General features: G+C 37.8%; 1 long non-coding RNA gene across 3 annotated transcripts; it reads right to left on the bottom strand.

Annotated features, from left to right (window-relative positions):
* Positions 1-16,055: 16,055 nt before the first annotated feature.
* On the bottom strand, positions 16,056-61,170 carry LOC134810551 (uncharacterized). Of its 3 annotated transcripts, XR_010158901.1 has the most exons (4): positions 61,064-61,167; positions 22,315-22,484; positions 22,076-22,171; positions 16,056-19,515 (listed from the first exon to the last, which is right to left on the bottom strand). It is a non-coding gene; the product is annotated as an uncharacterized LOC134810551 (long non-coding RNA). The 3 variants fall into 3 exon arrangements; XR_010158903.1 differs by lacking the exon at positions 22,315-22,484 and having other exon boundaries at positions 61,064-61,165; XR_010158902.1 differs by lacking the exon at positions 22,315-22,484 and having other exon boundaries at positions 16,057-19,515; positions 61,100-61,170.
* Positions 61,171-72,089: the final 10,919 nt, after the last annotated feature.

The following is a 72,089-nucleotide window of genomic DNA, read 5'->3' as shown; positions in this document are numbered from 1 at the left end:
TATTTGCTTAGGTCACCTATACTTGGAGGACCTTCTATTTATTTGTTGTATGGGAAGCAGATGCTTTCTAGTGGGACAGTCAATCGCAATGTCACTCCTACGTGCTTCTTCATTTTTCTTTTTGCTCTTCCCCTACATTATAGTTTGTCTCCAACAACACCGGTCTCCTCACCATTCGCTAAATACAATTTGTTCTTCTACCTCTATGTTTCCATTCATGTCATTATTTCCAAAAAGAATGCCCCTTCCTTCCAATTCTAATCCTCAAGTCCTACCCATCCTTCAAAATGCAGCTAAAAATGACTTAATTTGGCCCCCAGAGCAGGATATGATCTTGTCCATCTGGGGTCATCCAAAAAAGTTATTTTCAAAGTTTGGTGTGTATAAGAATCACTTGTAGAGCATGTCACAAATGTAGATTCCTAGGCTTTACTCATAATGTTTCTGATTTAAACAGATCTTGGGTGTGGCTCCATAAACTTCATTGTTTTTAAAAGTATCACCAGCTAATTCGGATGCACTGTTTGTGGACCATTTCTTAAAAGGATTGTATAAGCCAGACACCTGACACCTTGTGTTTATTGTTTTACATTTTCTATTTGATTTGGATCTTAAGAGATAAAATGACATCATTAAATATTTTCAGAACAAATAAATGAAATTTCGCCGGCCAGGAGTTCAACCATCATTTGCTCTGTGAACAGCAGCAGGCAGCTGAAGTAGTAATCTTCTCAAAATCAAAGATTCTCAAATCCCACTGTAAAGGTACCTACCAGGTGAAAAGGACATTAAGTAACATCACGCACATCGGTGGTTCTTATCAATGTCCACTGAGTGGTCTTGACCCTTGATAAAATTTTCACCACTCTATCTAGAAAAGCAATAGGGCAATAGGATACATTTTTCACAAAGCTCTTACTTTTCTTTTTAAATTTAAATATGGTGTTTTATTTGGGAACTACGTTTTTCCTTTTTGTTGCTATTAAATGCTTTTTTTAAATTTTCCGCATGAAATAGTAATACTAAATGACTATATTTTTAAACATCTTTACTTAAAAAATTTGCCTCTATAATAGACCCCATTTTTTAAAAAATGACCAGTTACTACTGGTCAGTAAAATGATAAAGTCCAAATACCTCTTAACTATGCATTAATTCCAGCATCTCCATTCCAAAGTGCATCTCCTTTTCCTAAGACTCTGATATGTGATGTATGGGTACAGCTGCTGGGTCTCTGTATGATTTTTCAGCAAACCCTCTGCAGACAGTGCTATGAGGAATAGCTCCACTTCCTTGAGGAAACACTCTACCCTCAACATTGACTTTCTTGAGGACATTCCAGACCTTTGCTAAATAGCTTATTGTGATGCCTTTCAATTTTGTTGCCTTAAGAGTGTCGCTTTTTCTTATGAGATGGTGGCAGTGAATGATAGAATTTAACACCCTTGAAATAAATTGATACACCCCTGTGATGCTGCACAAAGGACAGAAAACCACAAAGTACTGGAATTCAAGGACTTTATTTTGATTTATCTCATTTGTATTACTACATTGAGTTTATTATATTTCTACCAAGGAATAGAAGTTTATTATTAACCCTCAAGCAGTATTTCCTTGACATAGAATGATAGTGCAGCAAAGGCACTCTGAGATGTTTTTCCTCTGATGTGGAGGGAGCCATCCACTGAGTTATATGCACTTCCTGGCTGGGAGTTGTTAACAGCTCTGTCTCTAGAACAGATCAGACCTAATGATCATAGGACATTCTCTATCCAACTGCAGAAGCCAAGCATCATTTTTGAGATAGTTTTTAAAATTCTCATTATGAAAATATAAAGCCTTGGTCCCTGTCTTTAGAATTAGAAGAAAATTTGTCACTCTTTGGGGCTGTAATTGTTTCCATAAATTGCCCATAGTTGAGACTTGATGCCAGCTAATTTACCAATACCTTCATAGGTGGCTGAGGAGTCTAAATATATGGTCTGAATTATTTGACAAACAACCATTGTCTCAGTTCCTCCAACCATGGAAAAAATTATGGTTTTTCATTAAGCATACATCTAGCTAAACTTAGTAAACTATTACTTTGCAGAGAAGCTTGGATCCTATTTTACTTAATTTGCTTTGTATTAAAATTGTTCAATTAAACCCAGGAAGAAAAATAAGGTGTTCCTCTAGTGTTTATATAAAAACCATTATTCCAAATGAGTTTCTGTATGAATATACATAGTATTTTGTCAAAAATTAATAGTTTTGACTTGAAAAAAATCATAGTACTATATATTAATTATCCAAAGCAGTGGTTTTATTTATGACCTCTTTGACACAGCTTTCACCTTAGTAGTCTCAACCCCAGAAGCCATGAAGAAAATAGAAAAGGAGCTGAATGTAGGTTTTCAACTGGAACGGTGGTTAATTACTTCTGTTCTACACTATTTGTGCTGTATGGTCAGTAACATGCTAATGAGTTTCAATTAAGTTACCTTTGCAAAACTGAATTGCCTTTGCAAAATTCTGCCAAGAAACAGAAATTGGGTCATATAAGGTGGGATATTAAATAAATAGTCTCTTGCTATCAGTGAAAATATATGCTTAACCCCTCTACTCTCCCATTATCTGTGATTCAGGTCACTGCTGTGTGTTATGGGGTTATGATCATGACTGCAAGTGGCTTAGAAGGAAGTAAAAGACTTAATAGACTAAGCAGTTGTAGCTCTAACATGTTGCATGCAACCTGAAAGGTGTTCATTGAACTGTTCTATCCTAAACCTTGACAGCACAACATGCTGAGGTGGGAAGGTGACTGGTCTGAAAAAAGGGGCTGGAATTAGAGCAACGTTTGTCGACATGTTCTCCCAGAACACTAATCTCTTAAAATGAGAGGGTAAAAACATATTCTAGGAAACACTGCATATTCTACCTTCCCTTACCACCTTGGAGATTTATATAAACTGAAATGTCTGAAACTCCTGCAATTAAAGAAAGACCAGCAAATTATTTAAGCCTGTTAACCAATATCTCCTGATAGTTTCCCAAAATAAATCCTTATTTTGAGAACCATTCATGGAATTGGTGTTCTCGCATCTGCGAACAGAAATTTTAGGAGGGTTCCTTCCATTCCCAGAACTGGTAAGTGTGGCTCATGGTGCTGAAACTATTTATATAGACAATGTGGTGTGTCCTCAACACCTGCTTTCCTTCTGGGAGTCTGGGATTTAGGTATGTGCTTGGCAGAGGGTCTCTATGTGATTAGCCCCAGTATAAACACTGGACAATGGGTCTCTGAGTTTCTCTGGTTGGCAACGTTTTACATGTCACAACTCATTGCTGGAGAGATTAAGTGGATTCTGTGTGACTCCACTGGGAAAGGATGCTTGGAAGTTGACACTCAATTTCCCTGAGCATCACCCATGTGCCACTTCCCTTTGCTGATTGTGCACGGTATCCTTTCACTCCAACAATCACAACTGTAAGCACAAATATCTGCTGAGTCCTAGGAGTCCTCTTAGCAAATTATCAAACTTGAGGGTAGTCTCAGCAACCCCAAACAGGTGTAGCAAGCAAAACAGACATGACTCTACCCTTGCAGAACTTACCAGCTGAGGATGCAGATATTATTATCAACAAACAATGCTTACAAAATAATCACTTATAAATGGAAAATTTAGATAAGTTTTTTTTTTTAAGGAGAAGTGCCAGTTTCTGTGAGACTAGTAACGGCAAAACGGAATCTGAATTGGGGATGTTAGAAAGGCTTTCACCGACGTGAGGATTAAGCTCAGTCCTGAAAGATGGATAGTAGTTAGTTACTCAGGACAAAAAAAAGGGAGAGGAGCAATTTGGAAAGAGGGAGTAAAAATTGCAAAGGCACTAAGCCTTGTGGAAGATGACACATCTAATAAACAACAGATCAGAATTTTAAATAGGTTTCCAGGACCTCTGTTGAGTGGTCTTCCATAGCACTTATAGTACAATACTGCTTCACACCAATAGCATATAAAGATTTTCAGTCCGTTTTTTCTCTGATCTTGTCATTCCATTGCTCTGATCTTGTCACTCTGATCTTGTCATTCCATTGCTGTGTATATCAGGAAAAAAAGTCCAATCATGCTAAGGACCTTTATAGATTGAGCCCAGAGTCAAAAGATCTGGCTTCTTTTATATATGCCTTATTAGGGAACTTCTGTCTGCTCTTAATATTCTACATCTTGATCCAGGTGGTATATACCTGAAAGTACAGTTTGTGAAAGCCTATTGAGCTGTACACTTAAAATCTGCACACTTCTTCACAGATGTAATTTAGCTCAAAAAAATGTACTAAAAAAAATTTTAATTCCTACCCTGTTACTATCTTGCCCTGTTATCTACATGCTTTTGTTTTGTTTTGTTTTTTTACTTTGGACAAATCATACAGTCTCGTTGAGCCTCAGGTTTATTATCTATAAAATGAATGAGAACATCTGCCTGCAGTTTTTTCAAACTTTAGTGGAAATAAGATGTCTTAATTAACAATATTATCTGATTGAGAGATGTGATCTTAGCCTGTGATGCCATTTTAAAAATTCATACTCATTTCAGTTGCCTCTCAATTATTCACTGCCTGATTATCTAATGTGTCAGTTTTCTGGACTTCAGCTCTTCTCTTCCAAACTGTTTACCCACAAGAGGTATTTCAGCAGAAAATGTGGAAATAAAAAGAACAATTTTTATTTTTTTACTTGGCACAGTTTTGATAGAACAGGAAGAGGAATAAAGTCTTGAGTTTATGTTTTAGTATAGTTTTTAGATTGTCAATGTATTTCCACTTTGTATGCTAACTTGAATCTCTAACAATTTATTTTGATAATTAAAAATAATTGCTATCATTTATTGACTATACATTATCATAGATCAGGCATTACATAAAATAACATATATATTATATATAGATAGATGTAGGATTACAAGAGACTTTTGTATAAAACTTTACTGAATTAAGAAAAGAAACATGACCTTTGTCATGGAAAAAAAGAGTATAGTTGAAAAAGTAGAGAAAGAGAGGGCATGGGGATTGACATAGAGATTGAAATCTTAGGAAGCCTTTGGAAGGACATGAAATAGTGCATGACATGTTAGAGTAAGTAAACCAAGGCATCACAGTGCTTGAGACACTGAGGTCTGTCTCTAGGGCTGGTTTAGGTAAGAAAACAAAGACAGGACCTTTCCGTCCTGTTCAAGAGAAGGAGGGCATTGGTTGTTGGGCCCTGCATACAAGACTAACAAAGAGGAGACACAGCTTTCTGCTTCTGCATGATGCCCCATCAGCATCAGCCAGGCCTTACTCTCATCCATTTTACCTAAAAGAGGCTGACATAAAAGACTGTAACACATGTGGTAGCTTCTCTGAGAGATATTCTTTAACGTATGAAGCCTTAATAATGAGGTCAGCTTGCTAAAAGGGGTGACAAGGTTGAGGGCAGGCAGAGTGGAGTGGAATTGTGGCTGAGAGGCAGACCCCAAGTGAAAGAAATTAAAGAAATCTCTGGATAAGTGAATGCTCTTAATATCTAAGCTGGTCACAAAGTAACTAAGAACAAAGTTAAGAACTTTATGTGTCTAACTTTGTGTCTCTTTTCCTCTCCATTCTGCTATCACTTCCCTGGAGCCTTTTGTCTCATCTATAAGTGAAAGGCATAGAAATGGGTAGTCTCCAAGGTCATTCTCAGCTCTGACAGCCTTGGACTAACCCTTCCAAGTGAGTGCAGCCCTTTGTACTGTATGTAATACCACATTTCCTATGGGGAGGAAACTAGACTGCAGCACGGAATTATGAATTTGAACTTCGAAATTTAAACTGTTTTGATTTTCACTGTTCTCCTAAGGCGGCGGTTCCTGTTCCTTTAGTATTTGGAAACTAAACATAGTTCTTAAAGCGAATTGGTGAAAATGACTATTATCCATCATTCAACACTGAGGTCTGTCTCCAGGGCTGGTTAGAGGGCACGTGGCTATTTGAGGTGGAGGGAATGGAGCAGGAGAAAAGTTTATTATGCCAAGTACTGTGCCCGCTAGAAATCTCAGGAAACCCAGTCTCTGGAGCTCCATGGAATTTGGAACCACTTGGAGCTTGAAATAATTCACTTCTGCCTAAAGAAAAAAAAATTTCCAATTTTTTTCCTCTTGAAATATCACCAGTTGTTCCAGACATTTTAAAAAATAGCAGTATTTGGACATTTTAAAAAGAGTCAGCAAGATTCAGCTTACATTTGCCTTGAGGCTTTGTGACTTTATATTTCAAGTCAATTTGAAAAACAGTTTGAGATACCTGTTAAACTTTGAACACAGCGGGATTTATCTATCTCACTTTTTGAAGCTACAAATAATCCTATATATTTTGGTAATGAGGTAGAAAGGAAGCAAACATATCCATATTTCTAAATGCTCTGACAACGGAACTTGCTCTACTTTGGACCCATAAAATGAACCCAGCAACATAAAAATCCATCTTTGGAATGACCCTAAGATAATTCTTAGTTCAGAATGGCCTAGAGAGAAAACTTAAATATCTGAATCAGGTGGAATCCACTTAGAGGCTGGTTATTTTAAATGACATTTGCATCAAGAACTCTGTGAATTACAGGTACTGACAGCTGTTTCATTTATTTCATCAGCTTATGCTGCCAGGGAGGCCCCACATATATCTGAAAAGATGTACCATAATAAGTTGTGCCATAATGGAAGTGGATTTTGTGTGTGTGTGTGTGTGCTTTTAAATGACTTCATGTGAAAGTAAATTAAGGCCTCTTTGGATGGTCACTAATATGTCCTATTATCTTAGGTTAAGTTCCTTGGAAACAGATTCTGGGACAGTTATTTGTGTACAGAAAGTTTACTGGAAGGAAGCAAAATTAAGCAGAGGGAGAAACTAAACTGTGATATAGTCACAACTATGGTCTCAGCTATGAAGCTGTGATTGCCTTTCAGATTTGTCCTGAATTAAGGTAAGGGCCCCAGGCCTTTGTACTTCCTTTCCGCTCAGGTGAGCAGTCATTGGAGGAGGACTGTTCTTGGGGAGAGGGGAACATATATTTGAATGAGACAGAACTCTTGGGCAAGGGAAATTTCTGGAAAGCAATTCAGCTATGAGCTGAAAGTAGGCTACAGTCCTGACATAGGCAAATAGGTGTCCCATTCTTAAAGGGAGAATATGGCCTTCAAACCACAGCATCCACTATAGTCCACCCCTTGGGCTGCTCAAATCCACTTACTCATATAAAAAACGTTTACCCCATCAAAGACAGCTCCTTCAGGATTCTAGTTAGTCCCTTTCCCTGGGAAAATTTAAAATAAGAGTATTACTAAGATAAGCTCTAGCCCTGTTTCTGTACTTAGCCTAAGGAGCTCAGGTGACATTCGTCACTTCTCGCCTCCGCCAACTCACCCTTAGTTACCACCTTTTCTGGTTTAGATGGCTTAAATATTGAGGCAACTCAGACACTTATCCATAAAGCGTCTGATCCCCTGGCCACTGTGACTTTTCAGATGATGGCCGTTGCACTTATCAATTTACTGCCAATTTGGACAGGGTAGTACCAAGAGATGTCCCAATGGATTGCCAGGTGGTCAAATGTATTCTTCCCTGCCTCCATGTAAGGCTTCCTGTCCCAGTGGAAGACCTGCCTCTGCCTGATCACCAGGGTCAATTACTTCTGCCAGGATAGTAATTCCTTCTGTAGCTTGCCAATCTTTTGGTATAAGAAGTCTGAAATAGGGCCTGACACGGTGGCTCACGCCTGTAATCCCAGCACTTTGGGAGGCTGAGGCAGGTGGATTACGAGGTCAAGAGACCAAGACCATCCTGGCCAACATGGTGAAACCCTGTCTCTACCAAAAATACAAAAATTAGCCAGGTGTGGTTGCGCGTGCCTGTAGTCCCAAATAATCAGGAGGCTGAGGCAGGAGAATTGCTTGAACCCGAGAGGCAGAGGTTGCAGTGAGCCAAGATCTTGCCACTGCACTCCAGCCTGGTGACAGAGCGAGACTCTACCTTAAAAGAAAAAAAAAAAAAAGTCTGAAATGACCAGATGGCAGCCACAACTCAAAGTTAATAGGAATCAGAAATTCCACTGTCCTGGTGGACACATTACTTCTATAGGAATCAGGACCTTTAAACCAAAAATGCCTAGAATTGCGGATATGGGAAGCATAACTTCTTCAAGTGGGTACATAGAAGCAGAGCCACTCTCTTCTACCACTTGTCTCTGCACCCACATAGTTTACCTCTTGGAAACACAGCACCATATAAACTTCATTGATTTAAGGTGTACCTCAGAGTATCAGTTTCAAGCTGGTGCCTCATCTATGCTGTTAAAAAGGCCATCTGTTACTCTATCCAACTGGCAGTTTCTGTGTGCAGGTGACTTGCATAACCACATGCCCACTGCTATGACTGCTACACCCTCTGTGATTGTTAATTTTATATGTCAACCTAAATGAGCCACAGGGTACCTAGATGTTTGGTCAAACTTTATTCTGGGTGTTTCTGTGAAGGTGTTTTCGATGAGATTAACATTTAAATTGGTAGACTGAGTAAAACATATTGCCCTCCCTGATGTAGATGGGCCTTACCCAATCAGTTGAAAGCATGAAGAGAACAAAAGGATGTTCCTCCCCTGAATAAGAGATAATTCCCCTGCCTGATAGTCTTCAAACTGGAACATCGGCTCTTCCTGGTTCTACAGAAGCTTTTGGCCTTTGGACTCAAGCTAGACACTGGCTCTGCAGATTTTGGAGTTGCCAGTCATCATAATTGCATGAACCAATTCCTTATAATAAATCACACACACACACACACACGCACACACACACACACACACATCCTATTGATTCTGTTTCTTTGGAGAACCCTAACAAGTACACCTCCTTGCTACAAAGTGGGCTTCTTGGTTCAAAGCCATGTTATTCAGAATCTTATATGGTGGTAGTAGTGCCTGAGGCCATACAAGCAGAAAAGACAATCTTATATCGATATTATTAATCGATTTCAGGTAAGATGAACCGATTCTCTTTCCTAGATGAAAGGGGTCCAGTGTAATCAATTTGCTATCAATAGCTAATAGTTCTCTTCAAAGCATGGTACTATATTGGGAATTCAGTGTTGGTCTCTGTTATTGGCAGGTTGGGCATTCAGCAGTAGCTACACACGCCTTGGTGAATATGCATTCGTGCTGTTGGACATATGCATGGCCTCTGTGTCTGCCACCATAACTACTCTGTTCATGTGCTCTTTGTGTCAGCCCTGGGGTAGCCAGTGGCAGCCTGGCTTTGACAGCCCGGCTTTGTCAGCCCGAGTACTCTGTCTACTTTGTTTTTAGTGTTTCCTCCATGTAGGATGCCCTGCGGTGGACATTATCATTCAATACACAGACCTTCACACTTGGTGCCCAATCCCATAAGTCTGTCTACTGGCCTCTTCTCCAGACTGCCTTGTCTCTACAGTCCTCTAATCTCTCTCCTGGGCCCTGACCCATCAGGCAAGCCGTTTGCCACTGCTCTTCAGTCCACACATATTCTTATCATGGGTCATTTTTCTTTCTACATAAAGTGGACGACCAGGTGTACCACTCAAAGTTTTGCCCCTAGGTAGGATTTCCTTTCAGCATGATTTTAAGTGTCATATGAGTGAAGCTGTAGTGTAACAGCAGTTTACTGTCATCTTTCACAGAGATATTTAGCTGACCCATCTATGAACCAAACTGAAGCTTTATCCTGCTATTTTTTGTGGTCATAAAGAATCCTTTATGTGGACTGGGTGTGGTGGCTTACGCCTGTAATCTCAGCACTCAGGATCACCTGAGGTCAGGAGTTCGAGATCAGCCTGGTGAACACAGTGAAACCCCATCTGTAGTAAAAATACGAAAATTAGCCGGGTGTGGTGGTACACGCTTGTAATCCCAGCTACATGGGAGACTGAGGCAGGAGACTCAATTGAACCCAGGAGGCGAAGGTTACAGTGAGCAGAGATTGTGCCACTGCACTCCAGCCTGGGTGACACACCAAGACTCAGTCTCAAAAAAAAAAAAAAAAAAAAGAAGAGAAAAGAAAAGGAAAAGAAAAGAATCCTTTATGTGGCTAAAGCTCTATGTAAGCTGAGGAGAAAAAAGTGTGGGTGCAATACTGGTGAACTTTGGGGATCTGGGCTACCTCCTGGTGAGATACAAGCATGCTGTGTCCTCTGGCCCAGCTCATGCCTAATTCAGTAAGTACCACTTCTAACTTACAATTGCTTTCTCCTGGGCTTGCTTGATGTTATCATTTAGTGGGTCTGACAGTAGCCAACCCTGTACCCATAGCTGGTGGAATCAAGAACAGAGATTGCTTATTTTTTGTCAGCAAGACAAAATCAAGACTTTTGATTTTTTTTTTTTTTAATGAGAGGGGAAGGAGATATTTTCTAAGAGACCAAGAGATTTTAGAGAGATCCATTGTATTCAGGAGCATAGGAATTCATAAAAAGTGAAAGTAAAGCAATGAAAATGAAGAATGAAGAAAGAATTGAGGAAAGCAGCCACTCTACAATTCAGGGTATTCAGGATGTGACTGCTTCCCTTTTAACATTGTGGGCAATTCAAATGAACCCTGTAAAACAAAGCTAATGAAAAGCTTTTAGGTTGCTAAGTAAGTTTTATTATTGCTGGTGTTCCTGTGGTATCTATCTATCATCTATCTATCTATCTATCTATCTATCTATCTATCCATCATCTAATCTATCTATATCTATTGTGTCAGGAAAGTTTACCAGCCTGGGTAACAGAGCAAGACTCCGTAAAAAAAAATTTTATTTTTTTGAGAGGGGGTCTCGCTCTATCACCCAGGCTGGAGTACAGTAGTACGATCATGGCTTACTGCAGCCTCCACCTCCCAAGCTCAAGCAATTTTGAAAATTTTACTTTAATTTTTGCAGAGACAGGGTTTTGTTGTGTTGGTCTCAAACTCATCTAGGCTCAAGTGATCCTCCCACCTTGGCCTCCCAAAGTGCTGGAATTACAGGTATGAGCTATGCCACCTGGCCCATAAAATTTTTTAAAAAATTACCCAAGCATGATGATATGCACCTGTAGTCCCAGCTATTCAAGAGGCTAAGGCAGGAGGATTGCTTGAGTCCAGGAGTTTGAGGCTGCAGTGAGCTGTTATCACTACAGAATAAGATTCTCTCAATCAATCAATCAATCAATCAATCAATAGTTTAGAAGCCAGGAGTTCAAAGAAAAGAGAGAAAGTTGTGATTTCTGGTGTTGTAAGAGACCATGATTTGCTAATCATGACTTGCTGCAGGATAAAGACAAGCTTCTTCTCACCTGAAGAGATGGTCTTGGGAAAGAAAAAATGACATCTCTAGTTCTGTTAGCTGATGCCCATCCTCACATCCATATGCTTGAAACACACAGAAAACTGGGCCTTTTTTTTTTTCTGATTTACCATATTATTAAAGACAAGAATCCTTGCTTGTATCTTTGGTATCTCAAACTATATCAGTTTGATTCATGGAGAAATTAGTATAACGGTTCTCAGACTTCAGTGAACATATGAATCACCTAAGAGTATATTAAATTCCCGGAAACCACCTTCAGATGTTCTGATTCAGTGAATTTAATTTTGTCATTTTCAGCAGGAAAAGCACTTCAGGTCATTCTGTTAGAGATGCTTGGGAACAATACCTTGAAAAACATGAATCCAGTGGACCCATTTGAGGAGGTATCGGCCAAATGACGTTAATTCTTTGTGGAGTTCTTGGTCATTGTGATCACAGTGATAATAACTCTTAATGAAATGTATTCTGTGGTATATTTTAGTATCAGCATGCTTTTCAGGCAGTGGGAAATTTTCTCATCCAATTGACATAAAGAGTAGATCCTATTGAATTTCCTTTTTCTCTGTTCACTAGATGAAAGACAGACATCAGCAGTGCAGAGAATTAATTGCAGACTTTTGTAATGATTAAGATAATACTTAGACGTCTTGATTTGAACTTTGGTTTCTCATTTAGGCCCGCTGTCAACTCTAAAGCCATTGTACCACTCCATAGCTTGGACTGCCGAGCAACTAACCATGAATTATGAAGAGAATCTCAAAGCAGGTTTTCTTGAAAAATGAAATGTGAACAAAAACTTATCTATTCCATTTAGTCACTTCTTATTGATAGAGAAGTTTCCATCTGAATATCTGAATTAAACATTCATTAATAGATCTTTTGAAGTACTATGTGTTTATTGCCTTTACTTCTGGAGAGTTTCTAATTAAACAAAATTCCCTTCCTCCATTTCTCTCCTTCAAGGGCTGTTTTTTTGTTTTGTTTTTTGTTTGTTTGTTTTTTTAACCTACAGTAGGTGCCATGAAATTTAGCAGTTGGTAGTGCATTTCTTTGCTCTCTAGATATCAAACAAGAAAAAGCATTGAAAGTGATACAGAAGGAGAGAACGGTGTGGTCCCTGGCTAGGACTCTAACCCAGGCCTCTGCTCACGGACCTAGATGCGGCATTTTTATTTTCCTGCCCAAATGTTGCATCTCCCAAGACCACCGTGGCCTGCCATGCCCCTATCCTGTGCCTATAAAAATCCTGAGACCCTAGCAGGCAGACACACTTTGAGAAGAGCACAACAGGGGAGGAACACACGGGTGGCTGGATGCCGAGAGGAATGCACTGACAGGCACCAGCAGGTCTGCAGGCCATCGACCTGGCAGAAGAGGCAGAGTTTGGCTGGGACGGTTGGAGGAGAACCCAGGCCGCTCAGTGTCCTGACTCCAGAGGAAAACCTTCCCGCTCCATCCCCCTCTGGCTTCCCCCGTCTGCTCAGAAATACTTCCACTCAATAAAACCTTGTACTCATTCTCCAAGCTGAGGTGTGATTTGATTCTTCCGGTACACCAAGGCAAGAGCCCGGGATACAGAAAGCCCTCTGTCTTTGTGACAAGGTAGAGGGTCTAATTGAGCTGGTTAACAAAAAGCCACCTATAGATGGCAAAACTAAAAGAGCACATGCTCAGTGGGACTTCAGGAGCTGTAAACATCCACCCCTAGACACTGCCCTGGGGTTGGAACCCCACAAGCTGGCATCTATATGGCTCTCCTAGAGGTTTGAACAGCGGGGCACTGAAGAAGCGAGCCACTCCCCCTGTCACACGCCCTGTGAGGGGGACAAGGGAAGCTTTCCCATTTCAAAAGCACTTCAAAAAGTTAAAGCAGTATGCTCCTATAAAATGACCACGATCACATAGGGATGGCTAAATGATTGTCCCATTGCTACAGTATGGGTTACTGAGAAATAAGTGTCTGTCTTCTACTCTTGGTTCTCAGCCTATGAAAATAGAAGGAGCTTATTGACTTAGCAATATTTGATCACCATATGTAAATTTATTTATTTTTTGGTCCTGTCTCATGAATCTTACAAAATCAGTTCCTACTACTATCATCTATTGTTCAAACACATCTGAACATGGCTGTAAAATAATTGGATGCTCTAAGATCAGGAAACTGTGAAACCTGGCCTCTCTTCCTTTTTTCTTTTTCCCCTTATAGAAATTGTATTTGACCCTAAGTACCGTTTTCTGATAAGCCTGAGTATGACTCCAAAATCCTTCTTAACACATACATCAGGATTTTCTGCCAGTCAGCTAGGGTTTCCTACCAATCAATCAGGACTCAGAGTGACATCTTTACCATCCTTCTCCTAGATACCAATTTTAGGTTTTAGGTTCATCTGGACTTCTGGGAAAGAAACTAGTTATGGCATCATAAAACCTGGGCATCTAGTCCTGACACTGCCATAAACAAGCTGTATTACCCCAGGCAAGTAAGTTAATATATTGGAACCTCCATTTTCTCATCCACCATGTAAGATATTTGAACCAGATGCTCTCTGAGGCACCTACTGCCAGTTGTGAGAATTTGTGATTTGGTAAATGGAAGCCAGACAATCACAACCTGGTTGGGCTCTTCGTAGTCATAAGAATCCAATAAAATATACTTCTTTTCCATTTGTCTACCAGAAAAAGATCATTTATGTGTAACATAACTGCTAGATGTTTGTCATGAGCTTGTGTTTGCAAATTCTTGATGATTCTTTAATTTTTATAGTCCTCTGTGAGGAGAGCAGTCACACTGCTTATAATGGAGGTAACTAAGCCTTGGATGCATACAGTATTTGGGAACAGTCTATGGTATAACTCAATTTTACAATAACCATTTCTGGGTCCCTCTGGAATGGCACTTTGAGGTAATAAATGTATCTATTCCTTAATTCTACTATGATAGCCATGCTCTAGCTCTCAAGCAAAAACTTGATGCCATATCCCACTTCGAGAGGCTTTGGACAGTGATGTTATATGTCTGAATCATCAGGCTCCTACTATAGTAATAGGCCAATCAACCCAGGATGCTGTGGTTATCAAAACCCCAGAAAGTTAGTTTTTCCGCTGTGTCTTGCTCTAGCCTTGAGCTCCAGGATGAGCTCCACAGTCCCATTAGGATCAGAGCCCAAAAGCCACCTGTGCCTCCTGGCGATTTCATCATCACCCCAAACAGATCTGCTGGTTACTATGAGCAGTATGCAATAGTGGGTGGGAGCATATGCAATAGGGGGTGGGAAAACACTGTGTTAACTGTAAAGCAAAAGAATGGTGTTCTCTGCGAGAAGAGGAACATCCGGCAAACATGGCTGAAAATGACTTATGTCATGAAGACACATCCTGAGCAGTCAAATAGAAAGAAATGCAAATATTCCAAGATGTTTTGTAACTTCTTGATGAAAGTGCAAGTAGAAACACAAACTGTTTTTTTAAATCTATGATCAGTGTTCCCACGAACACTTAGGAAGATGGACTCATCTGAAGAAGCATCATTGTGTGCACATGTTTTCTTTCTGCCGCTGTTTACCTTCCCCTCCCATCATCATCTCCATCTCCTCCTCCTCCTCCTGATGGACTCATCTGAAGAAGCATCTGAAGAAAACATGAGTGCACATGTTTTCTTTCTGCTGCTGTTTACCTTCCACTCCCATCTCCTCCTCCTCCTTTCTCTCTCTCTCTCTCTCTCTCTCACACACACACACACACACACACACACACACATACTCCCCTCTATAACAACTTAAAGATTTTAAGTACAGGATGTTATCTCTGAGGACTTGAGCTTGGATCCAGTTGTTTTCTATAGTTTTCCAAAATGTTTCTTATCCTGGTGTTTTTCCAGTCTTAGAACAAAAAGAAAATCTATGACTCACTGCGAGGTCAACAAATACTCAACATGACAGAGCTCTTTTTCTCTCTGTGCAGATTTCACTTTTGTGGTTGCAACCTTGTTGTTTGTGGATAGAAATCCTATTTATTTTGTATTTTACTGGAGATTTATTTATCCATATATTAAGTAGGTGTCAACAGTATACAAATCTTATCAGAGGCCTCACAATATACCTGGAAATTGTGTGGCCTCTGAGAATTTGCATAGTGTCCTCTGAAGTGTGACAAGAGCATTTAAAGGGTATTAGTTCTGCAGAAATCTAACACTGTTTAAAAAAAAAGAAGGAAATATGAGGACAGGCAGAAACATTTTTCCTGTAAAATAGTTTTTAAGGTCCCAATTTCTTTCTAGTCTATATATTTAAAATTTAAACTACCTGAACTTTCCAAAAATAAATTCACATAAAGTATAATTTCATGGATGAAGGAGTTAAGTGCCCAATAGAAGCTGCCCCTATGATTTCTTTTGTTAATGAACATGGCTTGTCATGATGACAGGTTATTATAATCATGAAAAATAGTAGATTTATAAGATATCTGTGAACGTTTTCTTTGGTTTAAGGTGAAATCAAAGTCTTCTGTGAAGTTCACAAAATGGACATCAGGAAAAATCACTAGTACCTAGATGCCCTTCATCAATATTTATTCTTGAATAGAAGTTAAACATTTTAAAATGGAAAGCAATATATCTTCTATCTTATTCTTAAACCCAAAGGGGACACAGCTAGGAGAGGTGTTCAAATCACTATTCAAAATCAGAAAGGGTCTGAAGACCTGCTGTGCCAGGCTAATCTTTTTATTGCTGGAAATTAAGGAGAGACTGGGGAAATCTGGGTTTGACACCTGGTAGTATGTGTTATTCAGTGCTCTGGGCAGCAGCTATGTACGAACCATTATAGAAGAATGCTAGTATTTCAATAATGAGTAAGACCATGTTTACTGGGCACAATATGGGAGAGAAGTGGTCGTAGCATCAATAACAACATTCTTCATTCGTCCCTCTTGGGAGTAAAGCAAAATGTAGAGATTGTGCAAGGTTGAAGCTTCTCATTCCCAGTCCTCAGCATTTTGTTTTCTCCTTGAAACTCCTGAGAGTGGAGGGCCTGGAAGATGCTCCTGGCTCGGTAGGTTTATGAGAGGGTGCTGATCTTGGAGCTGCTTTCTACGGGTTGTGCTGGTGCTCTGCCCACTGCAGGTCCCGGGAACACTGAGTTATGGCAGCCAATTCTGATGATGATAAATGATCACAGCACTTGGCCTTCAAGAAGAGACCAGAGCAACCAAACAGAAATGCATGTGTCTGAGCAGTTAGACTAATTCAGTTACAACTGCTGCCACTTTTGGTTTGCAAAAGGAGCTAAGAAATGTTATAGGCAAGCTAGAACTTGAACGGAAATGTTGATCTGGTTTCCTCATTCATAGGAAGAGCATCATGCAACTGAAGGATATTTCTCCATTATAACTAAACCAGGTGGATAATAACATCTATTTTTCAGTTTACAGACACATGTTGTTTTCACAATGCAACAAGTTAGATATTATTTAACAGTTAACCAAGTAGAACGTGGATGCAGACAAGCCTGGTGGTCATTGAGTTATTCAGGGCTTCTATTCATTCTAAGATGATTTTTGCTATACATGCTACTAGAATTCATTTTTCAGAGATCATACTCAACCTTTCTTTTTTTCTGATTTGATGGTTTGTGCTGTTACAAAATAAAAAATAGTGGTACCTTACCATTTGTAATTTTAAAAATTTGTATGAAAGATTATTAAATATAAATTACTTATAATTTGAGGGAAAGAGGGTTATCTTTGAGCTGGAGAGAAGAGAATATCTTTCAAGGAAAAGCTAAGTACCATTTATGTAGGAAAGTAATTTATATAGAAAAGATATCAACAATCATGTTTGGAGGGCATGGTAGATATATCCAAAACAATTTGTTTATTCTCTATCATCTGAAGAAATATTAACTAAAGTCCTTGGCTATTCTTTGATTATACTGAATGAAATAGCAGCTGCATTTGACCAGGAGTTAAGTATTTCAGACAGCATTATCTAAGTTTTTAAAGCTTGAGCTGAATAGTAGTGAATGAAGATGAATTTACTAAAAGTTTCTCTCCTAGGCAGGATAGAACTTGCTTGTTAGGCAGAAAAATTGTAGCAAGTAGTTACAAATTGAAGAACACAGCTCTAGGGATTAAGGCAGTCAACAAAGAGATGGATCTTTGTTCTCGCTGACTTTTCTCTTAGGTTGTCACTTGCAGCTAGCTCTGTGCTGAACTGGACCAGACGATGCCTGTAGGGATGGAACCAAGTCATCCTGCTTAGAAAACCAGTCTCAGAGGTGGCTACATCTCTGCTCTCATAGTGGTTTTTAGTCCACCATCCTTGACCACACTAGGTCTTGTTGCTGCACGGCTTGTTTGCTGAACAGAGTATTTCATACACAACAATGTGTGGTGCTCTCTGGCCCCATCACAAAGTTGCCTTATATGCCTAGATGTCAACTGGAATCAGAAAGTCAGAAAAGACATCTTGAACAGGCTCTGTCTAGCACAGGAGTTCTCAGGAGGCATGAAAGGGCACACTCATGCTTATTTTTCTGCGACAGGGTTCTGGCTAATATACTCATCCATCATTTTCTTTTTCTGTGCACAGAATGAGGAGATACCTTTTTATTTGGTAAAGTCTATAATATTGAAAAGTTGTCACAGAGCACGGGCCCATCTGACAGTGAATCAATGGTGATTATGAAAGCACCTTAGCCATCTTATCTGACTATATGGTTAGGAATAAGAACATTTGATTCCTTGACCAGAAATTACCACCAACTCCAAAAATAGACATAAAGGATACACAGTTCTCCTAACAAGCAAAACATAGGTCTCTTGATTCTTCTTCTGATGTTTCATTCAGCTTCACAGTGATTTTAATTACTTCAGAGCACTGACCAATTACTTCAGAGCCCTGACCAAGTGATTTTAATTCCTTTAGAGCACTGACCAAGACAGCCAAACACTTAGAAGAAAACATAACTAAATGACAGGCCGTGAAAATAATAAGACATTTTTGAGAGATGTAGCAAAAACTAAACTGTAATAAAAGTGTCTGAAGAAGCAGAGCCTAGTAATTAAATGCAAAATGAGTGAAGCAAAAGCAAAAAGAGATTTTGGGTCATCATTTCTGACTTAAGAATGATGGATAACCAGTCACCCACCAGTAGTAGGCTGGTTGTTCACCCCCAAATCTGCCCCCTACCCCAACACCACTACCCACATCCTAAAACCTGGAGCCTGTGAATATTACTTTATTGGCCAAAAAGGACTTTGAAGATGTGGCAAAGGATCCTGAAATAGGAAGATTATCCTGCATTATCCTGGTGAGCCCTAAATGCAGTCATACGTGTCTTATAAAAGGGATGCAAATGCCAGAGAAGAGGAGAAAGCGATATGACTACGGAGGAGGAGATGGGAATGATACGACCACAAGTCAAGGAATGCCAGCAGCCACCAGAATCTGTTAGACACAAGGGACAGATTCTGTCCGAGAGCCTCCAGAGGGTGCTGCCAACAACCTTGATTTCAGCCGCCAAATACTGATTTTGAGTTTCTGGCCTCCAGAACTGTGGGAGAAAAAATTTCTATTGTTTTAAGACACCAAGTTTTGATAATTTGGTATAGCAATCTCAGGAAACTAATGGTTTCCTTATACAAACCATTCTTTTTCCTTTATAGAAACCAAACCATTTCCTTTCATTCTGTTATCTGTTACACCATCAATGAATCAGCCAAAATAGGCAATAGGCACTACAGATAACACAGTCAGCAGGCGTTTTTTTTTTTTCCTGGTTTATGATAATCTTCATAAAAGACCTGCCAGACACCACTCAAGAAATTTCCAAATGGCTTTCAATCTTTTGGTCTCTGTTCCTTCTGTTTTTTTTTTTTTTTTTTTTTTCCAGAGTATTAACTTCATTTAGCAGTTACAGCTGTTGACCTGAAAGTCCTTATCAGCAGCATAGCAGATGAGTGAGAACAAGAGTTATGGGTCCTGAATCCATAGGGAAGCCAAATTAAACACAGCTAGAAAAATGCCTCCACTGTGAGTAAAGACAACATATCTTCTTTCACATGTTGTACTAAGGATCAGGAGAGCTGAAATCTCATGTTGATTTCTAATGATTACCTTTGTCTTCTTGAGCAAATGACTTAGTTTCTCTAGGTCTTAGGGTCCTCATCTGTAAAATGAATCAATAAGATACACTGTGAAATTCCTTGAACCCTTAACATTCTATGAATTTATCCAGCCCTGAGTTGAAATTAAAATTTATAACAAGCTCAGCTTTATGGACAGAGTTTGTGGTCACCTCTATGGGCATCAGATATCTCATCATCCTAATCACAAATACCAGAAATTTCACCCATAGAAATGACACAGAGAGAAAGAAAGAGAATATATGTATATATATTCTTCTGTTCATTTAAAAACTTCTGGGTGAAATGACGTAACACATTAGAGTAAATTAACTTATTGATCTTTACTATAGATGTTTTCATTCTGTTATTGTTATAGACACATTACACTAGAGCTATTAGCTGATATGTCTGTCTATCCCACTAAACAACAACCTTTCTGAGAGAAGGGACTAGATCTTATATACCACTGAATCCTCATGACCAAGTACTTAAATGCTGGTACAAAGCAAGTGCTTAGTAAATATTTGTTGTATAGATGCATGGCCAGCTGGGTGACTTCTCTCCCATGATAGGATATCAGAAGAGAAGTAGGCAGTAGAATGGCTGAGAAGGTCCCAGGAAGGGGAGCACAAAAACCAAAAACCAAAAACATCATCTACATCTCTTAGATGTGATGGACAATACAGTTCCCAAATCACCTATCCCAGACTTTTCTCATAGCTTAAAACCTTCATCATGTTTCCTTGGAGAGAAAATTGGGTGCTCTTCATCAGAGGTTTGGTTTCTTTTTGAAACATTCTTTATCTCTCTGAAGCACCATTAGACTGTTAATTGAAATAAAAGAGACTTAATTTGTAACTGGGACTTGTGAAGTGGTAATTAGAAACATATGCTATATTGCATTTGAATGCTTTCCTTATTATTAGCATGTCTATTGATTCTTTTTAAACCACTCCGTTCAGTTGAATTTCAGTAGATGAATTTCAGGTATTTTTCCATTGAAAATGACAGTGAAGAAAATTGCCAAGCAATGAGACATTAAGCAAAGAAATGAGTATTTGGCTGGGCTATTTTTCATGATGTTTGCTATTTTTAAAATAATTAATACAGCTTGTAAGGAAAAAACTATGGTGAGTTATGCCCCACTCTACCTGCAAAATTAGTCTAAAAACACGATGTTATCAAGAGTGGGACTGAACTTGATTTGTAATAGATTACTCTTTAACACTTACGGCTTAAAAAAAATCAGAGAGTTCTTAATTTATAGCATCTTTAGGAAAGGGTGCTGATACTAAATTAAAAATATTCCACTCATTAGGTGACTCTGTGTTTAAAATCTCTTCTGTTACTAGGAACCAAGAGATTTACAATGTTTTGTTTCTTTTTAGGCTGACTTGGGTACTAATATTGAGAGATATGGGACCTTTTTCCACATCCTTCTCAGACAAGCCATTCAAATCACTACAGTTATACTGTAAGGTACTTTCTATTACACTCTGGTACATTGTTATCTATAAAATATATACTCAAATAAATGAGTTACAAATACTCATCTTCATTACATAATTAAACTGGACATACTTTAGCTAATAAATAAGATTTCTCTTTGAAAACTAACTTTCTATCTCTGTTAAATCTAATCCCTGAAAAAGTTGGACACTTAGCAGCTGGTCTGTGGGTGCAAATAAGATCAAATCTAAACTACTCCTTCCTCCTCAGTCCCTGGCCCCCTTTTCCTTGTATTAGATGTCTTCGTTCACTGCCCAGAACTTCTGTTTTACCTCTAGTCTCCATGTGCCTCTTCCTGAATCATCTTCATAGTTCTCTGCTCTTCACCCTTCAATTGCTTTCTCTCTCCTTGCCTGTTTCTTAGGAAATGATATCACTCTCTGGCTTCACCAACCACAAACTAGAGTGTGTCTGATTAGTAGCAGACACTAGAGTAGTCTGCTACTAGTTAAGATCTGGCTCACTATGAAATGATTATTCCACAAGATCTATATCAATAGTGAAAATAATACACTTTTAAAACCCTTATCATTGGGCTGAGTTTTTGAACATCAGCCAGCGTTAGCAGAATGTGAACATAGCTGCATGCAGAGTTAGATGAAGAGTGGCATGCAGTTCCTGAGTTCTCTTTATCCGAGTCACCATTTTTGGATGAGGTCTCAAAAGAATGGGGAGATCCTGGACAAAGTTCCCTACGGAACTGAGATTCTCTGAGGAGAGTTCTCATAATCAGAATCATAGGGGAATTTATGACATTATCATTCACATTGACTCCTTCACTAAACCCCTCCTCACCATCCCCACTGACTTCAAAACAAAACAACCACTAGGCGTGATCTCCCCAAACAGTGTAACAATGTTGTCTTTCAAGACTTAGTTTCTGTCACAGGATGGAAAGTGTCATTGTGGTGCTGACAAGGACACACTTTCCCTGAAAGACACACAGAAGAAATAGAAGAATATAGTGGCTTGGCTCTGGGAATTCAGAATTCAGAAGGATTCCTTTTCCTCCAGAGTAAACCAAGAGCAAATCAAATTGCTTGGTGTCCCTTCAGCTCTCTCATTTTCTTTTCGCATATTTGAAGTGCTTACCTGGCCTTGCTTCTAAATTCCACCGCTGTTCCAGATTCACTGGATTACTTCCTGTTTGGTTGTTCAGTGTTATCTTCCTTTATACAAATCAGTAGTCTGAAAGTCATAAGCATAGTTTAAAAAATAAAAGAGCAGACATAACTAAATGAGACAGTGAGACTTGTGCAAATTTAATATCCAGGTCAAACTGAATTCACCCAACAAAAGGAACAATAATTTATTTTGTTGTACCCAGTTACCTCCAAACAGATTTTGATTATGTTGATTGCTGAGGATACATGACAAAGAAAAACAGCTGGAACTGGCAGCCATAAATCTTAGGTTCTTGTTCTGGGTTTGCTGCTAACAGGCTTTGTGACCATAGGCAAATCACTTAACTTCTCCGTGCCTTTTCTATGTGTTACCCCATCTGTAAAACATAAATAATAGTGCTTGCCCTAACCTGACTTCTATGACCGCTTTAATACAGCTCATGTTACTAAAATAATTAATCCAGCTTGTGAGGAAAAAAATATGTTGAGTTATGCCCCACTCTACCTGCAAAATTAATCTAAAAACACAAAATATATAAACTAAATAAAAAATAAGATGTACCATAGTGAGTTATCCTAATCCAACTCTCTTCCTTGTTCCTTTATATCAGGATGAAGTCACAAAGTGACTTTAGGTAACTAACCTAAAGTTACCTAAGATTTAGGTAACTAACCTGACACTGTGAAAGTCTTTCTAAAAGGCTGTCTTATTTAGGAAGAAGCTGAAATTAAAAAGACAAACAAATGGCTCTTTCTCTCAGGCATCACTTTCCTTGGGAGTAAAATTAACCCAGCATCCTAACCACTGACTGATGTGGCTATGGTATTACGTGTTAGTGAGAGGAGCGGGAGGGACACACAGGAAATGAAGAGGATGACTATGATTTGAGCTGTTTGCAGAGTCAGTCTCCTTTGGGGTCAATGGTGGAGGCAGCATGTAATAAATCTTCTGAGATGGGTGCCTGAGACCTTGTTACTGGAAAGGACTGTTTGACTAGCCACCATTCTTTCCCCTCTCCCCCCTACCCCCGAGATGGAGTCTTGCTCTGTTACCCAGGCTGGAGTGCAGTGGCGCAGTCCCAGCACACTGCAACCTCCATCTCCCAGGTTCAAGCAATTCTCCTGCCTCAGCCTCCTGAGTTGCTGGGATTACAGGCGCCCACCATCGTGCCCGGCTAATTTTTGTATTTTTAGTCGAGACGGGGTTTCACTATGCTGGCCAGGCTGCTCTCAAACTCCTAACCTCGTGATCCACCCATTTTGGCTTCCCAAAGTGCTGTGATTACAGGCGTGAGCCACCGCACCTGGCCCATTGTTTTATATGTTACACATCCACTTTCATTGAAGAGTATGGAAATTATTTATGTCCTCTCCCTTGTGTATGTGTCAGACTTGCCAAAGGAAGTGCCTGGATGTTCTTAATTTCTAAAAGGTTTTAGAAAGGAAAAGGCAGAAAGCTTAGTCAATAAAGGCTCACAAAAGACAGGCTTGGGATCCCACTGCATGTCTTTCCCCACTAAAAATATAAATGGGCGTATCTGATCCGTAGGTGCTCTAATTTCTAAATACCCAACCTACAGTCTGCAACTTAGTCAAAGATAAGTATGATTTGCTAAATTATATACTTAAAACCAGCCAAAGTGGCAACGTTTTCCCTGTCAGATTAAGAAAGTTTAATTAACTTGTCTGTTATGTAGATAGCAAGGTTTGGGGTCAGAATTTGAATGCAGCTCTCTCTGACAGTCAAACTGGCAAAGCTAGTAAGTTTTTCACTTCTCCACCCTGAGATGATAGCTGTGAATCACATCCCTAGTACTTATTTTAGTCTGAAAGGGTTTGAAGTGATTTAGAAGTGGAAGAAGGAGTACCTCATTTCCGATTGCATTTGTGAACTTTCTTCTCATGCACAGATTGTGAAACCCTTGCTGCTGTTGTCATTACTGACACTCATTTGCAACATATGGGTTCACTGGGCTTTCACTGATGGAACGCTGGCTGCTTTTGTTGACTGGTAGGTGGAAATTCGTCATGGGGACCCTTGGAAAGTGAGCAAGGAAAATACCATGCAGGAAAATGTTGTCACCTGAAAAAGTTACTCAATTTACAGAGTATGAATGTGCTTTCTTAAGAACTCCCGGGTCTTAAAGAAGTTTTTAATACTTTTACTCAACACACACTTACATAGCCCTTACTATGGGCTGACAGTGTTAGTGCTTAACAATTATTAACGCATCCAATTTTCATGAAAACTTGATGGGGCAAATACTATTATCATCTCTGTTTTGTAGATGAGAGAGCTGAGGCATACAGAGATTTAGTAATTTTTGCCCAAAGTCACAAATACAATTTATGGCAAATCTAGGATTCAAATCCAGGTATTTCTGCTCTAAACTCCATGCTCTTGAGCATTCTGCCATACTGCTTCCAGAAGACAGTTGGTGCAGATGTGATGTAAACAAAAATTCAGTAAAGTGAATACTAAGTAGTATGAGCCTGAATATTTTCTCCTTTGTTTTTAGGTTTTTATTAGCTTCCCATGTAAAAATATCTTTAAAGCATTAAAGTTAGGAGTTTGACATCTAACATACACTTATTTTAAAAGAAATGGAAATAATTTTCAATTAGTGAGGATGCCTTAGAGGACTCGGCCCTCCATGTGTACTTGCTGGGACCAACTCTACTTCACTGTGCACTGGAGGATGGAGGCAGCCCATTGCCTGCTCATGTGTATCCAGGAGTAGCACGTGCTTGGGATATGGTGGGCCTTCAAGGTTGAATGAATGAATGCCAAACCTTATCCTGCCTTCTGGTGATGGGGGCTTGACTCAAGTGCTGAGAGAAGACATTTTCTCCTTCCTGCCTTCAGTGGACCTTGAGATACATTCCTTAGTCTCCCTGAAGAGATTCCATTCTCTGTTCCCTTGGGACTTTTCTATTTCAGCCCTACTTCTTTATGCCCTTTCCTTCTTGTTAAATCTTCTGTTTTCACCACTCTTTTATTGTTTAATATATATCTTAGTTAACTAATATTTATTGAGCAATTATTACATGCAAACTCTCTATTGATGGTTTCATTTTAACCATCATAAAATTGTGGCAAACTCTTAAGTCAATGCAACTTCTGTCATGTGCAAACAACTGCATGACCTTCATGTGTCCCATGAACCTCCTAATAGGAGGCTGCATCAGTTTCCTGTGGCTGCTGTAACAAATTACATCCAACTTGGCATAACAAACACAGACTTATTTTCTTACATTTCCAGAGGCCAGAAATCTGAAATCAGTTGCACTAGGCTAAAATTAAGGTACAGGCGGGTCTGGAGACTCTGAGGGGTGAATCCTTTCCTTGGCTTTTCTAGCTTCTGGGGCCACCCACAATCCTTGACTTATGACCCTATCCTTACATTACTCCAACCTCTTGCTTTTTTAGTCACATCCCCTCCTTCCTCTTCTGTGGTGAAATCTTCTTCTGCCTCCATCTTTTAAGGAAACTTGTGATTACTTTTAGGGCCCACCTGGCTAATTCAGGCTAACGTCTCGGTCTCAAGATCCTTAACTTAGGCACACATTCAAAGTCTCTTTTGCCATATAAGGCAATTGTAATGGTTAGTTTTTGTGTCAACTTGACTGGGCCATGGATTGCCAAGATATCTGGCTAAACATTATCCTGGGTATGTCGGTGAGGGTTTTTCAAGATGAGAATAACATATGAATCGGTAGACCAAGTAAAGCAGACTGCCCTCTCCGGTGTGAGTGGGTCTCAACCAATCCTTTGAGAGCCTGAATAGCATAAAAGGTGCAGTAAGGGAGAATTCAATCTCTTTGCCTGACTGTCTTCAAGCTGGGACATTGGTCTTTTCCTCCCTTCAGACTCAGATTGGAACTTACACCATTGACTCTCCTCTCTCAGGCCATTGCATTTGGACTGGAACAATACCATCAGCATTCCTAGCTTTCTAGCTTGCCGAATATAGAGTGCAGGGCTCCATGGCTCCATAACTGTGTAAACCAATTCCTTCTAAAAAATCTCTTTCTATATGTGGTGTATGTGTGGTGGGGGGTGGAGGGGTGGCAGGGGGGTGGCGGATTGTATCTCCTCTTTGTTCTTGTTTTCTGGAGAACCCAGACTAACATAACATCCACAGGTTCCGGTATATGAACATTTTTGGGGGCCATTCTTCAGCATACCTAGATGCTCAAAGACATTTATACAGTATTTCTAAGAATCAGCTAATCATTTTTATGTTCATCAGACAAACCAAAAACACAAAATACCAAATATGTTTCTTCTTTTTAGTAAAACAGTCTGAATGCAACTAAGCACAGTCATAATTGAATTTTATAAGGAGCCATTCTCTCTCTTCAGCACCATCCCAAAACACTTTTAAAAATTATTGTGTGACTACTATTTTCTTTTTCAACCAAACTTTTGGAATCACTCAAATTCTTATAAAACTTAAAAATCCCTTATTGCAACAAATGGTCTCTTGACTCTTTGCTCATTTCTTAGAGAGTATGGTAGCTTTAGAACATGTCCATAAATTGTTTAACATTTCCCCACAAGAAAGAGGCAAACTTTTCTTCCTGTCCCTCCCCTTGCACCTGGGTGGACATTTGTGATGATTTCAACAAATAGAATATGGTATGTGTGATGCCAAATGATTTCAAAATGTAGGTTGCAAAAGGCCATGAAGATTTTGTCATTTCCTCTTGGGTAATTCACTTTCAAGACCTCAGCTGCCATTTTAAAAGGGTGACTAACTCGAAGCTGCTATGCATGAGTGATCATGTGGAGAGATCCCATTGAAATAGAAAGAAATACCTGAGGAGCTGCAGAATTCCAGCCTCTAGCTGTCATGTCTCCCCAGTGTTCACGTCTTCCAGATGAGGCCTCAGACATTCCAGCAACTCCAGCTGGAGTTTGCAAACTGCAGCCTGCAGGCCAAATCTGGTTCACTGCCTATTTTTGTAAATAAAGTTTTATTGGAACACAGCCATGCTCTTTTCTTGTATGCATGGTCTATGGCAGTGTGCTATAATCGACTATTTGAATAATTTGACAGTGACCATTGGCCCTGCAAAGCCTAAGAATATTTGCTATCTGGGCCTGTACACGTTTGCCAATACCTACTCTAGAGTGTAGACACATTCTCCTCACTGTGCCCATCTAAATTTCTGAAAATCTAATAGCATAATAAATGCTTGTTTTATACAAGTTAGTTTTAGAGTAATTTGTTATGCAGCATTGGATAGCTGATACAGAGTTAGGGTGATATCACTAGGACATTTCTAGGAGTCTTTTTGTTTTTGAAGTATATTCAAGCTCACTGAATATTACTGATTTTGAAGAACATCTCTGTTAGCTATCACCTTATTTCTCTGCTTCCTTCACTGAAAACTCCAGTGAAGGGTGTATTTGCTATTTTTCTCAGCTTATTTCAACCAGGTTTTTGGCCGTTATCATTACCATTTCACTACAATAACTATTATCAGTGTCATCAAGGGCACTTGCCAAAGCCAATATGTTCAGCTTGCTGAAACTCTGTGGAGTTTTCTTTTTTTTTTTTTTTTTTTCTTTAAATCTTGGTTGATGATTATTTCTTTCTGGTCTCCTTAGTTGACCACTCTTTCCTTTCTTCTGTGAGTTGCCAAGATCCCACACCTCTCTGAGTTTTTATGTTACATGACTCAGCATGTTTTGCCCATTTGTCTGTGATCCTTCTTCTTCTGTTAAGCTTCTAGTTGTTAAATTACTTCAGGGAGATTGCTTCTGAGTCCTCAACTTTTCTTCGTCTACTTTTTTCTCCTCTTTTCCTCAGAGAGTTGATCCAGCTCTGTGGCCATAAATGGCACTCCTGTATTGGGTGCATATATATATTTAGGATAGTTAGCTCTTCTTGTTGCATTGATCCCTTTACCATTATGTAATGCCCTTATTTGTCTTTCCTTGATCTTTGTTGGCTTAAAGTCTTTTTTATCAGAGACTAAGATTGGAACCCCTGCTTTTCTTTGCTTTCCATTTGCTTGGTAAATCTTCCTCCATCCCTTTATTTTGAGCCTATGTGTGTCTTTGCATGTGAGATGGGTCTCCTGAATACAGCACACCAATGGGTCTTGAGTCTATCAAATTTGCCAGTCTGCATGTTTTTTGTGGCATTTAGCCTGTTTACATTTGAGGATAATATTGTTATTTGTGAATTTGATCCTGTCATGATGCTAGCTGGTTATTTTGCCCATTAGTTGATGCAGTTTCTTCATGGTATTGATGGTCTTTACAATACATATAAATACATACATATAAGTAAAAACACAGCAAAATTGAGAAAGGTGCAAGGATGTCTTATATGTCCCCTGCCCACTATATGCATAGCCTCCACCATTATCAACATCCCCCAAGAATAGATGTTTTATTATATTAAAAATTATTTCAAAAATCCCAATATTTTAAACTGCAGATTTGATAAAGAAGATGATGAATAAGCAAGTAACCCAAAGCTCTAAAGACCTGATAAAGACAATTCATATAAAACCCATAAATAATACAAGTACTTCTAATTGACAGAACCAGGGTCAATTAAGTTTAATGTCAAAGGATATTAAGGAGAGACATAATTGGTGAATATTAAAAATTTGAAAGAAGAAACATCTGTGATTCAGTATTCATTTAATATAAAATTTATGGCATATGTTTTAGAATAGAGTAATTTTCCATATCCTGAGGGGGTTACATATTTTTAACTGTTTCTTTTGCTTGTAGAGATAATTTTATATTTAATTTAAATTCCTGTTCTATCTCTCCAAATTGAAGATCAATTAAAATATTAAGGATTAAAATGTTAAATTGATTATATGAGAAAAAACTATTAGGTAAAATATTAATGGAAAGAATATTAAAATGTTTGGGGCTGTATTAAATATTTACTAGCTATAGCCTTTAATAAATTAACAGTATTGCCAAAGTTTTTATTGCTGCTGCAGCTATTAAAAGTAGACACCAAAATAGCCATTGCGTTGAGTATGAATAATTAACCTTTTGAATGAATATTATTCCATTTAATGAGTTTTATCTTGCCATCTTGAATATTTGCATTAAATATTAACTTTTAGCTAACTCAACGTGCATAGCATGGTGGCCTATGAATTTGGATAATATGAGGACTAGGGTTGTATTTTAAAGATGTTCTTTGCTCTTATTCTAAGACAATGGCATCTTTTTACCCAAGTGAACTGATCTAGTTCAAATACATGTATATGCTATTTGTACCAGCAGGTTACACTTTTTTTTTTTTTTTTTTTTTTTTAGCATACATTCTCTCTGTGTGTGGTAACAGCAGGCTTTTTCTCTTTGAGCTTTTGAGAAGTCATTTTCCTCTCCTGCTCTCTTCCCCCCACTACCAGACATTATATGCAGTGGCTTACGTGGAGCTTTCAATCAAAGTTCACCTCCTTAACAAAAGGTAAGCACTTGACCTACTGTAGACCAGATGGCTAGACTCTTCCCTTTTTAGCAGAATGATTCACAGATGGAAAAGCAATTGGAGCTCTGGGAATAGTCCAACTGCTGGCCAGGATGTCTGAGTAATTCCACTTCTTGTTCCCTCCTGTTCTGGTCATCTACCATTTTTAGTTTGGTGACTTCCCCATACACTTGCCAATCAACTTCGCTTATGTTTTTTGCTCCTCCAAACACATACACACACCTGGTTTTATGTTAAGTTAACCAGAATTGCTTCCTTTTGTTTTCAATGCCCCATCTGAACAAATTCATTTGGGTTCACGTGAATATGAAGCTAACATACGAGGGTATGTATAACATTATGAACTGCATTTAAAAGATAAAAGCAGATAAAAATTGTTACAAATAATTTCACTATAATATAGTGAATATATATGGTGTTTGTATGTGTGTATATGTGTGTGTGTATACATACATAATCTCCATGTTTGCCTCATCTAAGTTGCAAATACTTTTATATCATGAATATTTTGTGTTAGTAGCAAGATTTGTTATCCAAATCGGTTTTTGTGTATTGATGTTAACCTAGCATTCCAGCATGACCTACTTGGCTGGAGAAAAGTCCTTTCCAGTCCACTGATATTTATTTGAACTGTGTGAATTCTGTTAGCTAATGCTGGTTCAAACAAACACCATTGAAATAAGAGTAAACACTAAGCAAACACACCTACTTTATCATAAAAAGTGAAAATCCTGTTTCAATAACAGCACTTTCTCCTAATACTGAGTGCATGTAAATTTTCTCTAACTTTCCGTGGACCCTTTTATTTTCCACTATAAAAATTAAGAGGTTGCAGAGAGTGCTAAAACTTTTAGAAAAAAGATAATCTTTAAGAAACAGTAATACTTCTTTTATAATGCTTATTATTACTCATGTCTTCTAAATCAGCCCTTGCAACAACTTAAAGGAAGGCATTATCTCTGTTATTCAGGTGAAGAAACTGAGACTCATAGAGGAAAAATTAACTTGTCTGAGGTTACCCTTAATTTATGAAGCGACAGGGCTGAAATTTGAACAGAGGTATCTCTGTCAGCAAAGCCCATGCTTTTAACCACGGTACTATTTAATTTCTGTAACAGATTTTATACTCTGTTTATCAGCCCATGAAAGAATATCTACAAGGCACAAGAAATTGGATACAATTTGTCACACAGAATAGCTTTCTAAAATCGACTCAGATAAGACACTTGGGTAGGTTGTATTTGAAGAAAATAAAATGATTGGAATATGTATCTCAGAGATTCCAATCTCTGCTTTCTTAACCTGATCAGTAATGCAGAACTCTCAAGTTCACTGTGTGATACTTACGGCTGCTAGAGAGACAAGTTCAGTGTTCTCTTTAACAGTAAAAATAGAAAAACACAAATAAAAAACATGTAGCATTAAGAAGTGAAACAAAAGTGCCAAATTGTTATCTAGTGATGTCACAACTTCTATTGTGAATATTGGGTGTTAAAAAGAGAACTTTATTGAAACCCGCTTGCACAATTGTGCTGAGAGGAGAATGTGGAGGGTGGGTGTAGGGGAAAAAAGTTCTGAAACGAGAATGTAAATTCATGCCACATGGGTAAGAAATTTTCACTAAAAATTAGATTGAATGAAAATTCATACCAAGTCTCTGTAAAATTGTCTTCTACAGCTGTTGTTATCAAAGTGGAATTCCTGTACCAACAGCATCAGCATCACCTGGAAACTAATTAGAAATGCAAATTTTCTGGCAACGCTAGACTCACTAGACCAGAAACGCTGGGAGTAAACCCCAGCAATCTGTGCTTTAACAAAGCCTCCAGGTGACTCTGATGCATGCTCAAGTGTGAGAAGCACTGTGCTAGAGATACAAACTGAGTTCCATTTCTTAGATTTATGGTTGAAGCACATAACTCCCTGCCATTAGACGAGACCCAGTGGGGCTTCTCAGGAAGGTAGAGGGAATCCCAAATAGTGCAGCTTTTGATTTATCATAAATGTCCAATTTCAACAAACAATTTCAATGACTGGTTAACACATGTTGCAAATATAAGTCTTACTCTAGACTTCGGTGTGCAAAGAATATTATTATATATCTTTTGTTCATTCCACATCCCATCAAGTTGGCAAGGAATCTAATCATTGGCTATCATGGAGCCTCCCCTCCCCACTGTTTTAAGTGGGTCCTTGATTGTAGGGGAAAGTTAAGTCTACAAAGCTTGGGGGTATCAGCAAGTCATCTTAGGTTTTCAGTTCACACTGGTTACCACTGAGAAATCCACTGTGTAAGCCAACAGGGCTCATTTAGGTCTGGCAATTTTACTATTTTATGGCAGAGTTGGGATGCAATACCGTTGCTGAGATTAGGGTCCTTTGTTCCTACAGTCTGGCTCCTCTAGAAATACCAGGCAGGCATGCTTGTTGAGGTCTTGCCAATACACTTAGGAGATTTCAGGAGGCTGAGAACAGGTTCCAGTATTTTTGGGACCACAGTTTCCATCCTCTTCTCAGTCTGAAGCAATTTCTTTCTCTGTGTAGGTGCCCAGAGAAACAGTCTCCCCTAATAGGAACTACATCTGTGGGCCCAAACTTTCAAAGAAAACTGGAATAGGGTTGTCTTTAGACGCAGCCCCTGCTTTGTACTTTCCCAAAGCCTCAACACTTTTGGTTCAATGAAAGAAAAAATAAATGATTATGGTCACCCAAACCAGTTGGCTCTATATGCTACTCACTTACACAGTAGCCTGACCAGAGTTCATACTTTTATAACCTCTCTCCATGCTGGCCACTGAGTCGTAGGATTACACCATCCTATCTAGGGTGTTTACAATGTTATCATTGGTAGCTAGTCTTAATAATAAAACTAATCATGATAATTAATTTTTATTTACTGAGCAACTGTTGTGTGGCAGACAGTGTGCTGGAACCTTTCTATAGGTCCTCTTGTTTTCTTTTCCAAAATAACCCTATGAGGTACTTCTAGCTTCAGCACTTGAAGTAGCCTTCCCAGGATCACTCAACTCTTAAGTGGAGGGAAAGAGATCAGGATTCAGCTCCAGCTCTGTTTCCTCTCCCAAGCACCTGAACGAGCTTTGGCTCTTTTCCTATGCCGCACTGCTTCTTGCTCTACCTCTCTGGGAGCAACCAACCAATGGAACTCATATTTGGATCAGTTACCCAAAGCTCCTCAAAACCAACCAAAGCACCCACTATGTGTCCCTCGGAAGTAGTCAAAATGACTGATTAGTACTGTTTTCAGAAAAAAACTTCTTCTTGGTTGTGGTGCTTTCTGGTCCTGCCCAGTGTAATGAGAGTCATATACTGTGGAGATAATAGGTTCTGTCTCCTGGAACTAACTTTAGAAGCTCCATGCATTCTTCCTTTGAAGTATGAAGAGTGAGCCCAGTCTGCATTTGGACAATGCATTTTTTTTTTGAAGTAGAGTCTCACTGTGTTGTCCAGGCTGGAGGGCAATGGCAAGATCTTGGCTCACTGCAACCTCACCCTCCCGGGTTCAAGCAATTCTCATGCCTCAGCCTCCTGAGTAGCTGGGATTACAGGCGTGTGCCACCGTGCCTGGCTAATTTTTGTATTTGTAGTAGAGATGGTGTTTCATCATGTTGCCCAGTCTGGTCTTGAACTCCTGGCTTCAAACGATCCACCTGCCTTGGCCTCCCGAAGTGCTGGGATTACAGGCATGAGCCACTGTGCCCAGACAATGTATCTTAATGAATTAGCTGGCCCAAGGGCCCACACCAAAGGGGCTGTGAATTTTGAAATGATTATTGGAAAGGGCTTAAAAAGGAAAAATAAGGCTAATTTAATAAATTCATAATAGGAGTCTTCAGCATTTATAAGTATTAAGGTCTGTGTTAAGCACTCCAAACATTATCATAGTTAGTGCCGTCAAAATCTCTCTGAAGCAGTTCTCTGTACCCCAATTTCATCACCTGTTAAACGGGCATACTGTCCTCTCCATTGCAGAGGTATTGGGAGGACTCAGTGAGAGGGGACCTGGCACATGACAGGCACTCAGTAAATGTTAGTTATTTTTACTTCCTCAATTTCAGAATGAGGAAATTGTGGCTTGGCTACACTGAATGCCCCAGCTGGCATGGTAAGCAAGAGTCGAATCTGTACCTGCATGGTTCTGGGAGCCACATTGGAAGCCCCAGTGCTTGCCAGCCTCCCTGTTCCTCCTTTCAAATGCCAGGGAACAAAGCTTCTGTACCTCTCCCTTCCCACCCCTCAAAAAATGTACTTGGTCCTCTTAGACCTGATTACCTTTGCCTACTTAGAAATTAAGAAAGACTATTTATTGAGAGAAGATGTGATGTTTATTATCAAGAGAGTTAAGAGGAGTCCAGATAAACTTGTCTGTGAAAGCCATTGGCACTTTCATTAAGTACTGATCTGCCCACTGAAAAGTTCTCCTTTGATGGATGTCTCCGGTGTGGCTCCTACAGAAGTCACCCACCTGCCTGCCACGGTAATGTAATCAGGTAACCTTTGTCTGTGACAAGCCCCAGGCTGGTGAATGTTAAAACGCAAACAAAAGGAAATGACTTTTTGATTGACATGACTGTTTTGTGGATTGGCCTTACAGATAAAATCAGTCAAAACAAATCAGTTTATGCATCAACACATACTTAAGAAAGACTATTTGGAAATTTCATGGCAGATGTGATCTTCTCTGTTTTCGCTTTTGAAGTTCTCAGTGTCTATCTTACGATAAGGGGCAATGTTAAGAAAGAGAAAGTCAGCTATAGTTCTCAATTTTAATTACAAAAGATCACATTGGGAGTCTGCTAAAAAAGCAACTTTCTGGGCCTCAAAAGCAGAAATTCTGGTTCTATAAGTTTAGAATTGAGCCAAATATTTATTATTATTATTAATTTCTTAAAAATACTGCCAGAGATGTCCTTGGGCTTTGAGAAATCAGAAGATGAAAAATAATGGGTGACATATGCTTTTACATTAATGAGAAAGAATACTTAGAACATAAATTTCACATATTCTTATTTTTAATTTTTTGTGAGTACATAGTAGGTGTATATATTTGTGGGGCACATGAGATGTTTTGATACAGGCATTCGAGGTGAAATAATCACATCATGAAGAATGGGGTATCCACCCCCTCAAGCATTTATCCTTTGTGTTACAAACAATCCAAATTATACTCTTTTATTTAAAATGTACAATTATTATTGACTATAGTCACCGTGTTGCGAGATCAAATAGTATGTCTTATTCATTCTTGCGCTCTATTTTATTGTACCCATTAATGATGCCCTCTTCTCCCCTCAGCCCTCCACTACCCTTCCTAGCCTCTGCTCACCATCCTTCTACTCTCTATGTCCTCATTATGTTAAGTGAAATAAGCCAGGCACAGAAAGACAAACATTGCATATTCATACATACTTTTAAAAAGTGAATGACTATGCCTTATACTGTCTTAGGCAGAATACATATTCCTGGGGGCAGACACTGGGCTTTTCATTTTGTATTCTCAGTGCCTGGGACATGTTAAATATTGCTGAAAGAATGAGGAACAGATAAATGATAATTTTAGAGTCTTGCCTTGTTTTGGTGTTCTTGGTTTGCTTGGCACTCAGGACAAAATCATTAATAGAAGAATTTCATATTTGCACAAATAATTTAAATTTCATATTTGCACAAATAATTTAAATTAATTGCAAATAATTTAAATATCATTGAAAAATTGCTCTTTAAGTAGTCCCCACATTACAAACTCCCAGCCTGCAAAGAGCCCTTATCTATGAAGCGCCTGAGTGGAAGAAGTTTCCATTACCACTGCTCTTGAGATCACTTCCCTGTCACCACCATTTTGTCCCGTTTCACTTCCACACTACAGCTACCCTCAGATACCAGACATACACAGATGACAGGACAGCAATGAAGTCCCTGGCCCCAACTGTCTCCACATATTTCCAGAGATTCTTCTGCAGTCATCCTATTTGTCCCTTAATGCTTTACTCCACCACAACGCCTGGGAGCCCCTGACTGGACCCCTCATGCACCCTCCTGCCCTACTCTTTGTAGAGTTACTCAAGTTAGCACTTTGGGATAGCACTTATATTTAATACTTTTTACTCAGCTTCACCCAGTAGAGAAAACAGAAGCAATCTAAGGCAATTTCCAGGCCTGGTACATTAGGCAAGAGCCACATATGAGATGTACTCTGCGTTGTCAGTGTAGACTTCTTCCCAGCCTGTATGACAGCATCATTGTGAAAGAACTAGAGGAAAAGTTAGCTCTTGAGCAGCAAACCTGAGAGCATATCTCCCATTCCCCCTCCTTTTTAAAACTTATATCTAAGTGATTATGACAGAATTTTAGGTGATAGGAACAATGAAGAGAAGGTACCATCTAGTCAGGCGTGGAGAGGAAGGTTTTTGCCACCACACTTCTTTTAATTTATGGCAATATTTGAGGTAAATATTGGTTTCCTCCTTTTAAATATGAGTACTCAGAGAGTTTAGGCCACTTCCCCCAAGTGACACTGTCAATGAGAGGCTGAGATGAGTTTGAATCCCAGGCTGATGTGACAGCATGTGCTCTTCCTTCTCAAACTATTTCTCTCCAGTGTCAGGGAAGAATAAACACAGACCCCGTGGGATGTCAGAAATATGCACCAAAGGGGCTCCCTTTCTTAAGTTTCTGATTTTATCTTTAAGTTCATGTATCCTTTTGCATTTTCACAGTATGTCTGTGTGGGATGGAAGCTAAAAGGAATCATTATTTCTTCCAAACTTCAAGTAAGATGGCAGCCTAGAAGATGAACCATGGCTGCCCCTTGGCATTGATGACCTCTAGTAGATTAGGGATGTGTGTCACCCAGGGGTGAAGCTTGCATCTTGTGCTGCTGATTGACTACATTTTAATATGTAGTGAAAATTTACAATCCCAATCTAAAAGTGATCTCAAATTTGAGCTGAAACTTTGAGCCAATGAGTAAAGAGAAAAACAATGCCACCTCAGTTGCGTCAACCTAAAGTCTTCACTTTGGTCAACATGCTCAGCATCTGATTCAACTGGTTAGTTCATTCGGCTATCTTTGAAGGTACTTTGTCTGCTATTGCTCTCAGATATTGCCCCTTCAGTTAACTTGATTCGAAGCCCAAAGCAATACATTCTCCTTGGAGACCGAAATTAGGAAAAGTTTGATTTTATTAGACAATAAAAGGTATATACTGCAATGTATCCACCTGGAAATTAGCATTAGAATTCCTGAAGTCAAAGGTAAAAAAGTGGAAGAGGAAAAGATTTTTTTTCTTCTAAAACATGTAGTAAGATATTATTCCAACAGAGAAAAAAGCAAATGTTTTAGTTTGCTTGTGAGTTGTCAGGCCTCAATTTCCAAGTAAAACTTTATTTTTTTAATGAAGAGCATATCATTTTATAAAAATGTGTGTCAAAATTACAGAAAGGTCATGGCATTTTTATCTATCACTGTCTGCATGGGTTCCATTTTCCTGCACCACAGTCCAGAAATTGTTTCCAGAAAACAAAAAACAAAGACAACAAAAAAAACAAAAAAACCTTAGTGAATGTGAGGGTTACCTTCAGTGCCCCCTTTCTCTTAAGGATTGTAGCTCTGCCTGGGCTCCAGTCTCATAACTGCAAATAGTTATTTTATATGTTTTCTGCAGGTTTTAAAGTTTAAGGTGGGAAAGTAAGTACATACTAGCTATTCATTATGTCTGAAACCATAAATTTCCTCACATGGTCTTTGAGCAACACAAGTCAAATTTTGATAGCTATTTTTTTAATTACCATTAATTTCCAGAGTTTTGAAAGAAAAAAATTTCAGGGGCAACTTTATAAACATTTCATAGATTTTCCTGTGGATTTATCAATTTAATTAAAATCTTATTTGAGAACAGTCAACTGACTTCAGTCATCACAGAGAATGATTATTACAAAAGAAAAACTAACAGACCAAAATAAGCCTAGGTGATCATTATTCCCAAAAGCTTCCATGTAATTGAGTTTTTAGAAATTCAGAATCCGTTTTCCTATATAAACAACATTGACCTTGACTAGCTTATTTTACCAAAAAGTTAACTTAGATTTAATAGACTACTTTTAGGATATATCACTGTAATTTCTTTGAGAAAATAATGTCTAACGTACCAACTGGAAATTAAGAACTTTCATAAAAGATTCTTCATCTCTACCCTCTCCCCCAACCAGATTTAAATCACTGAGAAAAAATTTTCACATTGCCTAACTCATGTACACACTTATCCACCCAATAATAGAAGCGATTATCCCCTTCACCTTAGCAATTTATACGGAAATCTTTCACCCCTCTTCTTTATTTCACCTACTTCTGAAAACAATCTTAGGTATCTCAAAATCGAGGCACAAATGCAAGATAGCCATTTAGATATGAATAAGAGGATGTTTTTAGAAACATCACTGGTAGAATGTATTTGTAAGGAAATGCAAATATCATTTTAGCAAATGACCCTGAGTTGTACTGTTGAAGCCCTTAAATGAGGAAATAGCTCAGGAATATGGTAACACATGGCACTTCCATCATGGTGATAATGACTCAGACTTGGTTAGATGCTTCCAGAGACACCTGCTTCAGCTTTTAATTATTGCCTAACTTTAAATCCTCCCAAATTGGTTGTATGCTTGTGCACATGAGAACTGATCTGAAAGAATCCATTACTTTCCTGTTCCTTCCAGGAAACTGTGTGTGTACAAGTGTATATCTATGTAAACATCATAACCAGATGGGCAGAACCTCATATGGAGTGGGGCAGAATATCCCGGTTATGTATTTCCCTTGTGGAGACCAAGACTTGGAGTTTCTAAACTGAGGTTAGAAACAAATAACCTGTGATCACACATTACACCTATGTCCAGTGCATAAACAGTACCTACAATCAGAGTTTTCTGCCCCCCACTGATAACCAAGATAGAAAACCAATTTTGTTTCAACCTGAATTCAAAATTATCATATTGTATATCACACCAAAATAGTTTTCAGGCTATTTTTCAAAATACAGTCAAAACAACAGTTCTTTGCCTTGTCTTTGTAGTATTTCTTCTGGCATTTTCCCTACAACATATACTTATATAAAGGGCAACCCAGTCAGGTTCCTGTAAGTGGTGTCAGTATTGGTTTGCTGGAAGAGGGGAAATTTCTGAGATGTTCTCTTCTTAGTGTACATTATTTCTTTTATCTTTTTTCTTTTGACTGCTCTCTGTAGCACACTAGTGCTGGTCCTTACTGTTTGTTGCAGAAACAGCAGTCATAATAGCACATTTGGGTTGCATGAGCTGTTAAGAGTAATCAAGTAGGGCATGGGAAAGTCCTGGGTGAGCCTCTAATTAGTGTGTGACCTTGGGCTACTCACTCAAATACATAGACTTGGTTTCTTCACATGTAAAATGAGGTCTTTTAGGTACCTTCCAGCTGTAACTTTTTATATTCAAAACTAGAATCTGTCTATTCAATATATCAGTTCCGAAGGAATTAAATTTTTCAGATACTATGTCAAGGACTAAGAACAAAGGCCTAATGTTTTGAGTCTTTTCATCATAAATATCTAAAAATATCTTATTTAATAGAGTTGGTGATTCTACAGGCCAGATTAAATCAGTCCCATCCTGGCCCTAACACAAATATGCACATACAGCACCCCCAAACATGCACATATGCATGCTAAAATAAAATATCTATATCAGTAATAATGACTAGATTATAGTGTATTAATAAGAAAATTAAAAATCCAATTAAGAAGAAAATTAATACATAATGGCATGATTAGCATTTTAAAATTTATATAGCTACCCTTTTCAGGGAAAGCTAATATTGGGTGTTTTTTTGATGATTCACAAAGAAATAAACAATTAATTGAATGTGGGTATGTTAATTTTATAATGATTCAAAGGAGATGTATACTTAAGATTTGTGTACTTTTTTGTTTGTCTCATTCAATAAAAAATTTAAAAATATTTCTAAGTGTTGGAACTGAGACTGCATCTCAGTTTGTTGATAAATAAGATCTTTGTTCAGGGGCCACTTAAATATCAACTATATCTAAAATATTATATAGGAAACTTGGAAAACATATTTGGGTAGATATAAGAAGGCTATAGATCATACAAAAGAGCAATGGAATTATTAAATTACTCTCTTGGTATTGGTAGTTATGTTTTATATGCAAAATCATGCTGAGAAATCTAGGGTGTGGTTATTGGAAATATGAACATTTTAAAAAGTTGCAAAGATTTCTACAAAATCCTCATTATATACTGTATTGCAAAATCACTGCCATACTTTAGATTAATAAAAATGACTTTGTGTTGATGCTACTTCAAACAAGAAAAATTAAAAGATCAAGACACTTTGGGTTGGGTTGGTCCTTGGCAAATAAAGAGTCTCTCTATTGGGCAGCTTCTCTCTGTTTTAAAGGAGGCTTGAAGAGGGGAGGAAGAGACCCATAAACAATTTTCAGGTACTACCACTGGTCTCTGAAGGGCATTCTACCAGGGGTAATAATCTCGGTTGGGAACATAGAGAGTAAAAAATTATGCATTCCTGCTTTTGAGCCAATCTGTGGGCTATACAAATGAGAAGTCACCAAAAATATGCACTATTTAAAATGACAGATGCATTTAAAGTGGGTCAAACATCTGCATTTCTCCAGTTCCTCTGGTTAGTGAGGTCAGACTAGTTTGGAGATTTGAGGTCATCTCAGTAGCTGTCAGTAGACTTGCTATTGCCTGGTCCTATGAAGGAATCTTCCTCTTCATCCTCTGTATCTAAATGTAGAGCAATAGGGCTTTGGATTGTTCTGAGGATGGCAAGAGACTGCCTGAAGTTAGTTAAGCAATAAAACATGACTGAGAATGAATCAGCAGTGATTAATCAACATCTCAAACTTCTGTTGGGAAACTAGAGATGAGGAAGATGGGCTCAATATGCTGAAAGTGAGTTAAAACCAGTAGAGACCTGAGGCCTGATGCCTGAAGTGCCTCCTCAAAGTTAGTAAAACCTCCAGAGTAATCCTCTTTGGTGGCTCTTTGATTTTTATGTATGTGTATGCAGGTGGTGCAACATACATGGCTCCGGTTTCTTGTAAATAGGATGAGTTTGTCACAATGAACAATTGAACTTTTATTATGCTGTCCCTGCACAGTGGGAAGGAGTAGGTATTTATTAATATGTACAATATATTGGCGTGAAAACTAAGGATAATAGAAATTAAGTGACTCAACCAAACATCACAAGCCATGAAAAAATAAACTAAGGAGAAGAAGAATTTGCAGGGAGCAGAGTTTCACTTTCACGTAGGTAGCAAGGTGGCACTTCAAGGTAGAAACCCCTAATATATGGCCCAAAAATTGCAAGTGTATTTTGAAAGTAATGGGAATCCATGAATGTAATTTGATAAGGAAAGTGATACTGTGGTGTTTAATGGCGATTATTCTCATAGCAAAGAACAGGATTCAGAGAGAAATTATCATCTATATGGATATACTTTAAATAATAATAATAATAAAAACTGTCAATTGCTATGCTCTAACACCTTTACTATGGACTTTACATGCATCTCTCATGTAATCTAAGAGGGAAGTAATATTAGTGGCTCCATCATTTGAATAAAACAACCCTTGCTGTAGAGAGGCGCTACAAGATCATCTATAATCAAATAGCAAACCCTGGATTCAAAGCTGCCTCTACTGCTTTCCAGTGGTCATATCTGATACCCATGGTGTGTGCTTAGAAAGAGGAAGTGAAGATGTACTTGAGTAGCAATCACTTTAAGTTAAGGCATCATTATCTGTTTGGGCTGCTGTGGAAACATCCTACTAATATCTGTTTTTACCTTCTATATTTAGTATCTATTGCTGCACAACAAATCATTCCAACATTTAGCTGCTTAAAATAACAAATAATTATATTCTCACACAGTTTCTGAACGTCGGGAGGCCAGGAGCCATTAAGCTGGTTTGTTCTAACTTGGAGTCTGTCAAGATGTTGGCAGAGGCTACCATCATCTGAAGGCTTGACTGTGGCTACAGGATTTGCTCCCTAGTTGGATCACATGGCTGTTGGAGTTCCAAGCTTCTTGCTAGAAGTTTTTAGTTTCTCATCACAGGGCAGCTAGCTTCCTCCAGAACAAATGATTAAAGAGAATGTGGTAGGGGCTGCATTGTCCGTTTTTATTAGGAGTGAATCACTGAACCCATCCACACTCAAGAGAAGAATTATACTCCAACTATTGAAACAAAGAATATAAGAGAATTTGTGATCATACTTTAAAACCACCACACCCTCTCTTTAATCAGTTCTACATGCTGCAGTTATTTTAATATTTTATAAACAAATCTGATCATATATCTCTTTTTATTAAACGTTAAATGTATCTCATTGGTTTGTAGATTAAAAACCCAATGTCTTTGGTCCTACTTGATGTGGCCACTGCTTCCCAACCCTGCCTTTGTCATCTTCCACTCATCTTTGGCTTTCTGGCAACACTCTCTTGCTTTCAGTTCCACCAATATGCCAAATTCCTTTTGGTTCAGGACCTTTGCACCTGCTGCTTCTGTGGCCCAGAATTATCTTGCTTTTGCTTTTACTTATTCATCAGGTCTTGATCCAAAAAAAACCATCCCTCTGGAAAGCTTCTGTGACTCATAAGCCTTTATCAGATCCCCAGCTACAAGTTCTTCTTGTAGCTTGTACTTCTCCTCTGTGCCACTGATTATAGTTTACAGTGTTATATTTCTTTGATTTTTTGGTTATGGTTTTAAGTTTCTGTTTTGCTCACTATTGAATCCTAGTGCATGGTACAGGATATGGCTGGTATTAGTGTTTAATAAATGTATCTGTACTGAATATGCTACTATGAACGGAGGATGAGTTGATGGAACAAACACATCTGCTTTAAGTTCCACTTTAAGAGTAGGCAAGTACATCTTTCTCTCTTATTTTTAATAAAGACCTAAAGAAAAACAAACCTTGATAAGATATGCCAACAATGGGGGAATCAACAGAGGAAAAAAAATTAGAGGAAGATAAGGAAGGGATGTATGTAATCAGAACTCTGCTGTGGTATCTCAGAGCTGGCTAGCTCAGTGAAGAGATGCAGCCCTAATCTTAATGGCATTGATCTGGAACAGCTTGGACTCAAACTTTAGAATATATCTGCACATCAGGGTGGCTCCGCAGGTGGAAGCTTACTATGCTTTAGAACTTTTATTCTGATGTTTTTCTTCATCAGCTGCCCATGATCCCATCATCCACAAATAATCTTAAAAAATGCACACATGGCAGTGTCTGGGCAATAGCCCATGGGTAAAAGCAGTACCTAGAGAATTACTTCTTGAGTTTCATCCTCTTTGTTAACATTTCCCTAGGGAGGCTCCTGGATCAGAACCATCCTAGGATTTGGCGACTCTCTTCCAATAGGTACAGGCTTCCGGGTGAGAGTTGGAAATTGTCCACAGCTACTCATTGTGTCGTCAAACTCTTTGCACTTGCAGGGACTAAGATGCCTGCATTTCTGAGGTTATTCACATAACAAGTGAGAAACAAAAACAGTTTGTTGGGAAATGAGTTCAGTTCCAGCAGCACAGCTCTGAGCCTTAGAGAGAAGACAAAGCTGCTTCTAAGAATAAAAGCAAATTCCATGTTTTTCTCATTATGGTTTCTCCTGCATGAGCCCCTTAAAACCTCTTCTGTTGTGTCCAGGACTGAAAGCTTCTAGTGATCCGACTGAGTCTCTCTAATTGGGTGGTTGCAGTTCATCCTATTTTTCTTTAAAAAAATAAACTCATCAGCACTATAGCCTCTGGGGTCCATAAGGAACATGTTTATAGAGAAGAAGTTTTTGTGTTTATTAGCATGAAACAAAGCCCATTACACAAAAGCCTCAGAAACCCACTCTAGCCTCAGCAAGCTGTGGCTTCAAACATGAGCACGTGCTGTCACAAGCCATAAATCATTGCTTGTGACAGGCCCGCAGGGCCCTGAAAAGGCTGTCCCTTCACTCAGCTAGGCTATTTGAGTCAGGGGAGCTTTAAAAATACTACCTCCAAAAAATCACAACCATTCATTTTGGATTGAGGCTGTAGAAAGGACATTTCCTTCCAAGTAGGAATTTTTGAAGCACTTACTAACTTACTATCTGTCTGGCATATGATAGGTAATACATATGTATGTATGTATATATGGGGTTGAAATGAGTTTCTTGTTTTACAGATGAAGTCACTAGGTACTGAGAGATTAAATGTCTTATCCCGGGTCACAAAAGTAAGGGGTGGAATCAAAGCGTAAAAAAGGGGCTATCTAAACCCAAAGCCTCTCGTTTTCCTACCACAGTGTATATCTTCTTAATATAAGTCGAAGTTTGCACAAAAGCCTCTTTAGAGTCTCACTCTAAATACGCAGATGGAGAAGGAGAAAGGGGGCAAAGGAGCAGCCGACCTGGGTTTGGGTTCAGTATCTGCTGCTGTGACAGCCTGGGTTGCCTGCCGGGCCATTTTCTTCATGGGGATTAGGTTGGCTGCCCTGCTAGAGGAAGTCTTTATGTCAAGAACTAAGAAGAAATAATGTTGCACAAGGATAAGCCAGCAGGAAGAACACCAAATTAATTTCAACTGCTGCCAGAGGAAGAAAAGACGTGTTAGCAATTGATACCAAATGCCGACTGTTATGAGACACAGTATAAAAGCAAGCGACTTCAAGTTAAACCTGACCTGATCGATTAACAGAAACCATCAAGTAATTGCCTACTAATAGCAGTTGCCTGAAAGGTGCTGGAACCTATGTGAGGAAGTCTCAACTCTATCCAACCCACGCATTTCACAGCACTTGAAAGAACAGGGCCAGTGACTATATTAATATATATAAACTATCATCTTTAATTACTGCACTTAAAGGTGGCTGATTTGCGTATGCTTCATAGTTTTAACCTCCTCTTCCTCCTCCTCAAATAGGCATCTAATAAATGTTGAAGCGAGAAAGAAATGAAATGCAAGCAGGCAAAGATAGTGCAACAGGCTGACTTGATTGTGCTTTCTGAGTCAAACTAAGGTGCATTTCACTAAGACAAGTGAGAAATGAGACATAAATAGGTATCTGATTAACCCCATATTTAGCAAAAATTTTATATAGTAGAAGCCAATTTCTCATATTCAATTTTTTGCTAAATTGAAGTTTGACTTTTCACAGTTTCCAAGTGAATTTTTAAATAAAATGATTATTTGAGTTAATCATTACCATAAATCAGCTGTCTATAATGGAAATAATTGCTATGGAGTTACTTACGTCCTGAACCAAAATAGACCCCTTTCTCAAATTCAGTATGCTTGTTGTATGTCAGGAGACCATCTACAAATACCTGACTTGTGTCTCATTCTGAGGGAAAAGATCCTGAAGGCAGTTCAGGATCTTTTATCATTTATTCCAGTCTATCAGTAAGGGTTCAAGAACTCAGACAGAAAGATGACAAAAAACCTAGGCCATTGAGATTTAAATTTGGATTGTGGCAAAACAGTAACATGTTGAGACCAGTAGAGTAATCACTGAGCACATTCCTGCCCTGGTCCGCTTCACATGTCAATATTTAGAGCCCTAGAATTATTGCTCTTTGAATGATAGCTTTATTATTAGAAAATTGCTTATACCCAAGCAGGATATGACCAATACTTCATTTGATGTTTGTCATTGTGCTATGGACGTATTTTTCTATAATCTGTTGATTGCGTATTTATGAGAAGAAAAGGGCTCTTGTTAGTTCTCTTAGAAAAGAAACATTAGATATTTAAAAGTTGGCGAGTTTTCTGGCAGTATTCTACACAGGTTCATGACATTTCCATGAAGCCGTCTATAACACATCACCTATCAACCTCTTTGACACTATCTACACCAAAACATCCCAAAGGCAGTCAGAGGTGAAGGCTCCAGAGTCTAATTAACCTGGAAGTGTCAAGTTTTCTCCAATTCACTCGAGCTTGAAGATTCTAGGAAATTTCATATGTTCATTAATTCAACAAATATTTATCAAGTTTAAGGCAATGTTCAGGATACAAAAGTGAGTAAGAACAGGTCCTTGCCTCAAAGCGACTCAAAATTTATCTGTGCCATAAGAGAGTGGGAGTTTGAGCTGTAAGTAAGCCGGAAAATTCCTAACAAAAAGTTCTGAGCTTTTCTGAAATCAATCAAATCTAGCCTATCAGAAAATCAGTTCCTAGCTGAAAAGGATTTTGCTAGAGGGAAGGAGATTGTAGGTGTCTAGAAATGGTTGTAGTTTTTAACCCATTTTCCTGATGCTCAAGCTTAAAATTCCACACAGTACATTTCTTACTGCTTTAAAGCAGCCAGCAGATTTAATGCAGAAGTTTAACACTATTTTTTTTTAAAAAACTATGAAGCTATTAGTTGCCTTTGATGATCTTGAAAGAGCAAAGCTCTTAAAAATAGTAATGCTATATCTATTGTAGTATTTGAAGAGAATAAGAGGAAAGAAAAAATGCAAGAATGCAGTTAGATCCGGGAACAGAAAAAAGGTTGAAATAACTTGGGAAATATGAATGAAGTCTGTAGTTTAATAGTATTATAGCAATGTTAATTTCTTAGTTTTGATAAATGTACTATGAATATGAAAATGCTAACATTAGGGAAATCAGACGAAAAGAATATATGGGAACTCTCTGCTCTATTTTTGCAATTCTTATGTAAATTTAAAATCCTTTCAAAACAAAACTACTGAAGGATAAGCCATCCCTAGTTATTGTTGAAAACTACTTTGCTCTTATCTTATCTTAGTATGTATGTGAAATATCTCAAATGAGAACATCTGAAATTGGCCACATAGATAAGGCATTATTAGGATTTATCTATTTCTAAGTGAGGATATGCAAGTAGAGATTTCCAGTGGGTCTTTCAAACATGAAATGCCCCCTTTGTTATGAGAATTAGAGACAAAAGTGTATAACTATCTGTAAAAGTAGAGCTGAAGGATTTTATGTGTCTTTTTCCCAGTGCTTCTCAATTTATTCATTAATATATCTCTTATGGTCAGAGAATTAAGGTGCACTCCAGAGCATGCTGAGGTTTACCAGAAGTGACACACCTATAGATGGAAACCATCTTTCCAGTCTCAAGGTTGAACTTTACAGATTCACACAATATATTATGTTGTATATTATGTACTTACTTAACTTTTTCCAAAATTTTCTTGCAAAATTGATGCTTTAAAAAAAGTTGATGATCTTAGTAATTGCTTGAAAAAATGTTAGCTGATTATTCCATGTTGATCCAAGGGAATTTAATCTTTGGCACAGGACTGCAAAATTTGGTAAAGTAGCAGGAGGGAAAAGAAGGGCAGACAGTCATTTGAGAAGTATAGAGTTCCTGGTCTAAAGGATTTAATGTCTTGGGCTCAAGATCTCTATCAACTGATGGAAGTCCTATCACTGTTGTGCTGGATCTTGAACATGTGGAATGCCACTCTCGCTTTCCCAGCCACAGGATCATTCAGTCAGTCAGGGCAGGTTTCATCTTAGACAATTCTGGAGGAACTTTCCCCTTTTTATATTCCCTGATCTTATTATTTTTCTTTTTTTTATTTGGGCATTCTCTGTTTTTTTTTTCTCTATATGGAAGTGGGAAGAACCTTTTTCTATATTCCAAATTCAGTAAATTTAGAAACCCAAGGGGCTGGCATACATTTTATGGTGCCTTTTCTTGCAGCTACCATTAAGCTTTTTACAGTGATGAGGCCATCATCATGGAGTGTGAAATACTGAATGAGAATATGTGCCCTCAGAGTGCCCTTTCTGTCAGGGCCACAGAACACAAGGTTGAATGAACTCAATCTGATGAGGTCAGGCAGTACAGATCAGAGTGCAACTTTGATTTGAGAAATGCCAACCCCAAATTCCATTTATATAATTAAAGTCCAGTTTGAATTTTTTAGATAATTCCTCAGTTTATGGATTTGTTTGGTCTAACTAATAGAGCCTGACCTGACATTTATTACTCAGATATCACTTTCTATAACCATTCAGGAAGTTCATTTGCCTGTTTCTTTTTCTCTTTTTTTTTGTATACTTTAAGTTTTAGGGTACATGTGTACAACGTGCAGGTTAGTTACATATGTATACATGTGCCATGTTGGTGTGCTGCACCCATTAATTCGTCATTAACACTAGGTATATCTCCTAATGCTATCCCTCCCCCCTCCGGGCCACACCCCACAACAGGCCCTGCTGTGTGATGTTCCCCTTCCTGTGATGACCAAAGTTAGTATGGTTAAAAACTGTTCTACCCAGTATTCTATCAATTAATTAGAACTGCAATGTAATGTACACCTAAAAATTGTAATTAGTGTGAGGAACTAAAATCACAATTATTACATTGCACAGCCATGTTCTAAGAATTGGAACAGAAAATCTAAGACCCGAATGTTTCTGATATATGGTTAATTTTCTTACTGTGGCTCCAAAAAGCATGCTTGGTTTTTATCTCCTAAAAGGGAGGCAATACAAAAAAATTAAGTCATCCTCTCTGAAAAAACAAACTAAAATAAAACAAAATTTAAGCAGACTCAGCCAGCTCCTGGATTATTTTAGAATGACATTACATCTGATCCTCAGATCTCCAGCTTCCAAGAAACTTTATATAGATGCATTCATTGGGGCATGTGAATAAAAGGCATGAAAGAGATTTTGGTAATATGGCACTATGACATTTTAGAATTGTCATGTATCTCCTGTTTTTCACAAGGTAAGAGTATTTCCTCTATTTTTCCACTGATGCCCTTTTGAATTCATTTCTAAACATGTTTTTGAGAAATTGGAAAATGTACTTTGCCAAGCTTGTAATGTATGTATTTTCATGACTTATAAGTATAAACCAGAATTGTCTTTTCTACATGATATTATTCCGATCCTCGCGTGTAGTTGAAAGAAAATTGCTAGATTTACTGATCCCCAGTATTCATGGAATATTAATGCACGAATTTTTCTCCTCTGGGTTTATCTTGAGTTCTTATGAAAGGAAATATGAATTTTAATCAGACCATAACATATAAAATGTATGAAAATTTTTAAAGATTTTATGTTATTTGGTGGGGTTTATTCTTTTGCCTGGTATAATATCTAAAATTACATTTGGAAGGCATGAATTTACAAAACAAAAATCTCTCACTTTTATATTTAATAATCATCTTACAGCAGGTAACAGTATAACAGTGTAGTAACTTTTGAAATCTGAAGGTCAGAAAAAAAATCCCGTGACAGAAAACTGAAGCTAAACGATAAGTCATCAACTTTGATTTTATAGTCCAGATACACTTTCTTTTCTCTGCCATCCAAATATCCCCAATCAAACTACAATAGGATAATGGTTGTCAGATAGCTTATGAGATTTTAGCATTTGTCTTGGTTCATTTGGGCTGCTATTACAAAATACCTTAGGCTGAGTAGCTTATAAATAACAGAAATTTATTTCTCACAGTTCTGGAGGCTGGGAAGTCCAAGATCAAGGCACCAGCTGATTCAGTGTCTAGAGAGGACCTGCTTCTTCATAGATGAACACCTTTCCATTATAACCGTTATAACCCATAATGAAAGGAGCTAGCTAGCTCTCTGCAGTCTCTTTCATAATGGTGCTAATATTGTTCATGAGGGTTCTTCTCTCGTGACTTAATCACCTCTCAAAGGCCCTGCATTCTAACACATCACTTTGGGGATTACGTTTCAACATATTAATTTTGGGAGGACAAAAACATTTAGACCATAGCAGTATTCAACCTCAGAAGAGTTACTAACAGGAAACAACTTATGTGCCAAACTGTAGCAATCGTAATTTCTATTATGTAGCACATTTCCCTTCTCCTATACTCTGAATTTTTTAAAGAAAATACTTCCTCCATTCTATGTGCTTTTGATGGGGTATCAGTTTTGCTTCTTTATCTCTGTAACTGGGCTGAGCAGATGGCCTAGGCCTAGTCAATCACAGTACTCCATTCCCCCGAATATACTGAGTACAGCAAACATAAGCACATGCTGCATGTAATGTCAATAAGAGTCTTGTCTCAGATTGATACAGAGCTACAGAGAAGAGTGCTGTTTTCTTTCTGCTTGTTGTCAAGGTGAGACATTGTATAGTTGGGGTTACAAGTGGCCATCTTCTCTGGCCACATGGAAAAAGCTGCCAGCAGCAAGAAGTTAAGAGACCATCATGCAGAGAAAAGAGACAGACAAACAACATGGGGAGTAAGAGATACTGTTAGAGACAGAATATGAATGCAGATTCAGTCATGCCTGAAGGCATCATTTCTGGGCTTCCCAGTTAAGTGAACCAATAAATTACTTTTTTGCTTAAATTTATTTGAATTGTAACCAAGAGAACCCTGACTAATACAGACTGTGTGTCTATGTTAAATAATGTATTGATGGTTCTACTTACATACTAAAGGGTGTCTGTTGTATAGGTAGATTTTCCTTGTTGGCCAAATGGACAGCTTTGGGGAGCATCACACAGAGCCATGAAAAAGGATTAGAATAATTGGCCTTCCAGTTGAACCAGTCCTGGAGAACCGTAGGTTGGAAATACTATAGCCAAATGACCTATCGGAGAGTCAGGCAACAAGATGGTAGAAAGGTTAAGTCTGTAACGAACACAGCCTGCACTGCAGACTTTTAAAAGCTGTAAGTCAATGAAAACTACATTTAAGCTACAAGACGAATGATATAGGATCATTCCTTCTCAAGTAGCAGTTCTAGGTCGCAAAATACTAACTAGAAATCCAGTAAGTCTCTTCCTTACCAGATGTCTAAAATAATAACACAGAACCTCTGCAAAGTATAATGAAAGACAAAATGCGAAATATGAGCTGGAACAAACAAAATCTAGGGCACTGTGAAGACCTCTATGAATTAACACCTTAGTCAAATTTTAATTTCACAGATACTACATGAGTATGTGTTTAGTAAGAAAAGCTGTCACGACATTTCTTTTACTAACTAAGAAAGAAAACGGGGGGTCCAAAAAGCATAGAATAGTATCTGGGTCCCAGGGATGGGTGATACTTCTTGCTCTCTGCCCCACATATCCTACGTGACAGCGTGGCCTTCCATTATAGCATAGCTTTCTCAAATTCCTACTGTAACATCACGGATCACAATGTCCTGCAGATGGGGGATGGGTTGGATTGTACTTACCAGAAATGTAATAGAATAAGGAAACTGAGAAGACAGAGGAATAGCTGCAAAATCTGAATAAGTCATATTTTCTTCTGCCATAGTGTAAAAAACTGAAAAGTACTATTGAGTTAGAGATTAAAAATTAAAAAAAAATGAGGAGCCTCACCTCATGAAATGACCAACCATGCATTACACATCATGCCATCTTTCATCTTTTTCATGTTATCCCATGTCTCTGCTCAGAAGCTCCCTGTGTAGCCCCACAAAGGAAGTCTCAGCTTTTCCACCCTCTAGCCAATCCTAGTCAATATAATATACTAACATGAAGAGAGATATCATGAAAAGTCAGACTCTGGCCAAAACTTTTTTCTGTAACTAATATATTTTCTTGGGTTCTCTGGATCCACAGAATGACTAACCAAAACACTAAGTTTCTTAGCCATGCCTTTCAAATGGTACCAGCAAAATGAACAATGATAATCTCACATTTTGTATTATCAACTTCCTGATCCTTCATATACAGGTGCCATGCTGAACAACTGCCTTATACCTGCAATAGAAGCTCTTCATTCACAACGAGGGGTTGCAGTGTTCAATCCTTCCATGAAATCCCTCAGCAAAGCCACAGGCCTGAACCAACACATACAATCTGCCAGACTATGACTTGGAAGCAATGCTTCTTTAGGGATTTTAGATGATTTTAGACATTCCTTGTGAAATCTAACTGAAATTCTACATTTCTACCAAAAGGGAGGTTTAGTTACAAGAGACTTGGTCTTCCTTTTTCTACACTTTCTCAGGATTTTTGTGTGAAAATAGTCCACACAGATTTAATGTTCTCAGCATTTACTCATGTTTGCGGCTTTCCTTCAAACTTCCACACACATTTCCCATATCCTGCTTTCCTTGAAAAGTAGAATATTCCAGGTCTGCTCAGTGTAAAGCATAACAAAATAATTGTTTCACAGTCCCCGCAACTCTGCTTTCAAGTGGGTCCCCCAGACTCTCCCCCCCATATGGTGCAGTGGTTTGCAGTCACCTTGTACAACCAGGCTCTGAGATTCTTCCTTGCCCTTGTCTCACATGGCCAGTTCTCACCCCCTGACCTCTCTCATATGTGGCTTCTCTTTCTCTTTTCTTATGCTTTCAAATTGGTCCTTACACTATGTATTCTGACCATTTTGCTAACTCATTAACGTGTGGTTGAATTGTAATCTCCTCCAGAGCGAAACTAATAAACATGTTCTCTCTTTCATGACAGAGGATAATTTTTTACCTTGACATCAAATGTCTTAAATCACTAGCTATCCCAGAAATCCAAATAAATAGAGGAAAAAACAGATGCCACAAAAAGCAAAAAACAAACACACTGATACAAATAGCAAGGATCAAAAGGTTGACCTTCTTCTATTCAAACATCTCATCTTTCTCCCTGCTTTTCTACCTATTTGAATCTAATTTATTTTCCCTTAAAAGGTGGTAGAGCTTTTTACACTTAATGGAATTTACTTCTAAGGTATCAAAGTCAATATTCCCAAACATCGTAAACCCTGCTTCACAATATTTCATTTACAGTATTTCATTTACAGTGCTTACATTAGTTTATTTGACATTCAAAACTACTTAAATAGACTTCAGGCAAGTAGGCATTTATTTTAAAAAATGCATTGAAAATTTGTGATATGCCAGAGGAAGGGACAGTGATAAAAGGCCAACAGTTCAGGATTCTCTATGGAAAATTGATTATAGGATGTGAGAATGGATAGGGGAAAAATAGTTGAAAAGCTTTTATGGCATAGGTGTGAAATGATTACGGCATGAATTAGACTATGTTTGTAGTGGTGGTGGAGGAAGAGAGGAAAGGGCAATTTGAGAGATATTTAATATGTAAAATCCATAGTCTATGTTGCTGGATTGCATTTTGGATGTGAGCAGGATTTAACTGTCAACGCAGGAGATGTCAAGGAACTCTTAGATTTCTGGGTGTGCAACTGGAAGGATGAAGGTGCTATTCATGAAATTAAGAAACAGTGGAAGAAAAAATTTGGGGGAAATAGATCATGAGTTTGGGTTTAGATAGGTTGAGTTTGAAGCACACCTGAATAATCCAAAAAAAGATTTCAAAAAGGCAGTTAGACATACAGGTCTGGAAGTCACAGGCATGATCTGTGCTGGAAATATGAATGTGGAGTTGTTTGCTTGTGGCTCTTCACGCCAGGAAAATAATTGTAGTCATCTGGTGTGAAGCTGTAGAATGATGAGTCTCTAGGAAAGTGCTTCTAGGAGGAGAAACTATCAAAAGAGACTGAGAAGATGTGGTCATAGTGATAGAAACCAGTGCCAAAGATTGTGATAAAACAGACACTATGAACATGAAGAAAAGAATAAAGTTGGGGCTAATGTTGCTGAGAAGTCGTGTAAGAAATAATGTGTCAAGCACCTCCCAAGTGGTTTAAGATATAATCTCATTAAGTTCTCACAGTATCTCTTATAGATGAGGAAACTAAAGTTCACAGAAGATGAGATGACCTGCTCAAGCTCATGCAATTCTGTGAGGCAGATCTAGAACTCAACACCCAAATGTTAAAGATATCTGATTGAGTCTTCTTGCTGATGATATATATATTTTAAATTACAGATGAAATGTTTCTTCAAAATGAAAATGGAATAAATTTGTAAACCACTTTTTAAGTTGTCAAAAAAATCACCATAGTCTTTCTTTTTAGGTGTTACCTGTTTCATTTTATCAGTAATACATGAACATATTTAAAAGGGGTTATTATAAAAAGCACCTCAACTCTGCCCCATTCCCACACTATTTCTGCTTTGGAAAGAAATCACTTTTAATACGTTTAGCTGTGTAGTTGCTCTTGGTTATGTCATTGTACTTATTCTCATATTTCTAAATAAATGGTTTATGCTGCTATTTCTAAATTTGTAATTTTTGGATACTAACTGTGTACTTCCTGTTATGGTAGATGCAGCCTCATTGCACATGACCATTTCCCTGTCTCTTCCTACCCAGTCTAATTATATCATCATTTCAGTTATAGAAAATCAAATTATACATTAATGTAACTTGGTAAATATATTGTTCATTAGAGACAGATGTTTTATTATGTTTATATTTTCTCACGTTAATAATTGCCCCATTTTAACTTACATGGTTTTAAATAAACCTATTCTTAATTTTCCTTCTTAATTACCTCATTACAGTCACCATAAACCAACTGCTAGTTGTTTCAAAATGCTCAAATTTGTCAACTAAGTCCTCTCACTCCCCAGCATTTTCATGCCTCGTTATGTTTTTATTCTCCCTCCATCTGCTTTCTGTCTTCGGCTTTCAGCTTCCCCTGGAGGTGTGTTCCCCTCTTTGGCTCTCATCCTTATCTTCTTTTAATAATGGAATCTATTATAAGAGAATGGAAAGCAATGTGATACCTGTCCCAGGTCACTGATACTTCAAGTGTTGTATCTCTCAACTGTGAAATGTAAGGATTTGTTCTCTACAGAAGGCAAATGGATAAAAAGCAGATTCTATTTGCACCTTAAAATCAGCTTAAGAGGCCACCATTTGTCACTGTGTGTGTTGAAATATGTTGCCTTATCAGCATCACAAGCACCGGGCATATTGATTTAAGACAATAACTTAACTTTCCATGAGAACCCTCCCTGCACAAGAGTGGTGCCATAATCATTCTTAGTTACAGAAACATTTGAGTGAAAGCTGATTTCAAAATGATTTATAAACTGCATACATCGTCAATCTTGCATTAAACCAAATCATTATTTAAAATGTAATTTATGTTCTGCATGTTATATTTCCTAGTTTTTAAAGCACGCTATTAAATATTTTATAAGCAATTGTTGTCACTTTGTCAGAAATATAATAACATTGGGGAATTTTACATTCATTTTTTAGGAAAAGAATCATACAGTAGGTTGTAAAGCAAAGCAAACTGGTTTACAATCACTTTTAATCCATTTTTGCAAAGACTGTTGTTTCAGAAAATCATGCAATCTTGAATATGTATGATTAAAAACTAGATAGTCTTAGATATATTAATTGGATTGCTCAACCTAACTGCCATTTGCTATAATATAGATGTAAGCTGAATTTCATAAAGGGCCATAATAATCTTGCTGTAAAAATAAATATAGACTTCTGGTTTAGGATGACACATAAACCACAAAGTGCTAAGTCATAAAAAACTCATAAGCTGTGAGGTTTTGTTGACAAAATTCCACTAGAAGTCCCCTGGCCTAACATTGTTTAGGTCAGTTATTCTTCAAGTAAAGTCCCAGGAACAGCAGCATCAGAATCACTTAGAATTTTTAGAAATGCAAATTCTTAGGCCCTACTCCACACATACTAAGTCAGAAATGCTGTGCGCGGGGCCCAACAATCCGGACTAAAGCAGTAATTCTCGAACTTCAGTGTGCATCATCAGATCACGGAGACAGCTTATTAAAATACAAATCCTAGGATCCACCCCTAATTTAGTAGTTCCCAGGTGATACTAATGCTGTTGGTCAGGGGGTTACTCTCTGAGAATTAATGACCTAGGAAAGCTAAGCACTATGGGAATTAAATGGGTTACTATATGGAATCTGACGATCTTTGCCCTATGAGGATTTTGTTTGGGCGATTTTCTCTGATTTCCTTTGGAAGCATATATATGTAAGGAAGAGAAAGGGGAGAGCCAATCCCTGAATAAACATTTATTGACACTGTGGAAAGCACAGACAGGCAAGAACTATACTCTTGGAGTTTACAGACTAGCAGGGGAAAATAGCCATAAACACCTAAGTTAAATTTTAGTTATGGCTATTTTACATACTTTAAAGTTTTTTAAAGTAAGTACTGTGCTTAAAGGTCTCCAAACATGGATATCTGGAGAAATTAATAAGTGATTTTTAACTTGCAATCTGAAGGATGATGTAATAGTTTTCTATTGTGGCTGTGTGAAGATCACAAACTTAGTGGTCTTGAGAACACAAATGTTTTAGTTTACAATTCCATAGCATCAAATTCTGACATCAAGATCACCGCATTGAATTCTGACATTGTCGTGCCTGGACTAAAATCAAGGTGTCAGCAGGACTGCATTCCTTCCTGGAGGTTCTAGGTGAGAATCTGTTTCCCTGTCTTTTCCAGCTTCCAGGACCTGCCCTCATTCCTTGGCTCATGGTCCTCTTCCTCTGTCTTCAACACCAGCAACATTATCTCTCTCTGTGCCTTGTTCCCATAGTCACACCATCCTGTGACTCTCCTCTTCTACCTCCCTCTTCTATTTGTAAGGACCCTTCTGATTAAATTGGGCCCAGCTGTATAATCCAGGCTACTTTCCCTATTTTAAGGTGAGTTGACTGGCACTGTAATACTATCTGCAACCGTAATTATCTTTTACCATGTACACATCCACAGGCTCTGGAGACTAAGATGTGAACATCATTGGAGTATTCTGCCTACTACAGAGGTTATGAATTTAACAGAGTATAAAGAAGGGAAAGAATATTCCAAGCATGTGTTGTTCCATGAACAACATACGTAGAGACCCAGGGAATGACAAGACCAAGGCAATTAAAAAGATGTACAGAGGCCAGTATTCCCTGAGGTTTGAGAAAAAAGATGAGGATGGTGATTTGGAGATGGGGTCTCCAGAAGAAATAAATGTACAAACAAATTAAATGAGGTCATAATTTTGGCAGAAGAGATGAATGGAAAAAAAGCCACCAAAGTTTTTGCAATCTATCCATCTGACAATGGTCTAATATCCAGAATCTACAAGGAACTTAAACAATTTTACAAGACAAAAAAAAAAACCATCAAAAAGTGGGCAAAGGATATGAATAGACACTTCCCAAAAGAAGACATTTATGAAGCCAACAAACATATGAAAAAAAACTCATCATCACTGGTCATTAGAGAAATGCAAATCAAAACCACAATGAGATACCACCTCACACCAGTTAGAATGGCTATCATTAAAATATCTGGAAACAACAAATGCTGGTGAGGATGAGAAGAAATAGGGATGCTTTTACACTGTTGGTGGGAGTGTAAATTAGCTCAACCATTGTGGAAGACAGTGTGGCGATTCCTTAAGGATGTAGAACCAGAAATACCATTTGACCCAGCAATCCCATTACTGGGTATATACCAAAAGGATTATAAATCATTCTATATAAAGACACACGCACACGCATGTTTATTCCAGCACAATTTACAATAGCAAAGACTTGGAACCCATCAATGATAGACTGGATACAGGAAATGTGGCACATATACACCATGGAATACTATGCAGCCATAAAAAGGAATGAGTTCATGTCCTTTTTAGGGACATGGATGAAGCTGGAAACCATCATTCTCAGCAAACTAACACAGAAACAGAAAACCAATCACTGCATGTTCTCATTCATAAGTGGGAATCGAACATGAGAACACATGAACACAGGGAGGGGAACATCACACACAAGGGCCTCTAGAGAGGGAGGAGGTGAGGGGAAAGGGGAGGGAGAGCATTAGGACAAATATCTAATGCATGTGGGCCCAAAACCTAGATGACGGGTTGATAGGTACAGCAAACCACCATGGCACATCTATACCCATGTGACAAACCTGCACGTTCAGCACATGTATCCCAGAACTTAAAATAAAATAAAAATTTCTGCAATCATTAAAGCAAATATACTCCAAACTTTTCATCTAAGTAATGTGCATACATATTCAACCTTCAATTTTAAAGTGACCATTTTGTTTTGTAATAACAATTCATGTTCTTCTGGGGATGCTTAAAGTTATATTCAAGTTTCCTAGATTTCTGCCAGAACTGTCAATAGAAGGAAGGTCACTGCTCCTGAGGGATACAATAATAGATGGAAAGCTTTCAGTAGGAGACATAAAGGCTTCCACATTATGTTTCCTACCCAGGCAAACTAGTTTTATCTATTTGATGTGATAATTCTTAAAGGATAATTTATCATTATCAGCAAATGTTACATGGAAATAACTTTTTCTTTCTGGCATCTAATGGCATCTAAATGTCCTGAGAGACACCCATGAGCATCATTAGTACATAAGATAATTACTCTATTTTGCTCTTGGAAAGTGTCTATGAGGGAGTGCTGCCCTGAGTCTAAACACAATTCTCTGTGCTAGAGAAGGTGTTCTTAAGTAGCCTGGAACTCCTGATGTTACTTGCAAAGGTTTCCAGGTAGGTCCATTTTCCATACTCATTTTTTTTTTTTTGGGAAAAGGGGACCATTGCTTTAATCAAAGAATTATCTGCCTCTAAAAAGCAATAAAAATGACCACCGTAGGGAAACCATCTCCATTTTCTCTCTCAACTCTTCCAATGGGGACTGATTGAACAAATTAATTTTCAGTACAGCCATGAAAGTGAATGCAAAATCTTTAAAGTTAAAATGACTAGAAGATGAAATGTGCATTAAGTCCTTATTTCACATTTTAAGATAGCTATAGAGACTAAAATGACTTGATGAAACTATCAGTAGTAGTGGATGCTAAAGAGAAGAGAAAACCACAGGCAAAAGTTCTGGATAGTACCTCTACTCACTGCATTACTGATGGAAGTGGATTGAGGAGCACACATTTAGATTCCTTGCCACATTATTACACTTTTTGAAGCATCCGCTAATTGTTCAAGAATATCCTCTGGGCATGCGAAAGCCAGAATCCCCCTCAGTGAGTCTCAAGTTTAGGTATATAATAGGATTCCTAAGGATATTGTGCCTGGCACATAGAGAGTCCCCAAAATGCAATTTTTGATGACTGAATGAATGAGCAAATGAAAGTGGGTAAGATAAAACGTTGAGTCTTGGGTACCCCATCCTTTTAGAGAATTAGTTGCTCTTGCTAACTATTTTTCCAACCAAATTTTATCTGTGTATTTTGAAGAAACGACCATTTTTATTTTCCCCCTTTCCCCCATAAAAATGCTAATACAGGCCTGTTTTAAAATTCTTAAAAACATCAATTGGTTCAAAGAGGTATAAGCATGAAAGCAGGAATACCATCATCACTGATCATTACTGTTTCCATTTGGCAAGTATCTGTCTTGATTCTTCTGTGTGTGTGTGTGTGTGTGCGTGTCTCTCTCTCTCTCTCTCTACACACACACACACACACTGCATGTATTTATAAGTTAAATATATATATTTACATATGAATACATATTCATGAGAAGAATACTTAAAATGTTATAAACATAATTTTATGATACTGACACAATTTGTACACTGGTTATTCTCATTGATGTTTTTGTTTTGGGTTCTTTAAAAATTATGAAATAAATATTCTGATGTTTACATCCTTTTGGACTCATTCTCTTCTTGGGAAAAGTATACTCTGCCTCAAAGTATATAATTACTTAAAATTCTGATGCATATTGCCAAACTGTCATACAGGTTTTATTGACTTAGAGTTCCATTAGCAGTTCATTTATCTCATCAATCAACCCTGGACATGTCCATTAAAATTTTTTATTACTAATCTCATAGGTTATATATCATACACCATTGTTAATATGTAATATTAAATCAGTAGCTACTTTGAACATCAGTAGTTATTTTGAACACCATTCTTTACCTAACATCATCCTTATCTTAATAAGACGTTCTTTTGAGAATTGTCTTTATCCTAATAATTATTAAAATATTCCTCTTTTATCAATTGATTTTGAAACTCTTATTTCAGATTATAATTTATATATTCTGACAATATATATTTTCAATTTGTAATTTTTAAGCCTTATGTATTAGTACATTATTATAACAACAAGAGCACGACATTTATAATAGCGTGATTTGATGAAGAGGTTTTAGGGCCCAGATGCCTTTGATCTTGTGACTTCACTCTCCCCTCAGGCCTTATCATTGTCCACACCCAGGTAGGGGCAGGAAGGGAGTATGGAAGAGACATACTAGCCTTTTATAAGCCATGACCTAGAAGGTGGCATGAATTACTTTCATTCATATTTCATTGGCAAAAACAAGTCATATGGCCACATCTCATGGCAAATGGGATAAGGAAATTTAGTCCTCAGCTGAGCTGTTACTTCCATCTACAACTGTACACTATAGAAAGGATGAACAAAATTTAAGGTAGAGACACTATTTCTGACATAACTTGTTTCTGATGTTTTTGGCAAGCATACGCTATTACGCTTTATGAAGTTAAATCAATCATTATTTCTCCTCTCAAAATATTTCCTGATTCACTGAATGGGGGCATGAAGCAGCAGCCTAGAACTTGCAGCACTTTTCTCTTTGGACTGGGGAGACAGAAATTGGAGTTCAGAGTTCCCAAAACAACCATTCAGGACTTGAAGGACCAAGATCCCAGAAAAAAAGAGGACTGCAGAGAAGTGAGCCTGATTTTCTGCTTGTAATCTGCCCTCAATATATTTGTTAACTCCTAGCTAGTTTAAGTCTGGTAAGAAAGTCTGACAAAGCAAGCAGAAAGCAGCTTCTAAAAGGTTGACCCTTTAAGCAGAGAACACTGTAATTAGATGTTACCAGGAAAACAGAATTTTAAGTTCATGGCCAACCAAAGAAGAATGTCCCATACTTCCTGTTGAGAACCTGAAGGGGCTATGCTCTAGGAGTAGGGGCAAATAAAAAATAGAACTATACAACTGGATATAACTCCCTCCCAGAATAATATTAAATCTCTTGAAAAAATTAATATCTGGCAATTCCACTAAAAGCTCTCTGTGTCTGTTTATAAATAGAGTGATAAACTATTTACAGTGAAACCAGAATGATTCAATATTTTCCCTCTCTCCTCCCTTTATCTTGATTTTACTTTATTTTTTTAACTTTGCTTTTCCTTTGAAATAATGCTGGTGAACTGCCTTGGAATTGTCAGGTTGGCTTTTTTTTTTTTTTCGTTTTTTCCCCCCACAGAATATGATTTGCTTAATCTTCCATGAGTTATGCAGCCTCTGTGGGGTGTACCAACTTTCTTGTTTTGAAATCACATTTCTAACTGTAAAAATTATTTTTGTTAATCTGAAAATACTTTTCATTTTGATTTTCTATGAAAAATATGTATATAGAAAAAGAGTCATAGAAGCCAGAACTTGTCATGTTTCCAACAAATAAAGAGAATAAGCTTGTCTGTAGACATAAGCCCTTTCTACTATTGTGGTGGGGAAGTGTATTAGTTCATTCTCATGCTGCTAATAAAGACATACTGGAGACTGGGTAATTTGTATAGGAAAGAGGTTTAATTGACTCACAGTTCTGAAGGGCTGGGGAAGCCTCAGGAAACTTACAAACATGGCAGAAGGGGAAGCAAATACATCCTTCTTCACACTGTAGCAGGAGAGCGAAGAATGAGTCCCCAGAGAAGGGGAAAGCCCCTTATAAAACCGTCAGATCGCATGAGAGCTTACTCACTATCATGAGAACAGGATGGGGAAACCACCCTCATGATTCACTTATCTCCACCTGTTCCCTCCCACCACACATAGGGATTATTGGAACTACAATTCAAGATGAGACTTGGGTGGGGACACAGCTGAACCATATCAGGATTGTGGGGAGTGTGTAGAAAGTAAGGGTCCAATTTAAAATTTAGTCTCCTTAGTGGCATCAAAACAAGTCTCTGATCAACATGGAATCCTGTCACACCCCCTTGCTCCCAATACGCTCACAGAAATGAAAGTATCCATGCATGTCAAATACAGATTAAAATAACAAGGTATTTATATAAACATAAAAAAATTATATAAAAGTAGAATAGATCTCATGAGGTATTTGGAGAGAAAGTAATTATTTTTGTTCTATCCTTTTGGTTTAAGGATATTTCTGAAAGGGCTTTCTTATTTTGTAGTTATTTGAAATATTTTATAAGCTGTTCCTAAAAGAACAGTTGGGCTCATCAGAGAACATAAATACAATTTTAATTCTGTATTTCTGCCATATTTCAATTTTAAAAGTTTAAGCACAGTTTGCTAATTCTACTCTATTCTTTTTGTAACAGCACCAGTTCACAAATTTGTGGTAAATCAGTTCCAAAATAATTTCATTTTACCTGCACAGATATCAATTTTATGGGTATTTTACTTTTGAAATGTATAGATATTCTCTTTTTACTAATGTGTTCCTATTTTAATTTTTATTGAGACTTTTGCCTGTTTACCTAAATATTTGATGCTTCAGGCCATGCATATTTCAAGAAAATCCCATGTTGGACTTTAAAAGCATTGGACAAAACAGACAATGCAACATACTATGTGCTGAGATTGCAAAAGCTGAGATTTTATGATTTTTTTCTTTTAATCAAAAACTTTTCAAATTTTATGAATTGGCATTACAAATACTCTACAATCCCATAAAGAGTTAGCAGAGATGCTAAGAACCAAGACTGAAAACAGATGAAAAAAGGTAATATAAATAGGCTCACAAGTGACTCAGATATTAAACCTACTCATTAAAACAATCATAACAAATATTTTTAAAAATAGGTGAAAAATCATGAGGATCAGACAGCTTCACCAGTAAATTCTTCCATATACATAAGGAATTAGGCCACCTAACCTTGACTATAACATCTGACATTATTACAGAAAAAGAAAATTACAGATGAGTTTCTCTCATTAATAAAAATATATAAATCTTTAACAATTTTTCAAATCAAATTCAACAATGTATAAAAACCAATACTGTACTAGATTCTGACAAGTTAAGTTTAACCTGAGAATGCAGAGTTGCTTCAACATTTGAAGATCAATGTAATTCAGCAAATTAAAAGAAGATTTTACAAGCTGATTATCTCATTTGCTTCAGAACAGAATGTGATAAAATTCAACAACCACTTGGCAAGCTAGAAATATAAACTTCTTTAATCTGACATTGTTTATTTAAAAAAAAACAAAGAAAATGTTATACTTAATGTTTTAATAGTCAAAGTTTTCACCTTGAATTTGAAAATGAGATTACCATTGTTCAACATTATAGTGGAGGTCCTAGCCAGTGAAATATAGGAAAAAAAGGAAAATAAACAAAAGACCTAGGGATTATAAATGAAGAAATAAAACTGTTTACTTTTTTTTTAGAATAATTTATCTCACTTTATTTTTTTTTCTCTCTCTCTTTTTTTATTATACTTTAACTTCTAGGGTACATGTGCACAATGTGCAGGTTTGTTTCATATGTATACATGTGCCATGTGGGTGTGCTGCACCCATTAACTCGTCATTTACATTAGGTATTTCTCCTAATGCTAACCCTCCACCTCCCCTAACCCCATGACAGGCCCCAGTGTGTGATGTTCCCCACCCTGTGTCCAAGTGTTCTCATTGTTCAGTTCCCAACTATGAGTGAGAACATGCGGTGTTTGGTTTTCTACCCTTGTGATAGTTTGCTCAGAATGATGGTTTCCAGCTTCATCCATGTCTCTACAAAGGACATGAACTCATCCTTTTTTATGGCTGCTTAGTATTCCATGGTGTATATGTACCACATTTTCTTAATCCAGTCTATCATTGATGGACATTTGGGTTGGTTCCAAGTCCTTGCTATTGTGGATAGTGCCACAATAAACATACGTGTGCATGTGTCTTTACAGCAGCATGATTTATAATCCTTTGGGTATATACCCAGTAATGGGATGGCTGGGTCAAATGGAATTTCTAGTTCTAGATCCTTGAGGAATTGCTACACTGTCTTCCACAATGGTCGAACTAGTTTACACTCCCACCAACAGTGTAAAAGTGTTCCTATTTCTCCATATTCTCTCCAGCACCTGTTGTTTCCTGACTTTTTAATGATCGCCATTCTAACTGGTGTGAGATGGTATCTCATTGTGGTTTTGATTTGCATTTCTCTGATGGCCAGTAATGATGAGCATTTTTTCATGTGTCTGTTGGCTGCATAATGTCTTCTTTTGGGAAGTGTCTGTTCATATCCTCCACCCACTTTTTGATGGGGTTGTTTGATTTTTTCTTGTAAACTTGTTTAAGTTCTTTGTAGATTCTGGGTATTAGCTCGTTGTCAGATGGGTAGATTGTAAAAATTTTCTCCCATTCTGTAGGTTGCCTGTTCACTCTGATAATAGTTTCTTTTGCTGTGAAGAAGCTCTTTAGTTTAATTAGATCTCATTTGTCAATTTTGGCTTTTGTTGCCATTGCTTTTGGTGTTTTAGTCATGAAGTCCTTGCCCATGCCTATGTCCTGAATGGTATTGCCTAGGTTTTCTTCTAGGATTTTTATGGTTATAGGTCTAACGTTTAAGTCTTTAATCCATCTTGAATTAATTTTTGTATAATGTGCAAGGAAGTGATCCAGTTTCAGCCCTCTACATATGGCTAGCCAGTTTTCCCAGCACCATTTATTAAATAGGGAATCCTTTCCCCATTTCTTGTTTTTGTCAGGTTTGTCAAAGATCAGATGGTTGCAGATATGCGGTATTATTTCTGAGGGCTCTGTTCTGTTCCATTGGTCTATATCTCTGTATTGGTATCAGTACCATGCTGTTTTGGTTACTGTAGCCTTGTAGTATAGTTTGAAGTCAGGTAGCATGATGCCTCCAGCTTTGTTCTTTTGGCTTAGGATTGTCTTGACAATGCAGGCTCTTTTTTGGTTCCATATGAACTTTAAAGTAGTTTTTTCCAATTGTGTGAAGAAAGTAATTGGTAGCTTGATGGGGATGGCATTGAATCTATAAATTACCTTAGGCAGTATGGCCATTTTCATGATATTGATTCTTCCTATCCATGAGCATGGAAGGTTCTTCCATTTGTGTCCTCTTTTATTTCGTTGAGCCGTGGTTTGTAAAACAGTTTACTTTTTATAGACAACTTACTTTAATCAGTGGATAATCTTTTATTTCATTTTTATATAACATCAACAGTTGGAAAATGAAATACTTAAGAAAGATATAATTTACAATCACATAAAAAATATCAATACGTAGGGATGCATGTAGTAAAAATTTTGCCAGATCTCTATATATACAGAATACTATAGAACAGTATGTAAGCAATCTCAACATAATTAGGATGGATACATAGTGTTTAAGAATTGGAAAACTCTATGCTGTTAAGTATATTATTGCTGCTTTAATGCAATACAATCCCAGTCAAAATACTAAATTTTTGAAGTGAAACTTGACAGCTGTTTCTAAAAGTTATACGGAAATACAAAGGGGCAAGAAGTTCTGAGATATTTTTTAAGAAGAAATACATGGTAGGGAGACTTGCTTTACTGAGTGTTAATTTATATTATAAAGCTATTTAAGATAGTGCATTGATGCTGCAAGTATAAAGGAACAGACCAATGGAATAGGTAAAGAGTTCATAAAAAGGCCACATATATTGTGGTACTTTGTTTATGAGAAAATTACCATTACACAGGATTGGGGGAAAGGACAGTATTTTCAGTAAGAATGATAATGAAAAAAATGGGTATCCATACTGAAAAAAAATACAACTTGATTCCTACTTCATCTCCTACATAAAACCAATTACATTTAAAGTATAGGTATAAATGTGAAGGACAAAAAAACTAATTATTTAGAATTACAGGAGAATATCTTTATGACCTCAAGGTGGAAAAAGTTTTCTCAAACAGAATATAGAATATTCTAGCTATAAAATAATAGAATTTCTGTTTGTCAAAGGGCATTACTTAGTAGTAAAATAAGGTAATACAAAGAATGGAAAGAGTTATTTGCAACACATATGGCAAACATAGGCCTTGGAAAGGGAATATATGAAGACCTCCTACAAATAAATAATGACAGATACAATAAAAAGGGGGCAGAAAACTTAAACAGGCATTTAATAAAAGAGGATATTCAAATGGCTCAAAAACATGAAAATGTGTTCAATCTCATTAGTAATAATAGGAGTGCAAGATCAATTAAAATACGTACCATTATTTGTTCATTTCATAAAGAGTTTGGCATCATCTTGTACATTTAGAATACAACTATACAATGACCCGACAATTCCACTCCTGTATTTTATACACTAGGGAAATACATGAAACTGTATCATGTGAAAATGACAAGACCGTTCAAAGTCAAGTTATTTGCAACAATTCCAAACTGGAAACAAATCAGATGTCTAATAATTAAAGAATAGATTAATAACTGTGATACAGCAATAAAAATAAAGAAATGAAATATAGCTATATATACCAATGTTGAACTTTAAAGAACATACCATTGAGCAAAAAAAATCAGTCACAGAATACAAACAAAACTATCATGTTTAACAAAAAAAACTATCATGTTTAAGAAGGAAAAATCCATCATAAAGCTATATTTAAAAGAGGCAAGTAAAAGTTCTAACATGAGAGCACTACCAGGGGTGTTGATAATATTCTGTTTTTATTACCCAGGTGTTTGCTTTATAAGAATTTGCTATGCCATATATCAGAGTTATATGCACTTTCTCCATATATGTAGTATTTTACAATAATGGGTTTATACAAACTGATTTATTATCATATGAAAAAGGGATGAGACTCCTTTCACCATTAAATAAATTCCTACAACTTTTTTTATTTTTGCTTGTGACAGTTATTTAACTCATCTATGTATTTTCTGAAAGTTATATTAATATATTCACAGAAATCTTTCTGAAACACTTGTATAATAAGTAATATAGTTTTTTTAATAAAAACTTGTTATCAGTTACCATTTTCATATAGCTGTCCCAAAATTTAATGACTTAAATTGACAGCCAAATTGTCCTGATTCTGATGACTGGCAATTTTTAAATTTAGGTATCATTCTTTTCTTACTTAAAATACATTGTAGAAATCCCTCCAAATGAACTCATATAAACATATATTTTATTTAATGGCTTTATATATTCAATAGTATGAATATGACATAATTTATTTAGCTTTTTTCATTAATGATGCACATTTACTTTATTTCTAGGTTCCCACTACATACTTTGAGAAACTACAAACTATGTTGATTTTCATGTTCTTTTTTTTCTGAAACTGTTTCAAGTATATTCCAATAGGTATAATTTGCATGACCCAACTATACTCTGGTTTTACAACTCATTGTTACCCTTGAGTAAAGAAGCATAAAGCTCAGTTATGGATACATGCTTTAAGACTTCACATTCATGTGAACTATTGCTTTGGAACTTGGAGGTTATCAATCGCCTTGCAATACAGGATTGCATTAATCTCTTGGAGAATATTTAACTTTCTTCATATGGACTCCTAATCTCACTAACAGGTTTGTAAAATCTTTAACAGTAGGAACCATGGCTTATATTTCTTTGTATCCACCAGAGTGATAAGCTTATAGGAGACATTTAGTAAATGCTTCTTGAATATGTCTTAAGTGGCTAGAAGTTTAGAGAAGGATTGATTACTCTTATTTACAGTGATAAAGATAAATCTATGGGACGAAGACAATTTAACCTGAGCCTTACAGGGCAATTATGGCTAATTTTAAGAGTTCAGGCCGGGCGCGGTGGCTCACGCCTGTAATCCCAGCACTTTGGGAGGCCGAGGTGGGTGGATCACCAGGTCAGGAGATCAAGACCATCCTGGCTAACACCCCGTCTCTACTAAAAATACAAAGAATTAGCCGGGCGTGATGGCGGGCGCCTGTAGTCCCAGCTACTCGGGAGGTTGAGGCAGGAGAATGGCATGAACCCGGGAGGTGGAGCTTGCAGTGAGCTGAGATGGCGCCACTGCACTCCAGCCTGGGCGACAGAGTGAGACTCTGTTTCAAAAAAAAAAGAGTTCAGAAAAAAGTTCTTTCTAATTTTAAAGCAAGTATGCATGTTTATCAGTCACTTCTAGCTGGAGAATATTATTGTGTTCAATGAGCATATCGAATAAAAATATTAGGAAGTATATTATTCCATGTAGTTAACCCAAAAATAAATACATCTCTTTCCCAAGTTATACTGATTGTTTATATTATGTGTTTGACTAGGTTTGGGGCATGTGACTTTTTTCTTTATGTATAATTCCTTTTGAAATGGAAGCAATAACTTCTTTTGAAATAAAGAATCACAGTAAATAATTTTCTGTAAGAAGGAAAATGGTGGATTGTACACACAAAAAATAATTTTTTCTTGCATATTTTATCTTTCATCCTTTGTTCTTAAGAAATACTTCAAATGATGACTGCAAAAATGTCCTTCAAATTAATGAATAGTGCATTGCATTACTTAAGAGTTTTTGTTTTAGATGTCAGAATTGATGCATTAGATATGGGAGTAGCCTTTTAATTCTAAAGAACCAATTTTAAATTTCAGCCTATTACATCATTCTTATATATTAAACTATCCATGACCATTTATCCATCCATGTCATGTTTATTTTATCCATGAACTATAAAAAAATGAATTTTTTTTGGCCAACAATCAGGAAATTACACTTAACTTAGGGTGGATAAACCCCTAGAAACAAGCACTATCAGCAAAATTTCCTCAACCTGATTGAATATTGAACACTCTTTGGGTTTTAAATGTTAAAAATCCAATTTAATGGCAATTGAAGCAAAAACAAAACAAACAAAATTATAGGAGTTTACTGACAAATAACTTAGTACAAATCTGAGGTTAGGCATGGCTGGATTCAGAGTCCAAACACTATCATTATAATCCTCTATCTCATTTCTCTATTTCCATCTCCATCTCCACCTCTATTTTTATCTCCATCATAATCAGTTTTGTGTGTCAAGCCTTCCCTGTGTTTGCCTCATTCTATCCTACTATGGATACCTTTTCTTCTTGAGTTAGGAAAAATGTCTTCTAGCAGTCTTCAGATTTTACCCTTACAGCTTGTGAGGTAAAAGGAATAGATCGACTCTTTCCCAGTGTCCATACAGCACTCTTATTATGGAAGATCTCTGGACTTGCTTGTGTTATGTACTCATGCTTTAGAGCAATCACTGTGCTAAGTGTATGGGTATCTCCCGTAGATAGGACATAAATGGAGTGACTTGATTGACAATCCAGTCAGGGGCACATGAAATGAGGAGAACATCTCTGAAATTAAAGAGTCTTTACCATGTAATCATTTCAATTAAACAGTATCAAACCGCTGCACAGTGTTCTTAAATTTCTTTCGACTTTACCATAGATGTTGTCCATAGCAATGACCTGAAAAATATTAATACATTATGAATGACTTCTCCTTTCTTCATTCTCAATATTTTTTAATTCACATATCCTTAAATTCATATATCCTTTTATTCACATCTGAAGAAATTCAGATGTCTAGTCCTCAGTTCCTTGAAAGTGTGACAAGTAAAGGTCATACTCATGTTTCTAAAATCAAAGGGAACATTCCCAATGATCTCTCTGGCATAATAAAATAAGACTGGCATTAGATCTCCATTATCAGCAGGTTCACATTGTATGGAAATACCACATTTTATTTACCTATTCATCGGTTAATAGAAATTTGGTTTTGGACCGGGCGCAGTGGCTCATGCCTGTAATCCTAACACTTTGGGAGGCAGAGGCGGGTGGATCACCTGACGTTAGGAGTTCAAGACCACCCTGGCAAACGTGGTGAAACCCCATCTCTACTAAAAATACAAAATTAGCTGGGTGTGGTGGCAGGCGCCCGTAATCCCAGCTGCTGGCGGGGCTGAGGCAGGAGAATCATTTGAACCCGGGAGGTGGAGGTTGCAGTGAGCCGAGATCGCGCCATTGCACTCCAGCCTGGGCGACAAGAGCGAAACTCCATCTAAAAAAAAAAAAGAAGAAGAAGAAAAAAAGAAATTTGGTTTTGAAGTCACCAAAAAAAAAAAAAAAAAAAAGGAATAATTTCGAAATTAGCTGATTAATAAAAGTTGTAGAACAAAGACAACTTAGAGCATGGTCCTTCTAGAACATTTCAGAATGGAGCACTTTGCACCACCAGTGTGAGAAGGTATGAAAAACAGGAATGGCAGAATGGCTGTTTAGGCTGTTCACTTAAGGTCTAGAGGCTAGCAGTATCATTACAGAGAGTGGAGGAGGCAAGACCATTACAAGGGTCCAAATCAAGGTCTACAGCAACTCTGCTGTCTCATATTTACTTTTCCCACAACTTAGCCTCAAGGACATTCTCAAATTCTGGCAGAAACAAAGAATACTAAACTCCTATCATGCACCACAAACCAGTAGAAGACCAAACACAATGGTCCTGTGACAGGAAACAAATATTTTGATTTATTTAGCAACTCTTATACCGCCAACTGTTCTTCCACACTCTTTCACTTTCTCCTAGATAAAGCCTTTCTGTGTTTGTTTCCCTTCTTTTTTATTTCTTTTGTACCGTTGTATTCATTATCTTTCTTTTAATCCTTAAGCTACTCCACTCTTTCCATTCCTATAGTTGCCTTTTTGTTACAAATCTGTCTCCCTCTAAGAAAGCTCAGTGATCATAGATTTGCCTCTCTAAGCCCCAAGTAAATTCCATGTACTTACCTCATTAAAAATATATTAAAAGACAACCATGTGTTTGCTCAAGGAGGAGTGAAAATATCAACAACTCCTAATGAGGAGACTTGATTTGTGAACAGCCAATCAGTATATATTTATTGCATACTTTCTCTGTGCTGTAGAAGTCAAAGAAGAAGAGAGGCTTTCAATGACTATAATTGGAAGAGCAAGATAAACTTCTTGTTTAATACAAAGTTAAATAATGATATGCGAATTAAAAAATATTGAGAATGAAGAAAGGAGAAGTCATTCATAATGCATTAATATTTTTCAGGTCATTGCTATGGACAACATCTATGGTAAAGTCTAAAGAAATTAAAGAACACTGTGCAGCGGTTTGATACTTTTTAATTGAAATGATTACATGGTAAAGACTTAGGGGCTTTTTGTAGATTATGAGACATGGAGAGATGTGAGAGGAAGAGTGAGAAAAAAAGAAAGAAGTGAAGTGAATAATTGCAGCAAGGGAAAGAATGATGGTGGTTGAAAAAAAACAGAGGAAAGAAACTTTTGTGTTCTTTTGCACTGCTAACCTACTGGTATCCTCTCTGAAATGTGCAAGAAACAACATGTAGATTAATGTGTCTAAATTACAGAGTGTAGGGTCCTAATAAGATAGAAACTGGGTAAAGCTCGTGGAAGAGAATGGTTGACTGCACCCTATAGGACCGTGATCCTATCCAGAGGATCCTGATTAAATGGAAAGTTATAGACATGGGCTTCCAAGCCAATTGCTGCTGCCTTCTGTGCCTCCTTTGTCCTACAGGAGGCACTCCCTGGCCAACTTCCAGCCTACAGTCTGTACCCAACACAACCACCACTTCTGTGGTATCTTCAGGGAAACTGAAACATACCTCTTTATGCTTCCCCACGCAGGTCATGGAGAATTCATTAAATGCCTTTAAATAGTAATGAGATGAGATTAGAGTTCTTGAAATTTCAATCTGGTGTGTTTGGGGAAAATGGACCTGAGAACAAGGAAGTGAAGAAGCTCTGGTAAGATTTGAGGTATTTGAAATTTGTATTAATATTGTTAGTTTTGGAATGGAAAGAAAGACGACAAAAATGATACTTCAAATGCAGTCTCAATAGGGCTTTGCAGATGAGTTGTTTTAATAGGCAAAGTAGAAAAAAATCCAAAAAAAACCCAGAGGCTTTGGGCCTTAATGGTATTTTTAACAGGGACAAGAAAACCCACTAAGGCAAGCTGGTTTAAGAGTGAAAATTACTGAGTTTGAAATTATTGTGACATATCTAAACAGGAATGTCCAAAGAAATGGTAGAAATAAAGTTATTGGAAGATAAGAAAGTGAGAGGTGACAGCGTGCTGGCAGCTCTCGCTCGCTATTGGTGCCTCCTCGGCCTCAGCGCCCACTCTGGCCGCACTTGAGGAGCCCTTCAGCCCGCTGCTGCACTGTGGGATCCCCTTTCTGGGCTGGCGGAGGCCAAAGCCGGCTCCCTCAGCTTGCGGGGAGGTGTGGAGGGAGAGGCACGCGCGGGAACCGGGGCTGCGCCAGGCGCTTGTGGGCCAGCGCGAGTTCCGGGTGGGCGTGGGTTTGGCGGCCCTGCACTCCAAGTGGCCGCTGGGGGCCGCAGGCCTTGGGGAGTGAGGGGCTTAGTAACTGGGCCAGCAGCTGTGGAGGGTGTGCGGGGTCCCCCAGCAGAGCTGGCCTGCTGGCACTGCACTCGAATTCTCGCGGGGCCTCAGCTGCCTCCCTGTGGGGCAGGGCTTGGGATCTGCAGGCCCCCATGCCTGAGCCTCCCGCTGCCGCCATGGGCTCCTGCGTGGCCGGAGCCTCCCCGACGAGCCCCGCCGCCCGCTCTGCAGCCCTGTCCCATCA

The sequence above is a fragment of the Pan troglodytes genome, chromosome 6, assembly GCF_028858775.2.
Source record: "Pan troglodytes isolate AG18354 chromosome 6, NHGRI_mPanTro3-v2.0_pri, whole genome shotgun sequence".
Classification (NCBI taxonomy): domain Eukaryota; kingdom Metazoa; phylum Chordata; class Mammalia; order Primates; family Hominidae; genus Pan; species Pan troglodytes.
This window is presented reverse-complemented; position numbering and strand designations above follow the sequence as displayed.